The sequence below is a fragment of the Chiloscyllium punctatum genome, chromosome 30, assembly GCF_047496795.1.
Source record: "Chiloscyllium punctatum isolate Juve2018m chromosome 30, sChiPun1.3, whole genome shotgun sequence".
Classification (NCBI taxonomy): Eukaryota; Metazoa; Chordata; class Chondrichthyes; order Orectolobiformes; family Hemiscylliidae; genus Chiloscyllium; species Chiloscyllium punctatum.
Window position 1 is genome coordinate 17744730 of NC_092768.1, and position 63815 is coordinate 17808544.

At 55.5% G+C, this 63815-nt stretch overlaps 1 protein-coding gene and 1 pseudogene across 2 annotated transcripts in view; one reads left to right on the plus strand and one right to left on the minus strand.

Annotated features, from left to right (window-relative positions):
* Window positions 1–11528, minus strand: part of daxx (death-domain associated protein) — a 42611-nt gene extending 31083 nt beyond the window's left edge. The window contains exons 1-2 of one of the 2 annotated variants that reach the window (XM_072549940.1): window positions 11049–11528; window positions 805–1687 (exon numbers count right to left, since the gene is read on the minus strand). In XM_072549940.1, the coding sequence (XP_072406041.1) occupies window positions 805–1687; window positions 11049–11378 (1213 nt within the window). In that variant the 5' untranslated portion in view covers window positions 11379–11528. The remainder of the gene's footprint in view (window positions 1–804; window positions 1688–11048) is intronic. The other variant, XM_072549941.1, reaches the window with a different exon arrangement.
* Window positions 11529–26770: 15242 nt separating this feature from the next.
* Window positions 26771–58795, plus strand: LOC140455219 (large ribosomal subunit protein uL18-like; annotated as a pseudogene).
* The last annotated feature ends 5020 nt before the right edge of the window (window positions 58796–63815 follow it).

Here is a 63815-nt window from a genome sequence, read left to right on the forward strand (position 1 = left end):
CCCATCTAAGTCAGACATGGGGAGAATCTGTTTCCTTTTATAGTTGGGTGCTTCTTGAAGACTGCCTTCAAAAGGCAGAGGTAGATGGACCCTTGTTAAGCAAAGGGGGGTGGTAGGTCATCAGTGTAGACAGGACTATCGGGGGGTGGGTTTGAAATTAGGGAAGCCATGAATTGATTAAATGGCGGAGAGGGCTTGAAGACTGACTCCTGCTCCCAATCCGTATCGACGTAGAACAGAACTTTCATCAATAACAGAGTGAAAGGGGCTGGGGAGAGAGACAGGAAGGTGAAGTTAAAACCACAACCTGATCAGACAAAATCTCACTCAGTGACAGAGGAAGCTGGAGGAGATGAATTACCTATTCCTGCTCCTCTTCGTCCTAATACTTCCCTGCAGTTCAGGAACACCCCCCCCCTCTGCCCTGTGCCACCTCCCAGAGGGCAATGATTCATTGTGGGGAGACATAATGCGTTATGTCCCAGCTACAGAGACAAACACACAAAGCTGGAGAAACTCAACAGCTCTAGCAGCATCTGGGGAGAGAGACAGAGAGAGGCAGAGTTAGTGCTTCAAGTCCGACAGGACGCCTCTCCAGAGCTCTTGGAATTTCACTCCATTATTCCTCACTGACAAACGGGCTGTGGAGCCAGGACTGAGGTTGGGCAGCAGTAGGTCAGAGCAGGGAGCAATTGTTGCTTTACTTGGCACCAATTCTCTCCGCGCCCCCCCCCCCGCAGACTGGCAATGCTCTGCAGGACCACGAGAGATTGCAGGATCAGACACCTCCCTCCACACACCCACCTGGTTTATAATCGTCGGTGAGGTGGCTGCCAAAGTTGTACACCAGGTCAAGGTGGCGTCGCTCCTGTAGACGATTGCCCACCTCTCGGAACACGTCCTGTGCCATGCTTTGGATCTGCCTCTGCCTGAGGCAGAGTGAGTGCTTGATGCTGACTTTCTGAATGATGTTACGGATATCCTGGTAATCGGGGAAGTGATCCTCCTTGTTGATGAACCTCTCGATCTTGCGGTTGATCTCGGGGTACCGGGTGCCAGTGAAAGCAATGCGCTGCTCGATGACCCGGCCCGTCAGGCTCGAGCAGTTCTTCAGCTCGCACAGCTTCTCAAAGATCTTCACCATCTTCTTCTTCAGCCGGTGCTCCTGGATGTATGAGGAGTCCTCGTCCTCGAGCTCCTTCAGGTCCAGTTCCTTCTCCTGCAGGCGCTTGATCTCATCAGCGTAGACCTTCAGGAGGTTCTCCAAGTAGCGGATCTGACGCCGGGATCCACTACCTGTCCGTTTCTTCGTGACTGGGTCAGACTGAGACACAGACATTGAGGCTGGATCTGCTGACTGGTCGTTACTCTGAGCTGGACACATGCCTGGCTCTTTACCATCCTGGGCTGACAGACTGCCTGGTTCAGCCTCGGCCTTCTTGGAGTTCTCCCTGCTGGCCAAGGCCTGTTTGGTTTTTTGAGAGTTGGCTTTCAGAGCCGTACAGAGCTCATTGATGTAAACAAACACTTTGCTTTTCTTGCCCTGAACCCGGGTGAGACAACGGCCCAGCACGTTACGGAACTCTGTGGAGGCCAGATAGTCTGGAAAGGCCTTGCTGTACTTTCTCTGGAGGAAATTGATCACTTCTGGGTTCTCTTCTGTTAAAGTCCCACAGAACTCCACAAACTGCAGGGAGTGGGAGGTGGGGGAACAGAGAGGAGAAACATTAAGTCAACAATCGTTGATTCACTTGCACAGACAAGGCACTTCAGGTCAAACACACACAGACCAAGGAGTTTTAACCGGTTTACATAGTTCCTGGGCGCTCTGGGAGGCGATTACTTCCCCACTGCATCTTTGTCGAACCTGCCCTGAGCTCTTGTGTGAAACCACTGTACCCTCAGCCCACAGTCCCAGATGGTGGAACACCAGCAGGTCTTGGACAGAGCAAAGAGCCAGACTGTGCAGAACCAGTCTTTACAGCACACAGCACTGCATTACAGATCTGACGAGAAGATCCCTTCACACCAGCCAAGCCCCAGGTGGTGCTTGTTTCAAAGTTCTGGTGATGAGGCATTCTGCCAAATGACACTGGCATCCTGCCCAGAGAGCCATCCGACAAGATCAACCATTTCCTTTCCCAACAGGAATTCAAGGACATCACATACAGACCAAACAGTACCCAGTGGGAATGCACCAACAAATCTGTACTGACATCGTTCCTTTTCACTTTAGACTCTTGAGAAGAGTATTTCCTTGCTACATTCCCATGGGAATCTTGGATTAAAACTCTATTTAAGGCTGCAGCTCACTACCACCTTCTCAATGGCGACCAGGGATGAGCAATAATGTACTCCCAGGTACATTCCCAATAGCAGCAACATGACGAATTGGAACCCACTTGCCAATCACTGACAGCCCATCTTTCATGCAGGATAACTGGTTATTGCCGAGACCTGTCTGGATAGCACAAAATAGAAAAGGAGATATCATGTTGCAGTTTTGTAACACCCAAGCTCTGTGCTGCGAGGTGGATAATGAAATACAAGCAGAACACAGCCCTCCACCATTGGGGGGGGGGGGGGGGGGGGGGTCCACAAACAATTGGGACAAGTCAGCTGAAACCTCTCACGTTTATCACACCCAAAGACATATATCACTACCAATCTCCTCACTGCTGGTCATACAGCCCACTTACATGCTGCCATGAGCAAATATGGCTCTGTCGGAGGGGCAGTACTCAGACAATGGTGTACCGTCAGATCAGCAGGATAGGAGATGTTAAGTCCAAGCCCAGTCTCTCTGCAACAGAAAATATCCCTCACCAACAGTGATGATCACTTGGTTAGTAACTGTCACACTCAGCAGGAAGTTACCTGCGTGTGCACACAAACTGGCCACTGCGTTTAATTCACTGGTTATGAAGCACTTTGGGATGAACTGAAATCTCTCCCTGGAAAGCAAGACAAATCCCTACCAAGTTACACTGTACAATTCCAGAATACTGACACTTAGGAACTGTAATGAGTGATTTATGAAAAGGACTGGGCTCTGAACATTAAGGATAAACAGTCTCTGTCCTGAGCACTTGGGTCAATGCCTGAAGTCCCCGATAATAACTTGTACTGAAACATCCCAAGGTGCTGCACTGAAACATTTATAAGAACAGCAAGACAAATGGCTGAAACCTTGCAGAATGCCGCAGAGCTAAGAAGGGGCAGAAGACATTGAATTATCAATGTTACTATAATTATTAAGGGTCTTTGAAACTCTGAGTCCTAGTCTATATTTAAGGCTGAGACAGTTAGACAAGATTAGATTACATACCCTACAGTGTGGAAACAGGCCCTTCAACCCAACAAGTCCACACCGACCCGCCAAAGAGCAACCCACCCAGACCCATTCCACTACATTTACCCCTTGACTAATGCACCCAACACTATGGGCAATTTAGCATGGCCAAAATTTGCCTGGCCTGCACATCTTTGGGATTGTGGGAGGAAACCCATGCAGACACAGGGAGAATGTGTAAACTCCACACAGACAGTTGCCTGAGGCGGGAATTGAACCCAGGTCCCTGGCACTGAGGCAGCATTGCTAACCACTGAGGCACCGCGCCACCCACACAGAATCCCTGCAACATTGAAATAGCCCCTTCAGCCCTACAAATCCACACTGACTCTCTGAAGAGTATCCCACCCAAACCCATTCCGCATTACTCTCTACATTTAGCCCTAACATACACATCCCAGAACGCGATGGGCAATTTAGAATGGCTAATTCACCTGACCTGCACGTCTTTGAACTATGGGAGGAAACCTGGGTTAGATACTTCATTAGTTCGGGAAATCAAGACTTATGGGGAGGGTGGGAATGTTGATGCGGAGCATGTCTGATCAGATGTGATCCTGATGAACCGCACAGCAGGATCAGCCGAAACCAGTTCCTTTTCCTTATGGTCTAACATTGGCAATCAGCACTGGCTTCACTGTGAAAATGAAGTTCCTTGGAACATCAAACAGGGTAGCTTCTAACTAGTGAAGAGGCATCCAGGTCTGTGCGCATGCTGGTTACAAACAGCAAGTACAGAAACTAGACTTCTGCTTTCCCAGAGCAGTGATCCAGGTATTTAGAAAGTAAGCAAATCACTCATGAAATCTTTAAGATATTCAAGGTTTTAACATTTCAGGTCCAAGGACCCCCCCACCCCACTGTGAACTGAAGGAATGTCACTGAACATGGAACATTAACCCATGTTTTCTCTGCAGAGATGCTGCGACTCCATGGTTTCTAATTGCCAGGATCTGCAGTTCTTTCGGTTTCAACAGTGAAATTTGAAATGATGGCAGCGTGAGAGGGTTAGAGCATAGATCAACCACAGTCTCAGCGAGGAATGGAAAAGCCTTCAGTTGATAAACAGATAGATTAAAAAAAGGAGGCTGGGAGAACACAGCCAGTCAGGCAGCGTCACAAGGTGGAGAAATCAATGTTTTGGGTATAACCCTTGTTCAGAGCTCCTGATGCTGCCAGGCCTGAGGACCAGTTCCACCACAGGACACACCAGATGGCCTCCTTCTTTAGAGACCGCAAATTCCCTTCCCACATGGTTAAAGATGCCCTCCAACGCATCTCGCCCACATCCCACACCTCTGCCCTCAGACCCCACCCCTCCAACCGTAACAAGGACAGAACGTCCTGGTGCTCACCTTCCACCCTTCGCATAAACCAAATCATCCACCGACGTTTCCACCACCTCCAAACAGACCCCACCACCAGGGATATATTTCCCTCCCAACCCCTTTCCGCCTTCCGCAAAGACCATTCCCTCTGTGACTACCTGATCAGGTCCACGCCCCCCTACAACCCACCCTCTCATGCCACTGCAGGAACTGTAAATCCTGCACCCACACCTCCTCCCTCACCTCTATCCAAGGCCCTAAAGAAGCCTTCCACATCCATCAAAGTTTTACCTGCACATCCACTAATATCATTTATTGTATCCGTTGCTCCCGATGCGGTCTCCTCTACATTGGGGAGACGGGGCGCCTCCTAGCAGAGCACTTTAGGGAACATCTCCGAGACACCCGCACCAATCAACCACACCACCCCGTGGCCCAACATTTCAACTCCCCCTCCCACTCTGCCAAGGACATGGAGGTCCTGGGCCTCCTTCACTGCCACTCCCTCACCACCAGACGCCTGGAGGAAGAACGCCTCATCTTCCACCTCGGAACACTTCAACCCCAGGGCATCAATGTGGACTTCAACAGTTTCCTCATTTCCCCTTCCCCCACCTCACCCTAGTCCCAAACTTCCAGCTCAGCACAGTCCCCATGACTTGTCCGGACTTGTCCTACCTGCCTATCTCCTTTTCCACCTATTCACTCCACCCCCCCCTCACCTATCGCACTCTATGCTACGTTCTCCCCACCCCCACCCTCCACTAGCTTATCTCTCCACCCTTCAGGCTCACTGCCTTTATTCCTGAAGGGCTTTTGCCCACCCAATCTCCAACCTATCACCATCAGCCTCCACCTTCACCTGCCAATCACATTCCCAGCAACCTTGCCCCACCTATTTATCTCTCAGCCCCCTTGTCCCCTACCCAACATTCCTGAAGAGGAGCTTATGCTCAAAATGTCAACTCTCCTGCTCCTCGGATGCTGCCTTTTCCAGCCCTACAATTTTTAACACTAGCCATATAACGATGGTGGTTAGAAGGGTACATTCCAGAGACAGCTCACTCACCTGGCCTGGCAAAGCCGGTCCACCAAAACGTTGATTTCAAAGCTCCTCGGATGCTGCCTGACCTGCTGTGCTCTTCCAGCACCACAAATCCAGGGTCTGTTTGTCTGTCTACTCTGGATTGCAGCATCTGGGGTCTGTCTCTTAAGGGTTTGGAAGGCTGCCTCCTGTGTTCCTACGCCTCCATCCTCACCTTCTCCAGCTGTACTACCCTCTCCAAAGGGACCTGGTGCCTGGCAATTCCAGCCTGTTCAGATCTCTGGTTTTAAATGCAGAGCTTTCTGTCCCTCTGGGGATTGCACTGTGTCTTAACCTCATTCCTTCTTCAAGAGCCGCCTGAAAACCTTATCAGGTTTTTAAACCATCTGTTCGAATGCCTCCTGACTATTATGTGATTTTTTGCTCAGGTTTATCAACACCTGGGAATGTTTTCATACATCAAACGGCACTGTTAGTGTTGTGGACATCAACCCCCTCACAGCCTAGTCCTGTTCTCCTTGGAGTCATGGTCAACCAGGGTCGAAGGTGACCTTAAAAACAGGCCAGAAAATCCAACAAAAGCAAAGCAGAAAAGAAACCATTCAGTGAACAACCTGTATGTCACCGAATGGATATTATTCACTGCCTTGAATCGAGTACCACAGTGGAAGCAGCATGCAAGACAATTGCCTGATGATAGAGTCATAGAGATGTACAGCACAGAAACAGACCCTTCAGTCCAACCCGTCCATACTATCCCAGATTTCCCAACCCAATCTACTTCCACCTGCCAGCACCCGGCCCATATCCCTCCAAACCCTTCCTATTCATATACCCATCCAGATGCCTCTTAAATGTTGTAATTGTACCGGCCTCCACCACATCCTCTGGCAGTTCATTCCATACACGTATCACCCTCTGTGTGAAAAAGTTGCCCCTTAGGTCTCTTTTATAACTTTCCCCTCTCACCCTAAACCTATGCCCTCTAGTTCTGGACTCCCCGACCCCCGGGAAAAGACTTTGTCTATTTATCCTATCCTTGCCCCTCACAATGTTGTAAACCTCTATAAGGTCACCTCTCAGCCTCCGACGCTCCAAGGAAAACAGCCCCAGCCTGTTCAGCCTCTCCCTGTAGCTCAGATCCTCCAACCCGGCAACATCCTTGTAAATCTTTTCAGAACCCTTTCAAGTTTCACAACATCTTTCCGATAGGAAGGAGACCAGAACTGCATGCAATATTCCAACAGTGACCTAACCAATGTCCTGTACAGCCGCAACATGACCTCCCAACTCCTGTTCTCAATACTCTGACCAATAAAGGAAAGCATACCAAACGCCTTCTTCACTATCCTATCTACCTGCGACTCCACTTTCAAGGAGCTATGAACCTGCACTCCAAGGTCTCTATGTTCAGCAACACTCCCTTGGACCTTACCATTAAGGTGTATAAGTCCTGTAAAGATTTGCTTTCCCAAAATGCAGCACCTCACATTTATCTGAATTAATGACCAGAGTTTCTTGAGCAGCATTTTAGACAGCTCAAACACACCTCCTTGATAAACTGCCCTTCGGAAGAGATGGAGAACGGTCACATTTTGCTTCTGCGTGGGGTATGCAAGGTGATGGAGGGGCAGAGGATGAGCTGTGCGCAGTGAAATCTTGCAAAGCCCGAGAGTTCCCGGGGATTCAGCTAATAACGTTTTAAAGAGTCAGAGATATACAGCAGAGAAATATTGTTTGAAAAGAGAGAGAAACATCAAAAACAATGTGTATCATGTGATGCCATAAAACAGATTCAACAACCAGACCTCTCCTCAGTAAGACCATAAGACACAGGAGCTCAGCTTAGGCCATTCAGCCCACCCAGTCTGCTCCACCATTCAATCATAGTGGATAGGTTTCTCAACCCCATTCTCCAGCCTTTTCCCTGTAACCCTTGGTACTGAAGAACCTATCCAACTTGGTCTTAAATACACTCAATGTCCTGACCTCCCACAGCCTTCTATGGCAGTGAATTGCATCGAATCCCCACTCTCTGGCTGAAGAAGTTTCCTATTATCTGCATTCTAAAAGATCTTCCCTTCAGTCTCAGGCTGTGCCCTTGGGTCCTAATCTCCTTGGAATGGAAACACCTCCCTGACATCTACTCTGTCCAGGTCCATTCAGTTATTCTGTATGTTTCAATTAGATACCCCACACCTCATCCTTCTCAACTCCATCAAGTATAAACCAAGAGTCCTCAAACATTCCTCAGATGTTAAGCTTTTCATTCCTGGGATTATTCTCGCGAACCACCTCTGAGCACGATCCAGGGCCAGGACACCCTTCCTGAGATATGGGGCCCAAAACTACACACAACACTCCAAACGTGGTCTGACCAGAGGCTTATAGAGCCTCTGAAATACACCTCTGCTTCTCCACGCAAGTCCTCGCAAAATAAACGCCATTGTACTTGCCTTCCTAAATACTGACGCAGCCTTCAATGCTAGCCTTAAGAGAATCCTGGATGAGGACTCGCAAATCTTTGTACTTCAGATTTCTGAAGTTTTTCCCCATTTAGAAAACAGTCCATGCCTCTATTCTTCCTACCAAAGTACATGACCTCACACTTTCCCATGCTGTATTCTATCTGCCACTTCTTTGCCCACTCACCTATCCTTCTGCAGCCTCCCCCCTGCCTGCTCAACACTACCTGTCCCTCAACCCATCTATGTACTGTCTGCAAGCTTAGCCAGAATGCTCAGTTCCTTCATCCAGATCATTAAATGTATTAAGCAACCCTCAGCCTTGCAGAACACCGCTGGTCTCCAACAAGTATCTGAGCCGAGAGATAATACTGCCCAGAACACAGAGTTTGGAAGTGACAGGCTACTTGTTGACTCAAAACTTCAGACCCTGGCCTCAAACCCCGACCCCGAGGTGAGATTGCTACCACAACTCAATGCACTGATACAATAGAGAGGGGATTCAAAGAATTCCACACAACCAAAGCCTGAGAAAAACAGTTTTTTTTGTGAAGTTAAATAAAAGAACAGTGGTGACAGCCTAATGGCCCTGATTGCAACAACAAGGGAACACGTTTGCACTTTGGGTACCTGATCAATGCTGAGCGTCCAGATAAGATGCAGGGCAAGACACCCGCCAATCTGTCCAATCAACAAGGCTTAGCCCCAGGATCATTTGTCGCATATCCATGTCTCAGTCAGGCTGGGTACCTTTCTGAGGAGCCCATAGTGGACAATCTTGTGGTGTGGATCTGTACCCACTAGAGAAAAGAGATTCAGCGAATCAGTCTGGGGCTGGATTGAAACCCAGCAGATCACAGAGCTGAAAGGACATTATTAATCCAGTTTCTCAGGGTTTTGTTTCCATTGTGCAAAGCCAGTCACAGGCCTCAACAACAACACGTTTTTCATGACACACAGCCACTAAATATGGACCATTTGACCAACAGTTCACTCAGCTTCAAATTTCCCAAAGTGAGCCAGCCTCCTGCACAATCTGTGGGGGAGCTGTTCTCATAGAGAGGTGTGTAAAACCTGACAAAAATATTATTTCAGGATCATCAGCTAAGTAGTGATCGGGCTACAGAAAGAATAAACACTGCTGGACAAACACCCATATTGTACACCTCCTGCTGCAAAAGTACATGCCGGAAATTGCAAACCCACGGCCAGTTTCCATGTTGTATTCGGGCTTCACAAAACAAAGTACACTTGTTCAATCACTGCCAGCCGATCCCAGTGAAACAACGACTGTACCATAGCTCAATCGTGAGCATGTAGAAAAGGTAACCATCCTGGAATGGGCAATTTAAACACACAGAACTCCTCCATCCCCTAGAGCACACTCAAGGCTAAGGCAACCACCGAGAGCACTTGCATCAGTAACAAAACGCTGCAGACCTAGTACAACAGCTCCTGAAAGACAGAGGTGTCAATGTTTCACAGGAACACCCTTCACCAGAAACAAGAAGCTCTGCTCAAGGTTCTATCCCTGCTGGAAACATCAGTGAATGGGGCACCAGCAACTAGGGATCATATTCACTGTACCTCAGCTTTTTGCAGATTTTGATAACAATAAAAACTATATACACATTTTAAAAATAGCCCCTCACAAAACTCTTAACTCAATAAAAGCAACATTTAACCCCACCAATAACGTCAGGAAACAACATTGAGGGACTCAATGTTCAAATTGAATGCATCACAGACCAGTGTCAGAGGCTGCAAATTTCCACCCTGCACATCGATTAAATGTCAAGTCCCAACTGAAGGAATATCAGACCACTTGCTCCAATTATGCCATTGAAAGTTGGCAGCAGGTTGAATCCTTGTTGAGGTTACACACACCCTCTGAGTGAGGTTTAAAACAGTTTCGCTATGAGAGCTGCTCAAGGAACAGGCATGTTGGACAGCATATCCAACATTTAGCCCCCTCAACATCAAATGTGGAAAACCTATACTTGGTCACCCATCTCGCTGTTTTCTGTGGAACCCTGTACGATTCGACTGGTCACCAAACCACATTAGTTTGCAACAAACAGAGGTTGTGAAAGGAACAGTTAACATGCACCAGCTATCCAATGAGGAACTCATTTTGCTGCCACAAACTAACTGGAAGGCCCTCCAGGTTTTCCCCTTCCTGCTTTTCATCTCTAACCCAATGTCCACTTGGAGCACAAGTCCCGACACAAAATCCAAAACGCCAGACATTTGCACTGGGAATAAACATAAATGGGACTTACGCGCTGAGGTCCTCCCCCTTGGCTAAAACACCCCCACAAGCCACTAATATATTAATAAGTTAACAAGGGTTAAGTAAAAGCTACTGACAAAAACATGGAGCAAAGGAGTAAAATGGCAAAGAAAAGAGATTAACAAAGGGAAAGGAAGGGAATGGTGGGGAAGTGGGTGGGGGGGGATCTGACTGCAGGGGGATCGGGGTGGAGGAGTGTTATCTGACCACGGGTGGGGGGGGGGGGGGGGGGGGAGAGATCCGATTCAGTGGGGGGGGGGGGGGGGGGGGAAGAGAGGGGGAGATCTGAAGGGGGATCCGATTCGGGGGGGGGGATCTGAAGGGGGGGATGGAGGGGGATCAGATTCGGGGGTTTGGGGGGTGGGGGGGAGAGAACGGAGGGGGAACCGATTGGGGGAGGGAGAATGGAAGGGGGGGGGGATGGAAAGGGATCCGATTGGGGGGGGGGGGGAGAGAATGGGGGGGGCGGGGGGATGGAGGGGGGGGAATGGAGTGGGGGGGGGGGGGGGAGGGATGGAGGGGGCTGTGCTCCCCACCCCCCCTCCCTTCTCTCTCTGACACTGACCTCAGTGAACAGCCTCTGGTTCTCGAAGCGGACCAGCCCGCGCTCCCTGTCCCGCTCCAGCTCGGAGCTCAGCCCCAGGCCCAGGCCCAGCCCCAGCCCCAGGTCGAGAGCGGCCTCGGTGCCCGGGGCCCGCGGAGGAGGAGACGCCTCCACCGGCTGCAGCCGGACCCGGCGGGAGCGCCTGTCGCGGCCGCCTCCACCTCCACCTCCCGCCTCGGGGTCGTCGGCGGGGCCCGGGGCCTGGGCCTGGGGCTGGGGCCGGGCCTGGGCCTCGACTCCTTCCTCATCCGACAGCAGGTTAACCACCGCCGTGTCGGGCGGCAGCGCCATGAGAAAGTAATGGGGACACGGACACGGACAGAGACCGGGGACGGGGGGGGGGGGTCCCCTTCCCTCTCAGCGGCTCCGGCTCCAGCAGCAGCAGCGACGCCGCCGCCTCCCGCCCGAGGCCGCCATCACGAAACAAAAAAAAACCTCCCTCAGCCGCAGGACAACCGTCCGCCCGCAACAACGCCGCCTCCTATTGGTCCACACCTCACACACGCACCCACCCCGCAGTACCGCCCCACACCATTGGCCGGGGCGACGGGCACGCCTTCCCACCGGAGACACCCTCGTCCTATTGGTCCATGGCCGATCCCGCCCCCCCAAGCCGCAACTACCCGCGTACCATTGGTCAGCGCCGCCCTCACGTCCGCGCTCCCTATTTGCCCCCTGACCCGCCGGCCCCACGCGTCCCTGCACCCCATTGGTACCCATCTGAATCCCGCCCCCTTTCCCAAAGGTGCCTCACCCCACTGGTTGCCTGGCCTGCCCCGCCCCTCGCTTTCCCATATCCCATTGGTACAGAGCTGGATCCCGCCTCCTTTCCTGACGCTCCCGCACCCCATTGGTCCGCAGCCCAGCCCCGACCCTCACACTCCCGTAGACAGCTAAATCCCGCCCCCGAACGCTCCCGCACCCCATTGGGCCGCAGCCCAGCCCCGCCCCTCGCTTTCCCATTTCCCATTGGTACACAGCTAAATCCCGCCCTCCCCAAACGCTACCGCACCCCATTGGTCTGCAGCCCGGCCCCGCCCCTCAGGTCCCCGTACCCCATTGGTTCCCTGCAGTGGAGGGTTGTTCAAACACGCGCCGTCAGTCCACGTGACACTTTATAAACTCCTCCTTGGGGATGAGAACCAGTCTGACTCTAACCTCACACCTGGAACACAAGGGTCTGGAGCTGAGGTGCTCCCTTGTTTATTAAACTAAACCTGAAATTATCTCAGGAATGTCACCTGAAAGAAGTTCGGGGAATTGAATTGAATTGAATTTATTGTCCCGTGTACCGAGGCACAGTGGAAAAGCTTTGTCTTGCGAACAACACCAGCAGATCACAGAGTAAAGTAGCATAGATAGTAAATAATAGGTAAACAGTGGCAAGAACAAAAACACAGCTACAGGTAAATGTTAAGAGTTTGAGTCCATTCAGTTTTCTAACAACAGTTGGGTAGAAACTGTTGTGAAATCGGCAGGTGTGTGTGTTCAGGCTTCTGTATCTTCTCCCCGATGGTAGAGGTTGTAGAAAAACATTGCCAGGATGGGATGGATCTTTAAGAATGCTGGCAACCTTTCCTTGACCGGGGGCCTGGTAGATGGATTCTGTAGATGGGAGGTTGGCCTTCATGATTGTCCGGGCTGAGTTCACCACTCTCTGTAACCGTCTCTGATCTTGAATGGTGTAGTTGCCGCACCAGGTAGTGATACATCCAGACAGAATGCTTCGCTATCATGCCAAATCTCCTCAGCTGTCTGAGGAAGAAGAGGTGTTGTTGGGCCCTTGTAACCAGTGCATCCACCTGAAGTGTCCAAGAAAACTTGTTGTGGATGACCAATCCCAGGAGCTTGACACTCTCCACTCGTTCCACCTCTGTGCTGTTAATGTGTAGGGGGGGGGGGCAGGGGTAACATCCTGCCGAAAGTCAATAATGAGTTCCTTGGTTTTGCTGGCATTAAGAGTTCGGTTGTTCTCACTGCACCATTTTTCCAGGTCTTTCACCTTCCGTCTGTAGTCTGTTTCATCGCCATCTGAGATTTGACCGACTATGATGGTGTCATCAGTGAACTTGTAAATGGCATTTGTCTGCTTTTTGGCAACACCATCATGGGGATACAGTGAGTACAGTAGAGGGCTGAGTATGCACCCCTGAGGGGATCCAGTGTTGAGTGTTAGTGAGGATGAAATACTGTCCCCACTCTTTACTGATTGTGGCCTGTGGGTGAGGAAACTGAGGATCTAGTTGCAGGGAGTAAGACTTAGTCCGAGATCACTAAGTTTAGTAATCAGTCTCAAGCGGATAATAGTGTTGAAGGCTGAACTGTAGTCAATGAGTAGTATTTACATATCAATCAATTGAAACCTACATCCCTATTCTAAGTGATTAAAGACTTAACAGCAATCTGGGTTTGTTCAATACATCACATCAGTTGGATGACACTTTGATCTTTTACTATAAATTCTGTGTCCTATAATCCTGCTCCACTAGCTCCCAAAAGTTTGTACTTCCAAATAAATCCGTTGGACTGTAACCTATGTTGTGTGGTTTTTAACTTAGCGATGAAGGGCTTTTGCCTGAAATGTCGATTCTCCCTGACCTGCTGCACTTTTCCAGCACCACACTCTGGACTCTGATCTCCAGCATCTGCAGTCCTCACTTTCTCCGAGTTGATTTTTATCTTTGTCCACCACAGTCTATTAAATCCACATCATGGTCAGAATCAGGCAGATCATTGATTGGTCAGGGTCAGTGAGGCCAATAGTTGGTCAGGGTCAGGAAAGTCTGTGGTTAGTCAGCTGAGGCGGTCAGTGATTGGACATAGAAGCATAGAAGATAAGAGCAGGAGGAGGCCATATGGCCCCTGATCTGCCATTCACCCAGATCATGGCTGATCGTCCAACTCAATAGCCTAATCCTGCTTTCTCCCCATAACCTTTGATCCCATTTACCCCAAGTGCTAATTCTAGCCACCTGGATGTAGGTTTGCTCGCTGAACTAGAGGGTTCATTTCTCAGCTTTCAACATTTTCAACGAACTTTCCAGCTCAAGGAGCAAATCTACATCCAGAACCTCAACCTGAGCTACAAATGTTGACTTGTACAAATCAAAACTTGTTAGCCACCTCTTGGATACATTCAATGCTTTGGCATCAACTATTTCCTGTGGTAATGAATCCCACAGGCTCACCACTCTTTGGGTGAAGAAATGTCTCTTCATTTCCATCCTAAGTGGTTCACCCTGAATTCTCAGACTGTGACCCCTGGTCCTGGATGCACCCACCATTGGGAGCATCCTCCCACATCTACCCTATCTGGTCCTGTTAGAATTTTATACGTCTCTATATGGACACCACCACACACCCCCACCAGCCATTCGTCTGAACTCCAGTGAAAACAATCCCAACCGGGTCAACCTCTCCCGTTAGGCCAGTCCCGCCAGCCCCTGAATCAGCATGGTAATCCTTGGTTGTACTCCCTCAAGAGCAAGAACATCCTTCCTCATAGAGAGTGTACAGTGCAGTGGGGTCACCTGTAGTGTGACATGAACCCAAGGTCTGGTTGAGGCCATCCCCATGGATATCGAACTCGACTCCCAGCCTCTGCTCAGCCACTTTGCATTGTTGCCCTCCTGACTAGGTGGGAACACACCAGGGAACACTTCAGTGGTCCGGGACAATCAGCCTTGGTTTTCGGGTGACCATCCTCCAAGGCAGACTGCGGGACAGGCATCAAAGCAAAGTGGCTGATAGCTGCGTTCGGTAGCCATGACGATGGTCTCAACCTGGACCTTGGGTTCATATCACAGCACAGGTGAACCCACTGCACTGTACACTCTGTCTCACACACACTCACACAAACTCTCTCTCATACACACGCTCTCACTCTCACACACACATACATACACCCCCACACTCAAACCATGCACGCACCCTCACACAGGCTTACACCCCATTACACACACACACACACTTTACCAAACATGCACACACAGAAACACACACACTCTCATGTGCACTCACACTCACATGCACACACTCACGCTCTCTCTCCTGCACGCGCACACACAAATAAGTCTATGGGGTGAATTTGTATTTGCATAACTATATTTACTGATAGATTCTATTTTGCTCAATAAATACACAACCAGTCAGCAGTTAATGCAAACAGTCAATCCATATGATATCTTGTAAATTCCAGTTTGGAAATAGAACCAGTCAGAGTCAAGACTGGGATACATACAGATTCACACCTTTATTGCATTGTCCGAGCTGAGACGTCACCTTTTTTTATAAAACCTTAACTTCTCTTGAGAATGTGACTTGAAAGAAGTTCTGGGATTTACATATTAATGAACTGAAATCTGTAATCTATTCTAAAAGATGAAATTGAGGTTTGTTAAATATATCATTCTACTTGCACGACACTGTAACCTTTTGCTATAAATTCTGAGTCTTATGATCCTGCTTCATAACCACCTGATGAAGGAGTGGTGCTCCGAAAGCTAGTACTTCCAAATAAACCTCTCTGATTATAACCTACTGTTGTGTGATTTTTAACTTTGTCCACCCCAGTCCAATACCAGCTCGAAGAAATCTTTTACTCAGAGGATGGTGAACCTTGGTAATTCTCCAACTCATAGGGCTGTGGAAGATTAGTCATTGAACAAAGGGAGAGATTGATAGATCTCTGGTTATCAATGGCCTACAGGATTATGAGGATGGTGGTGAATAAAAGGCAAGAAAGTGTTCTATAAGAAATGTTCATACGGAATGATGGGCAAGCTTGAGAGACTGAGTAGTCTATTATTATGTTGATATGCCCCTATGGCTAGGACAAAAACAATTGATAATGCTTGTTGATCAGCCCGAGGGCATTGATGCAATTTGCCAAGGCTCCTTCAATATCACTTGCTAAAACTATAACGTGACAGCAGTGAGAAGATCAAAGCAGACCACAAAAACACAGCCATGTGAAAGCTCTCTTCCAAGTCACAGACCATTCTGACTTGGGACTATCGGTATTTTAATTATTCTGCTGAGACGGTGTTGGAACACATTTCTGGGAAAGGTGAGTGAACGAATGATGATGTTTTGTCACGTCTACTCGACAATGAACAACACGGTGAAATAGAGTGAAAAGCATCAATTGTTGCCTCAGCACAGTGCTATTTTGAATGGTTTAAGAATAAAAAGATTAAACCAAGATATCTTGGTTTTGCCACCTCCAACGAGAAACTTGAACCCTGAGCTGCCCGGCCGATGACACCTGCACCATCACCCCATAGTCATAGAGTCATAGAGATGTACAGCAGGGAAACAGACCCTTTGGTCCAACCTGTCCATGCCGACCAGATATCCCAACCCAATCTAGTCCCACCTGCCAGCACCCGGCCCATATCCCCCCAAACCCTTCCTATTCATATACCCATCCTGGTGCCTCTTAAATGTTGTAATTGTACCAGCCTCCACCACATCCTCTGGCAGCTCATTCCATACACGTATCACCCTCTGTGTGAAAAAGGTGCCCCTTAGGTTTCTTTTATATCTTTCCCCTCTCACCCTAAACCTATACCCTCTAGTTCTGGACTCCCTGACCCCAGGGAAAAGACTTTGTCTATTTATCCTATCCATGCCCCTCATAATTTTGTAAACCTCTATAAGGTCACCCCTCAGCCTCCGACGCTCCAGGGAAAACAGCCCCAGCCTGTTCAGCCTCTCTCTGTAGCTCAGATCCTCCAACCCTGGCAACATCCTTGTAAATCTTTTCTGAGCCCTTTCAAGTTTCACAACATCTTTCCGATAGGAAGGAGTCCAGAATTGCAAACAATATTCCAACAGTGGCCTAACCAATGTCCTGTACAGCCACAACATGACCTCCCAACTCCTGTACTCAATACTCTAACCAATAAAGGAAAGCATATCAAACGCCTTCTTCACTATCCTATCTACCTGCGACTCCACTTTCAAGGAGATATGAACCTGCACTCCAAGGTCTCTTTGTTCAGCAACACTCCCTCGGACCTTACCATTAAGTGTATAAATCCTGCTGAGATTTGCTTTCCCAAAATGCAGCATCTCGCATTTATCTGAATTAAACTCTATCTGCCACTTCTCAGCCCATTGATCCATCTGGTCCAGATCCTGTTGTAATCTGAGGTAACCCTCTTTGCTGTCCACTACACCTCCAATTTTGGTGTCATCTGCAAACTTACTAACTGTACCTCTTACGCTCGCATCCAAATCATTTATGTAAATGACAAAAAGTAGAGGACCCAGCACCGATCCTTGTGGCACTCCACTGGTCACAGGCCTCCAGTCTGAAAAACAACCCTCCACCACCACCCTCTGTCTTCTACCTTTGAGCCAGTTCTGTATCCAAATGGCTAGTTCTCCCTGTATTCCATGAGATCTAACCTTGCTAATCAGTCTCCCATGGGGAACCTTGTCGAACGCCTTACTGAAGTCCATGTAGAGCACATCTACTGCTCTGCCCTCATCAATCCTCTTTGTTACTTCTTCAAAAAACTCCATCAAGTTTGTGAGACATGATTTCCCACGCACAAAGCCATGTTGATTATCCCTAATCAGTCCTTGCCTTTCCAAATACATGTACATCCTGTCCCTCAGGATTTTTCAAAGTTCCAAAACAATGCAACAGCATATAAAACAATAATTGCTGCTCCTGGAATTCGAGGAAATCACCTCCAACACCAAAAATACCTCAAAAAAAGGAGCAGCTCTTACAAAAAAAAGGAGGTGCCTGTGGCAGACCCACCATCATCAGAGACACCACTCTTCAGGCACCATCTCTGGGTCACTGAGCCCTCTTCACCAACAGGCCACTGATGCTGGCTCCCATACTAGACCCACACCTTCCCTGCAACCAGGAGTGTCCCCCTGACCCCCTCAGCTCCACTGCTGTCACCACCTCACCAATTACCAGGAGTCCCTGGCTCTGGGCCTCCCACAACCAGGAGCTGCTGCCACTGTCTTTCCGATAACCAGAACATGAATGCAGGACTCCTGTCCCCAAAGGCACTGACACTACCCCTACTTGACAATTCTGCTGGAAATCCCAGCACTCCCTCCCTAAAAGCCTTACCACATGGACTTCAGTGGTTCAAGAAAGCCACCTTACCTTCTTCAGAGAAACTAGGGAATGGCAAACAAATGGTGTCCTTCAGAGACTTCCGTCTCCCATGTTTTTCAGCGGCAGCAGCAACTTGAAGGGTGGGAGCTTGCACCAGGGGCCTGCCGGGAGCGGGGAGTCACTGATTTGGGCTTTTAAATTTGACATCAGAGGGCAGAGATTTCTGGGAAAGGAGGAGCTTCTTAGTTTTATTTCTGTCCTGCTATATAAGTCAGTGTCTTCTCAACCCGAGACCCTGATTTTGTAGGGCCTCTCAACCAACCACCTCCTCGAACCTTAAACACCAGGGACACATCAGGTAAGCTTCTCTTCTTTTTTACTTTGTGATAAGGGGACTAGCAGGGATGACAGTGCAGGGAGAGTAATGTCCCTCCTGCATGATGTTTGAGTCCCATTAGTGTCCCATCCAAGTACATCGGCAGGAAATGCACCCAACTCTCGCTCCTCCAAGACCGTCTTAAGGAACTGGAGCGGGAGCTGGATGAACTTTGGATCATTCGGGAGGCAGAGGCTGTGATAGATAAGAGTTACAGGGAAGTAGTTACTCCTAAGCACGAAGAAAGCTGGGTGACTGTTCGAAGGGGGAGAAAACAGTCAGTGGAGGGATCCCCTGTGGTCGTTCCCCTGAAAAACATGTATACCGTTTTGGATACTGTTGGGGGTGACGACTTACCAGGGTATGCAGTGGGGCCCAGGTCTTTGGCACAGAACCTGTCCCTGTTGTACAGAAGGGAAGCAGGGAAAGGAGGAGAATGTTAGTCATTGGGGACTCGATAGTGAGAGGGTCAGATAGAAGGTTGTTGGTAACGAACGAGACTCACGGTTGGTGTGTTGCCTCCGAGGTGCCAGGGTCTGTGATGTTTCAGATTGTGTCTTGAAGGGAGAGGGTGGCCAGCCCCAAGTCATGGTCCATGTAGGTACCAGTGACATTGGTAGAAAGAGGGATAGGGGATGGAAGACAGGATTTCAGGGAGCTAGGGTGGAAGCTGAGAGCAAGAACAAACAGAGTTGTTATCTCTGGTTTGTTACCCGTGCCACGTGATAGCGAGGCAAGGAATAGGGAGAGATATCAGCTGAACACGTGGCTGCAGGGATGGTGCAGGAGGGAGGGTTTCAGATTTATGGATAATTGGGGCTCATTCTGGGGAAGGTGGGACCTGTACAAACAGGACGGTCTTCACTTGAACCAGAGGGGTACTGATATCCTGGGTGGGAAATTTGCTGGTGATATTCGGGTAGGTTTAAACTCGCTCAGCAGGGGGGTGGGAACCGGAGGTGTAGCTGCAGTGCACAGGAGGATGAGAGTAGGAAGGACAGGGACAGGATTTCAGGGTCACAGGAATGTGCTGGCAGACAGCAAACTGGTTTGAAGTGTGTCTACTTCAACGCCAGAGTATCCACAATAAGATAGGTGAGCTTGCAGCATGGATAGGTACCTGGGACTTCAATGTTGTGGCCATTTCAGAGACATGGATAGAGCAGGGTGAGGAATGGATATTGCAGGTTCCAGGGTTTAGATCTTTCATTAAGAACAGGCAAAGCGGTAAAAGAGGGGGAGGTGTGGCCTTGTTAGTCAAGGTTAGTATAACGGTGGCTGAAAGAATCTTTGATGAGGACTTGTCTACTGAGGTAGTGTGGGCTGAGGTGAGAAACAGGAGAGGAGAGGTCACACTGCTTGGAGTTTTTTATAGGCCTCCGCAGAGTTCCAGGGAGGTGAAAGAGAGGATTAACAAAATGATTCTGGGTAGGAGTGAAAGGAACAGGGTGGTCATTATGGGGGACTTTAACTTCCTCAACATTGACTGGAAATGCTATAACTCCAGTATGTCGGATAGATCAGTTTTTGTCCAATGCGTACAAGAGGGTTTCCTGACACAGTATGTCAAAGGGCCGACAAGAGGGAACGCCACACTGGATCTGGTGCTTGGTCATGAACCAGGCCAGGTATTTGATTTAGTTGTAGGTGAGCACTTTGGAGAGAGTGACCATAATTCAGTTACGTTTAGTTTAGCGATGGAAAGGGATAGGTACATACCACAGGGCAAGAGTTATTGATGGGGCAAGGGCAATTATAATGTGATTAGGCAAGACTTAGGATGCATAGAATGGGGTAGCAAAATGCAGGGGATGCAGACAATCAAAATGTGGTGCTGGTTTAAGGAACAGATATTGTGTGTCTTTGATAGGTATGTCCCTGTCAGGCAGGGAGGAAGGGATAAGGTAAGGGAACCAGGTTTACTACAGAAATTGCATCTCTTGTTAAGCAGAAGGAGGCTTATGTATTGCTGAGGCAAGATGGTTCAGGTGAGGCGATGGAGAGTTACAGATCAGCTACGTAGGATTTAAAGAGAGAGTTAAGAAAAGCAAAGAGAGGACATGAGCAGTCTTTAGCAAATAGAATAAAGGAGAACCCTAAAGCTTTCTATAAGTACGTGAGGAGTAAAAGGATGACTAGGGTAGGAATAGGGCCAGCCAAAGACAGAAGTGGGAAGTTGAGTGTGGACCCTGTGGAGATCGGAGAGGTGCTAAACGAACATTTCTCATCGGTTTTCACTCAGGAAAAGAAGAATATTGTAGAGGAGAAAAATGAGGCATGGGATATTAGACTAGAAAGAATGGAGGTTACGCACAGGTGTTATCAATTCTAGAAGGAGTGAAAGTAGACAAGTCCCCTGGGCCAGATGGGATTTATCCGAGGATTCTCTGGGAAGCCAGGGAGGAGATAGCAGAGCCTTTGGCTTTGATATTTGAGTCGTCATTGTCTACAGGTTTAGTACCAGAGGACTGCAAATGCTGTGCCCTTGTTCAAGAAGGGCAGTAGAGATGACCCAGGTCATAGACCAGTGAGCCTTACTTCTGTCGTAGGAAAGGTTTTGGAAAGGATTATAAGAGGTAAGATTTATAATCCTCTAGCAAGCAACAATTTGATTTCAGATAGTCAACATGGTTTTGTCAAGGGCAGGTCATGTCTCACAAACCTCATCTGAGATTTTTGAGAAGGTGACCAAGCATGTAGATGAGGGTAATGCAGTTGACGTGGTGTACTTGGACTTCAGTAAATGTTTAAGAAAACAGATACTGCCAAAATGTCTCCAATATAAACTGCTGATAAAAACACCTCGCGCCAGGAGTTTAACAGAACAATACAGCCGCAGAATGTTCCGAGAACTAATCAATGACGCCCACCACAGACTCCGAAAATACAACCGGGAAACTGCCCGCCAAAAACCATTATTCAAACAAGCAACAAGTCAAAGAATGGACAGACGCGGTAAAATGAGCCATAAACACCAAACAATGACAAACACAGATAAAGAAAAATCGGGACCTGAAGAAAAACTGGACAAACTCACAAAGACAAAACCGATAACACAGGGGCATGGATAAAGAACTTATCAGACCGGACCCTATCAGACACAGAAAAAGCAATACTAGTAAAAGGATTAAATTTCAATTCCCGAGACGCTGACAAGAAGGATTTCCCAGAGGCATTAGAAACCACATTGAAGGACAACGATCTCACAGAAGAAACACAACAAACGATCAGACAGACAGTTGCACATACTCTGAGCCGAAAGAGGGAAGGAAACAAACTGAACACACAAGAAAAGAAAGCCCTAGAAAACCTCAAAAAAGACAAAAACATTGTTATATTACCTGCTGACAAAGGGTCGGCTCACAGTCATCCTGAACAGAAGGGACGACATAGAGAAAGCCAATGCACTACTCGCAGACACCAACACCTACCAACAGGTGGTGCTAGACCTGACCCCACAACGAGGAAACAAAATTATATATCTCCGAAGAAAATTACACAATTCCGGACAATTAAACAAGATAGAATTCCAGAAAATGAAACCCGACGGGACCAACACCCCACGATTCTACGGATTACCAAAACTCCATAAACCAGGAGCCCCCCTCAGACCCATAGTCTCACTACCCGGAACACCAACTTACAGACTGGTCAAAGACCTACACGCAAGACTGAAATACCTAGTAGAAGAGTCACAGCACTCCATCCACTCCACCCAGGAATTCGTAAAATCATCAAAAACATCAAAATAGACGAAGACGAAACAATGATCTCATTCGACATAACAGCTCTGTTCACCTCCATCAACATCGACCTGGTAAAGGAAACACATACCACATTTTTAGAAGAGACCATCACACACACACACACACACCCCAACCACACACACACACACACACACACACACACACACACACACACACACACACACACACACACACACACACCCCAACCACACACACACACACACACACACACACACACACACACCCCAACACACACACACACACACACACACACACACACACACACACACACACACACACACACACACACACACACACACACACACACACACACACACACCCCAACCACACACCAACCACCATTACCAATGAAAACATCACGGAGCTAGTGGACCTGTGCCTCACCACCCACTTCACCTTCAACAAAATAATCTACAAACAAACCAACGGCACACCCATGGGATCTCCGCGATCAGGATTCACAGCAGAAGCGGTAATGCAAAGACTAGAACAAACAGCCCGACCAACCATCAAACCAACAATCTGGGGGTCATCACAAAACGAAACAAGATAGAAGAGACATTTAACATCATCAACAACACCCTCACCGGCATAAAGTTCATCAAGGAGGAAGAAACCAACAACAAACTCACATTCCTGGACGGCACAGTCGAAAGAACGGACAGCGGAGAACTACAAACCTGTGTATACAGAAAACCGACAAACACTGACCAAATACTTAACTACCCCAGCAACCATCCCAACACACACAAACAAAGCTGTGTCAGAACATTATTCCAACGAGCCACCACACACTGCAGCACAGACTAACTTCGGGAAACAGAGGAGAACCACCTATACAACGTATTCAAGAAGAACAGATACTCAAAAAATACAGTCCGCAGATTCCTCAAGAACAAACCATGACAAGCAGACCAAACACAGCCAGAAACCCGAACCACCTTACCATACATCAAAGAAGTTTCAGAAATGACAGCCAGAATACTAAGACCCCTTGGAATCCTAGTAACACACAAACCCACCAACGCTCTCAATCAAAAACTAACAAACTTAAAAGACCCAGGACATCCCATGGACAAAACCAATGTCATCTACAAAATTCCATGCAAGGACTGCCACAAACACTACGTAGGACAAACAGGAAGAAAGTTAGCCACCAGGATACACGAACACCAGCTAGCCACAAAAAGACACGACCCCCTCTCCCTCATAGCCCTACACACGGATGAAAAAAACCACCATTTCCACTGGGACAACACATCTATCCTGGGACAGGCTAAGCAAAGACATGCCAGAGAATTCCGAGATGGCACTCCAACCACAACACCATAAACAAACACATAGAGCTAGATACCATCTATCAACCCCTCAGAAAACAAACAGGAAATGACATCACTACAAACCCCAGGAACCCCATCCAGGAGAAAGATATAAATAGAAAGCAGGAGACAACAGCTTCACTTCACTTGGAGGTCGCCACTGATGATGTTACCTAGCCAGGTAATGAAACATCTGGATATCAAACCTACAGCTCAGCGAGCAAACCTACACCCTAAACCCTTCAGTAAAGCCTGTGATAAGGTTCCACATGGTAGGCTGTTGGAGGAAATGCAGAGGCATGGGATTGAGGGTGATTTAGCAGTTTGGATTAGAAACTGGCTTTCTGAAAGAAGGCAATGAGTGGTGGTTGATGGAAAATATTCAGTCTGGAGTCTGGTTACTAGTGTTCCACAAGGATCTGTTTTGGGACCACTGCTGTTTGTCATTTTTATAAATGACTTAGACTCAGGCATAGGTGGATGGATTAGTAAATTTGCAGACAACACTAAAGTCGGTGGAATAGTGGACAGTTTGGAAGAATGTTACAGGTTGCAGGGGGCCTTGGATAAACTGCAGAATTGGGCTGAGAGGTGGCAAATGGAGTTCAATGCAGCTAAATGTGAGGTGATGCACTTTGGGAAGAATAACAGGAAGGCAGAGTACTGGGTCAATGGAAAGATTCTTGGTCGTGTGGATGTGCAGAGGGATCTTGGAGTCCATGTACATAGATCCCTGAAAGTTGCCACCCAGGTGGATAGTGCTGTTAAGAAGGCATACGGTGTGTTAGGTTTCATTGGTCGAGGGATTGAGTTCCTGAGCCGCAATATCATGCAACAACTATACAAAACACTAGTGCGGCCACACTTGGAATATTGTGTACAGTTCTGGTTGCCATATTTCGGGAAGGATGTGGAAGTATTGGAAATGGCGCAGAGGAGATTTACCAGGATGTTGCCTGGTCTGGAGGGAAGGTCTTATGAGGAAAGGCTGAGAGACTTGGGTCTGTTCTCATTGGAAAGAAGAAGGCTAGGGGGGATTTGATAGAGACATACAAGATGATCAGGGGATTAGATAGGGTCGACAGTGAAAGTCTTTTTCCTAGGATGATGACGTCAGCTTGTACAAGGGGGCATAACTACAAATTGAGGGATGACAGATTTAAGACAGATGTCAGAGGCAGGTTCTTTATGCAGAGAGTGGTAAGGGGGTGGAATGCCCTACCTGCTAATGTAGTCAACTCAACCACATAAGGGAGATTTAAACAATCCTTGGATAAACACATTGATGATTTTTGGGATAGTTTAGGGGGACGAGCTGAGAATAGTTCACAGGTTGGCGCAACATCGAGGGCCGAAGGGCCTGTTCTGCTCTGTATTGTTCTATGTTCTATGAAACAAATTTGCAAAACACCGTAAGGCCTTCTTTAGCATGCAACTTGTGCTTTGGATTTCCAAGAAATTACAGTAAAACCATTGACAATTCGGTCACTCAGCATCTTCGGTTTCCATCTTGTTCATTTCCAAATGCTGGCAAATTAGGTTAGGATATCTGGTCAGCATGGACAGGTTGGGCCGAAGGGTCTGTTTCCATGCTGCACATCTCTATGACTTTACAAGTTAAGGTTTTGTTAAAAGAAGGTGACATCTCAGATCAGACAATGCCTTAAAGGTGTGATTCTGGATTAGTGGTGCTGGAAAAAGCACAGCAGTTCAGGCAGCATCCGAGGAGCAGGAAAATTGACATTTCGGGCAAAAGCCCTTCATCAGGAATAGAGGCAGTGAGCCTGAAGGGTGGAGAGATAAGCTAGAGGAGGGTGGGGGTGGGGAGAAAGTAGTATAGAGTACAATGGGTGAGGGGGGGGGATGGAGGTGATAGGTCAGGGAGGAGAGGGTGGAGTGGATAGGTGGAAAAGGAGATAGGCAGGTAGGACAAGTCCGGACAAGTTATGGGGACAGTGCTGAGCTGGAAGTTTGGAACTAGGGTGAGGTGGGGGAAGGGGAAATGAGGAAACTGTTGAAGTCCACATTGATGCCCTGGGGTTGAAATGTTCTGAGGCGGAAGATGAGGCGTTCTTCCTCCAGGCGTCTGGTGGTGAGGGAGCGGCGGTGAAGGAGGCCCAGGACCTCCATGTCCTCGGCAGAGTGGGAGGGGGAGTTGAAATGTTGGGCCACGGGGCGGTGTGGTTGATTGGTGTGGGTGTCCCAGAGATGTTCCCTAAAGCGCTCTGCTAGGAGGCGCCCAGTCTCCCCAATGTAGAGGAGTCCGCATCGGGAGCAACGGATACAATAAATGATATTAGTGGATGTGCAGGTAAAACTTTGATGGATGTGGAAGGCTTCTTTAGGGCCTTGGATAGAGGTGAGGGAGGAGGTGTGGGCACAGGTTTTACAGTTCCTGCGGTGGCAGGGGAAAGTGCCAGGATGGGAGGGTGGGTTGTTTGGGGGCGTGGACCTGACGAGGTAGTCACGGAGGGAACGGTCTTTGCGGAAGGCGGAAACGGGTGGGGAGGGAAATATATTCCTGGTGGTGGGGTCTGTTTGGAGGTGGTGGAAACGTCAGCGGATGATTTGGTTTATGTGAAGGTTGGTACGGTGGAAGGTGAGCACCAGGGGCATTCTGTCCTTGTTACGGTTGGAGGGGTGGGGTCTGAGGGCGGAGGTGCGGGATGTAGACGAGATGCGTTGGAGGGCATCTTTAACCACGTGGGAAGGGAAATTGCGGTCTCTAAAGAAGGAGGCCATCTGGTGTGTTCTGTGGTGGAACTGGTCCTCCTGGGAGCAGATACGGCGGAGGCGGAGAAATTGGGAATACGGGATGGCATTTCTGCAGGAGATAGGGTGGGAAGAGGTGTAATCCAGGTAGCTGTGGGAGTCGGTGGGTTTGTAAAAAATGTCAGTGTCAAGTCGGTCGTCATTAAAGAAGATGGAGAGGTCCTTGTCCCAATCTTGACTCAGACTGGTTCTATTTCCAAAGTGGACATGGAAGTCTATGGATTGAATTTGTATTTGCATAATTATATATACAGATACATTCTACTTTGCTCAAAAAATACACAACTGGAAGGCAGTAAATCCATGTAATACAATGTCAACTCCTCCCTCATACTCTGGGGGACGGGAGGTCTGTTGGGCGCAAGCGCGGGTGCCGGACCCGGGCGGACGCATGTGCATTGGCTCCTCTTCCCTTTGCCGCTGGCCCGTTTGGGCGCATGCGCGGGGCCGGTGGCTCCTCTTCCTCCGGCGAGGGCCCGCAGCTGAAATCCGCTACCGAGGGGAGGCCGGCATCGATACCGCAAAATCAACCGAAATGGTGAGCCGGGGCCACCAAGGATGGCTCCGTGGCCGAGGGCAGGGGCCCCTCTACACGGATGGATGGCCGGCGGAGGCGGGGAGGGCAGGATGGCGGCGATATCCGACGGATGCGACGGTGGCGGAGGGAGCGGCAGGGAGTCCGGCGGAGTGTCGGCGAGGGGAAGGAGGTGGTGTTCCCCCCCAGTCACACACTCCCCCACACAGTGTTCCCCCCAGTCACACACTCCCCCACACAGTGTTCCCCCCAGTCACACACCCCCCACACAGTGTTCCCCCCAGTCACACACCCCCCCACAGTGTTCCCCCCAGTCACACACCCCCCACACAGTGTTCCCCCCAGTCACACACTCCCCCACACAGTGTTCCCCCCAGTCACACACTCCCCCACACAGTGTTCCCCCCAGTCACACACTCCCCCACACAGTGTTCCCCCCAGTCACACACTCCCCCACACAGTGTTCCCCCCAGTCACACACCCCCCCCACAGTGTTCCCCCCAGTCACACACTCCCCCACAGTGTTCCCCCCAGTCACACACCCCCCACACAGTGTTCCCCCCAGTCACACACTCCCCCACACAGTGTTCCCCCCAGTCACACACTCCCCCACACAGTGTTCCCCCCAGTCACACACTCCCCCACAGTGTTCCCCCCAGTCACACACCCCCCCCCACAGTGTTCCCCCCAGTCACACACTCCCCCACAGTGTTCCCCCCAGTCACACACCCCCCACACAGTGTTCCCCCCAGTCACACACTCCCCCACACGGTGTTCCCCCCAGTAACTCACCCCCCCACACGGTGTTCCCCCCAGTCACACACCCCCCACACAGTGTTCCCCCCAGTCACACACCCCCCACACAGTGTTCCCCCCAGTAACTCACCCCCCCCACAGTGTTCCCCCCAGTAACTCACACCCCCCACAGTGTTCCCCCCAGTCACACACTCCCCCACATGGTGTTCCCCCCAGTAACTCACCCCCCCACACAGTGTTCCCCCCAGTAACTCACCCCCCACACAGTGTTCCCCCCAGTCACACACCCCCCCCCACAGTGTTCCCCCCAGTAACTCACCCCCCCCCACAGTGTTCCCCCCAGTCACACACCCCCCACACAGTGTTCCCCCCAGTCACACACCCCCCACACAGTGTTCCCCCCAGTCACACACTCCCCCACAGTGTTCCCCCCAGTCACACACCCCCCACACAGTGTTCCCCCCAGTCACACACTCCCCCACACAGTGTTCCCCCCAGTCACACACCCCCCACACAGTGTTCCCCCCAGTCACACACTCCCCACACAGTGTTCCCCCCAGTAACTCACCCCCCCACAGTGTTCCCCCCAGTCACACACTCCCCCACAGTGTTCCCCCCAGTCACACACCCCCCACACAGTGTTCCCCCCAGTCACACACTCCCCCACACAGTGTTCCCCCCAGTCACACACCCCCCACACAGTGTTCCCCCCAGTAACACACACCCCCCCCACAGTGTTCCCCCCAGTCACACACACCCCCCCCACAGTGTTCCCCCCAGTCACACACACCCCCCCCCACAGTGTTCCCCCCAGTCACACACACCCCCCCCACAGTGTTCCCCCCAGTCACACACCCCCCCCCCACAGTGTTCCCCCCAGTCACACACCCCCCCCACAGTGTTCCCCCCAGTCACACACCCCCCACAGTGTTCCCCCCAGTCACACACCCCCCACAGTGTTCCCCCCAGTCACACACCCCCCCCACAGTGTTACCCCCAGTCACACACACCCCCCCACACTGTTCCCCCCAGTAACACACTCCCCACACAGTGTTCCCCCCAGTAACTCACCCCCCACACAGGGTTCCCCCCAGTCACACACCCCCCACACAGGGTTCCCCCCAGTCACACACCCCCCACACAGTGTTCCCCCCAGTAACTCACCCCCCACACAGTGTTCCCCCCAGTAACTCATCCCCACACAGTGTTCCCCCCAGTCACACCCCCCACACAGGGTTCCCCCCAGTCACACACCCCCCACACAGTGTTCCCCCCAGTCACACCCCCCACACAGTGTTCCCCCCAGTCACACCCCCCCCCCACAGTGTTCCCCCCAGTAACTCACCCCCCACACAGTGTTCCCCCCAGTAACTCACCCCCCACACAGTGTTCCCCCCAGTCACTCACCCCCCCACATGGTGTTCCCCCCAGTCACACACCCCCCACACAGTGTTCCCCCCAGTCACACACCCCCCACACAGTGTTCCCCCCAGTAACTCACCCCCCCCACACAGTGTTCCCCCCAGTCACACACCCCCCACACAGTGTTCCCCCCAGTAACTCACCCCCCACATGGTGTTCCCCCCAGTAACTCACCCCCCACATGGTGGTCCCCCCAGTAACTCACCCCCCACATGGTGTTCCCCCCAGTAACTCACCCCCCACATGGTGTTCCCCCCAGTAACTCACCCCCCACATGGTGGTCCCCCCAGTCACACACTCCCCCACACGGTGTTCCCCCCAGTCACACACTCCCCCACATGGTGGTCCCCCCAGTAACTCACCCCCCACATGGTGTTCCCCCCAGTAACTCACCCCCCACATGGTGGTCCCCCCAGTCACACACCCCCCACATGGTGTTCCCCCCAGTCACACACTCCCCCACATGGTGTTCCCCCCAGTAACTCACCCCCCACATAGTGTTCCCCCCAGTAACTCACCCCCCCCCACAGTGTTCCCCCCAGTCACACACCCCCCACACAGTGTTCCCCCCAGTCACACACCCCCCACACAGTGTTCCCCCCAGTCACACACACCCCCCCCACAGTGTTCCCCCAGTCACACACTCCCCCACAGTGTTCCCCCCAGTCACACACCCCCCACACAGTGTTCCCCCCAGTCACACACTCCCCCACAGTGTTCCCCCCAGTCACACACCCCCCACACAGTGTTCCCCCCAGTCACACACCCCCCACACAGTGTTCCCCCCAGTCACACACTCCCCCACACAGTGTTCCCCCCAGTCACACACCCCCCACACAGTGTTCCCCCCAGTCACACACTCCCCACACAGTGTTCCCCCCAGTAACTCACCCCCCCACAGTGTTCCCCCCAGTCACACACTCCCCCACAGTGTTCCCCCCAGTCACACACCCCCCACACAGTGTTCCCCCCAGTCACACACTCCCCCACACAGTGTTCCCCCCAGTCACACACCCCCCCACACAGTGTTCCCCCCAGTAACACACACCCCCCCCACAGTGTTCCCCCCAGTCACACACACCCCCCCCACAGTGTTCCCCCCAGTCACACACACCCCCCCCCACAGTGTTCCCCCCAGTCACACACACCCCCCCCCACAGTGTTCCCCCCAGTCACACACCCCCCCCACAGTGTTACCCCCAGTCACACACTCCCCACACAGTGTTCCCCCCAGTAACTCACCCCCCACACAGGGTTCCCCCCAGTCACACACCCCCCACACAGGGTTCCCCCCAGTCACACACCCCCCACACAGTGTTCCCCCCAGTAACTCACCCCCCACACAGTGTTCCCCCCAGTAACTCATCCCCACACAGTGTTCCCCCCAGTCACACCCCCCACACAGGGTTCCCCCCAGTCACACACCCCCCACACAGTGTTCCCCCCAGTCACACCCCCCACACAGTGTTCCCCCCAGTCACACCCCCCCCCCACAGTGTTCCCCCCAGTAACTCACCCCCCACACAGTGTTCCCCCCAGTAACTCACCCCCCACACAGTGTTCCCCCCAGTCACTCACCCCCCACATGGTGTTCCCCCCAGTCACACACCCCCCACACAGTGTTCCCCCCAGTCACACACCCCCCACACAGTGTTCCCCCCAGTAACTCACCCCCCCCACACAGTGTTCCCCCCAGTCACACACCCCCCACACAGTGTTCCCCCCAGTAACTCACCCCCCACATGGTGTTCCCCCCAGTAACTCACCCCCCACATGGTGGTCCCCCCAGTAACTCACCCCCCACATGGTGTTCCCCCCAGTAACTCACCCCCCACATGGTGTTCCCCCCAGTAACTCACCCCCCACATGGTGGTCCCCCCAGTCACACACTCCCCCACACGGTGTTCCCCCCAGTCACACACTCCCCCACATGGTGGTCCCCCCAGTAACTCACCCCCCACATGGTGTTCCCCCCAGTAACTCACCCCCCACATGGTGGTCCCCCCAGTCACACACCCCCCACATGGTGTTCCCCCCAGTCACACACTCCCCCACATGGTGTTCCCCCCAGTAACTCACCCCCCACATAGTGTTCCCCCCAGTAACTCACCCCCCACACAGTGTTCCCCCCAGTCACACACTCCCCCACACAGTGTTCCCCCCAGTCACACACCCCCCCACAGTGTTCCCCCCAGTCACACACTCCCCCCACAGTGTTCCCCCCAGTCACACCCCCCCCACAGTGTTCCCCCCAATAACTCACCCCCCCCACAGTGTTCCCCCCAGTCACACACTCCCCCACAGTGTTCCCCCCAGTAACTCACCCCCCACACAGTGTTCCCCCCAGTCACACACTCCCCCACACAGTGTTCCCCCCAGTCACACACCCCCCCACAGTGTTCCCCCCAGTCACACACTCCCCCCACAGTGTTCCCCCCAGTCACACCCCCCCCACAGTGTTCCCCCCAATAACTCACCCCCCCCACAGTGTTCCCCCCAGTCACACACTCCCCCACAGTGTTCCCCCCAGTAACTCACCCCCCACACAGTGTTCCCCCCAGTCACACACTCCCCCACAGTGTTCCCCCCAGTAACTCACCCCCCACACAGTGTTCCCCCCAGTAACTCACCCCCCACACAGTGTTCCCCCCAGTAACTCACCCCCCACATAGTGTTCCCCCCAGTCACACCCCCCACATAGTGTTCCCCCCAGTCACACACTCCCCCACATGGTGTTCCCCCCAGTAACTCACCCCCCCACAGTGTTCCCCCCAGTCACACACTCCCCCACATGGTGTTCCCCCCAGTCACACACTCCCCCACACAGTGTTCCCCCCAGTCACACACTCCCCCACACAGTGTTCCCCCCAGTAACTCACCCCCCCACAGTGTTCCCCCCAGTCACACACTCCCCCACATGGTGTTCCCTCCAGTCACTCACCCCCCCACAGTGTTCCCCCCAGTCACACACTCCCCCACATGGTGTTCCCCCCAGTCACACACTCCCCACACAGTGTTCCCCCCAGTAACTCACCCCCCACATAGTGTTCCCCCCAGTAACTCACCCCCCCCACATAGTGTTCCCCCCAGTCACACACTCCCCACACAGTGTTCCCCCAGTCACTCACCCCCCCCACATAGTGTTCCCCCCAGTAACTCACCCCCCACACAGTGTTCCCCCCAGTCACACATCCCCCACACAGTGTTCCCCCCAGTCACACACCCCACACAGTGTTCCCCCCAGTAACTCACCCCCCACACAGTGTTCCCCCCAGTCACACACCCCCCACATAGTGTTCCCCCCAGTAACTCACCCCCCCCACATAGTGTTCCCCCCAGTCACACACCCCCCACACAGTGTTCCCCCCAGTAACACACTCCCCCACACAGTGTTCCCCCCAGTAACTCACCCCCCCCACACAGTGTTCCCCCCAGTCACACACCCCCCACACAGTGTTCCCCCCAGTAACACACTCCCCCACACAGTGTTCCCCCCAGTCACACACCCCCCACATAGTGTTCCCCCCAGTAACTCACCCCCCCCACATAGTGTTCCCCCCAGTCACACACCCACCACACAGTGTTCCCCCCAGTCACACTCCCCCACACAGTGTTCCCCCCAGTCACACACCCCCCACACAGTGTTCCCCCCAGTCACACACCCCCCACACAGTGTTCCCCCCAGTAACACACTCCCCCACACAGTGTTCCCCCCAGTCACACACCCCCACACAGTGTTCCCCCCAGTCACACACCCCCCACACAGTGTTCCCCCCCAGTCACACACCCCCCACACAGTGTTCCCCCCAGTCACACACCCCCCACACAGTGTTCCCCCCAGTAACTCACCCCCCCCACAGTGTTCCCCCCAGTAACTCACACCCCCCCACAGTGTTCCCCCCAGTCACACACTCCCCCACATGGTGTTCCCCCCAGTAACTCACCCCCCCCCACCAGTGTTCCCCCCAGTAACTCACCCCCCACACAGTGTTCCCCCCAGTAACTCACCCCCCACACAGTGTTCCCCCCAGTAACTCACACCCCCACACAGTGTTCCCCCCAGTCACACACCCCCCCCAAAGTGTTCCCCCCAGTAACTCACCCCCCCACACAGTGTTCCCCCCAGTCACACACTCCCCACACAGTGTTCCCCCCAGTAACTCACCCCCCACATAGTGTTCCCCCCAGTAACTCACCCCCCCCACATAGTGTTCCCCCCAGTCACACACTCCCCACACAGTGTTCCCCACCAGTCACTCACCCCCCCCACATAGTGTTCCCCCCAGTAACTCACCCCCCACACAGTGTTCCCCCCAGTCACACATCCCCCACACAGTGTTCCCCCAGTCACACACCCCACACAGTGTTCCCCCCAGTAACTCACCCCCCACACAGTGTTCCCCCCAGTAACACACTCCCCCACACAGTGTTCCCCCCAGTAACTCACCCCCCCCACACAGTGTTCCCCCCAGTCACACACCCCCCACACAGTGTTCCCCCCAGTAACACACTCCCCCACACAGTGTTCCCCCCAGTCACACACCCCCCACATAGTGTTCCCCCCCAGTAACTCACCCCCCCCACATAGTGTTCCCCCCAGTCACACACCCACCACACAGTGTTCCCCCCAGTCACACTCCCCCACACAGTGTTCCCCCCAGTCACACACCCCCCACACAGTGTTCCCCCCAGTCACACACCCCCCACACAGTGTTCCCCCCAGTAACCACACTCCCCCACACAGTGTTCCCCCCCAGTCACACACCCCCCACACAGTGTTCCCCCCAGTCACACACCCCCCACACAGTGTTCCCCCCAGTCACACACCCCCCACACAGTGTTCCCCCCAGTAACTCACCCCCCCACACAGTGTTCCCCCCAGTCACACACTCCCCACACAGTGTTCCCCCCAGTCACACACCCCCCACACGGTGTCCCCCCAGCAACTCACCCCCCCCCACAGTGTTCCCCCCAGTCACACACTCCCCCACACAGTGTTCCCCCCAGTAAATCACCCCCCACACAGTGTTCCCCCCAGTCACACACCCCCCACACGGTGTTCCCCCCAGTAACTCACCCCCCCCACAGTGTTCCCCCCAGTCACACACCCCCCACATAGTGATCCCCCCAGTAACTCACCCCCCCCACAGTGTTCCCCCCAGTCACACACCCCCCACACAGTGTTCCCCCCAGTCACACACCCCCCAGTCACACCCCCCCAGTCACACACCCCCCAGTCACACACCCCCCAGTCACACACCCCCCCACACAGTGTTCCCCCCAGTCACACATCCCCCACATAGTGTTACCCCCAGTAACTCACCCCCCACACAGTGTTCCCCCCAGTCACACACCCCCCAGTCACACACCCCCCACACAGTGTTCCCCCCAGTCACACACCCCCCACATAGTGTTCCCCCCAGTCACACACTCCCCCCCACAGTGTTCCCCCCAGTAACTCACCCCCCCCACAGTGTTCCCCCCAGTCACACACCCCCCCACACGGTGTTCCCCCCAGTAACTCACCCCCCCACACAGTGTTCCCCCCAGTCACACACCCCCCACACAGTGTTCCCCCCAGTAACTCACCCCCCCACACAGTGTTCCCCCCAGTCACACACTCCCCCACACAGTGTTCCCCCCAGTAACTCACCCCCCACAGTGTTCCCCCCAGTCACACACCCCCCACACAGTGTTCCCCCCAGTAACTCACCCCCCCACACAGTGTTCCCCCCAGTAACTCACCCCCCCCACAGTGTTCCCCCCAGTCACACACCCCCCACACAGTGTTCCCCCCAGTCACACACCCCCCCACACAGTGTTCCCCCCAGTAACTCACCCCCCACACGGTGTTCCCCCCAGTCACACTCCCCCCCAACAGTGTTCCCCCCAGTCACACACCCCCCCCACAGTGTTCCCCCCCAGTAACTCACCCCCCCCACAGTGTTCCACCCAGTAACTCACCCCCCCCACAGTGTTCCCCCCAGTCACACACCCCCCACATACTGTTCCCCCCAGTCACACACCCCCCACATAGTGTTCCCCCAGTCACACACACCCCCCCACAGTGTTCCCCCCAGTCACACACCCCCCACACAGTGTTCCCCCCAGTCACACACCCCCCCACAGAGTGTTCCCCCCAGTCACACACCCCCCACATAGTGTTCCCCCCAGTCACACACCCCCCACACAGTGTTCCCCCCAGTCACACATCCCCCACACAGTGTTCCCCCAGTCACACACCCCACACAGTGTTCCCCCCAGTAACTCACCCCCCACACAGTGTTCCCCCCAGTCACACACCCCCCACATAGTGTTCCCCCCAGTAATCCCCCCAGTAACTCACCCCCCCCACATAGTGTTCCCCCCAGTCACACACCCCCCACACAGTGTTCCCCCCAGTAACACACTCCCCCACACAGTGTTCCCCCCAGTAACTCACCCCCCCCACACAGTGTTCCCCCCAGTCACACACCCCCCACACAGTGTTCCCCCCAGTAACACACTCCCCCACACAGTGTTCCCCCCAGTCACACACCCCCCACATAGTGTTCCCCCCAGTAACTCACCCCCCACATAGTGTTCCCCCCAGTAACTCACCCCCCACACAGTGTTCCCCCCAGTCACACACCCCCCACATAGTGTTCCCCCCAGTCACACACCCCCCCACACAGTGTTCCCCCCAGTCACACACTCCCCCACACAGTGTTCCCCCCAGTCACACACTCCCCCACACAGTGTTCCCCCCAGTCACACATCCCCCACATAGTGTTACCCCCAGTAACTCACCCCCCACACAGTGTTCCCCCCAGTCACACACCCCCCAGTCACACACCCCCCACACAGTGTTCCCCCCAGTCACACACCCCCCACATAGTGTTCCCCCAGTCACACACTCCCCCCCACAGTGTTCCCCCCAGTAACTCACCCCCCCCACAGTGTTCCCCCCAGTCACACACCCCCCCACACGGTGTTCCCCCCAGTAACTCACCCCCCCACACAGTGTTCCCCCCAGTCACACACCCCCCACACAGTGTTCCCCCCAGTAACTCACCCCCCCACACAGTGTTCCCCCCAGTCACACACTCCCCCACACAGTGTTCCCCCCAGTAACTCACCCCCCACAGTGTTCCCCCCAGTCACACACCCCCCACACAGTGTTCCCCCCAGTAACTCACCCCCCCACACAGTGTTCCCCCCAGTAACTCACCCCCCCCACAGTGTTCCCCCAGTCACACACCCCCCACACAGTGTTCCCCCCAGTCACACACCCCCCCACACAGTGTTCCCCCCAGTAACTCACCCCCCACACGGTGTTCCCCCCAGTCACACTCCCCCCAACAGTGTTCCCCCCAGTCACACACCCCCCCCACAGTGTTCCCCCCAGTAACTCACCCCCCCCCACAGTGTTCCACCCAGTAACTCACCCCCCCCACAGTGTTCCCCCCAGTCACACACCCCCCACATACTGTTCCCCCCAGTCACACACCCCCCACATAGTGTTCCCCCCAGTCACACACACCCCCCCACAGTGTTCCCCCCAGTCACACACCCCCCACACAGTGTTCCCCCCAGTCACACACCCCCCCACAGAGTGTTCCCCCCAGTCACACACCCCCCACATAGTGTTCCCCCCAGTCACACACCCCCCACACAGTGTTCCCCCCAGTCACACATCCCCCACACAGTGTTCCCCCCAGTCACACACCCCACACAGTGTTCCCCCCAGTAACTCACCCCCCACACAGTGTTCCCCCCAGTCACACACCCCCCACATAGTGTTCCCCCCAGTAACTCACCCCCCCCACATAGTGTTCCCCCCAGTCACACACCCCCCACACAGTGTTCCCCCCAGTAACACACTCCCCCACACAGTGTTCCCCCCAGTAACTCACCCCCCCCACACAGTGTTCCCCCCAGTCACACACCCCCCACACAGTGTTCCCCCCAGTAACACACTCCCCCACACAGTGTTCCCCCCAGTCACACACCCCCCACATAGTGTTCCCCCCAGTAACTCACCCCCCCCACATAGTGTTCCCCCCAGTCACACACCCACCACACAGTGTTCCCCCCAGTCACACTCCCCCACACAGTGTTCCCCCCAGTCACACACCCCCCACACAGTGTTCCCCCCAGTCACACACCCCCCACACAGTGTTCCCCCCAGTAACACACTCCCCCACACAGTGTTCCCCCCAGTCACACACCCCCCACACAGTGTTCCCCCCAGTCACACACCCCCCACCACACACCCCCCACACAGTGTTCCCCCCAGTAACTCACCCCCCCCACAGTGTTCCCCCCAGTAACTCACACCCCCCACAGTGTTCCCCCCAGTCACACACTCCCCCACATGGTGTTCCCCCCAGTAACTCACCCCCCCCCACAGTGTTCCCCCCAGTAACTCACCCCCCACACAGTGTTCCCCCCAGTAACTCACACCCCCCACACAGTGTTCCCCCCAGTCACACACCCCCCCCAAAGTGTTCCCCCCAGTAACTCACCCCCCCACACAGTGTTCCCCCCAGTCACACACTCCCCACACAGTGTTCCCCCCAGTAACTCACCCCCCACATAGTGTTCCCCCCAGTAACTCACCCCCCCCACATAGTGTTCCCCCCAGTCACACACTCCCCACACAGTGTTCCCCCAGTCACTCACCCCCCCCACATAGTGTTCCCCCCAGTAACTCACCCCCCACACAGTGTTCCCCCCAGTCACACATCCCCCACACAGTGTTCCCCCCAGTAACACACTCCCCCACACAGTGTTCCCCCCAGTAACTCACCCCCCCCACACAGTGTTCCCCCCAGTCACACACCCCCCACACAGTGTTCCCCCCAGTAACACACTCCCCCACACAGTGTTCCCCCCAGTCACACACCCCCCACATAGTGTTCCCCCCAGTAACTCACCCCCCCCACATAGTGTTCCCCCCAGTCACACACCCACCACACAGTGTTCCCCCCAGTCACACTCCCCCACACAGTGTTCCCCCCAGTCACACACCCCCCACACAGTGTTCCCCCCAGTCACACACCCCCCACACAGTGTTCCCCCCAGTAACACACTCCCCCACACAGTGTTCCCCCCAGTCACACACCCCCCACACAGTGTTCCCCCCAGTCACACACCCCCCACACAGTGTTCCCCCCAGTCACACACCCCCCACACAGTGTTCCCCCCAGTCACACACCCCCCCCACAGTGTTCCCCCCAGTAACTCACACCCCCCACAGTGTTCCCCCCAGTCACACACTCCCCCACATGGTGTTCCCCCCAGTAACTCACCCCCCCCCACAGTGTTCCCCCCAGTAACTCACCCCCCACACAGTGTTCCCCCCAGTAACTCACCCCCCACACAGTGTTCCCCCCAGTAACTCACACCCCCCCACACAGTGTTCCCCCCAGTCACACACCCCCCCCAAAGTGTTCCCCCCAGTAACTCACCCCCCCACACAGTGTTCCCCCCAGTCACACACCCCCCACACAGTGTTCCCCCCAGTAACTCACACCCCCCACACAGTGTTCCCCCCAGTCACAGTTCCCCCCAGTCACACACTCCCCCACACAGTGTTCCCCCCAGTAACTCACCCCCCCCCACAGTGTTCCCCCCAGTCACACACCCCCCACACGGTGTCCCCCCAGCAACTCACCCCCCCCACAGTGTTCCCCCCAGTCACACACCCCCCACATAGTGTTCCCCCCAGTAACTCACCCCCCCCACAGTGTTCCCCCCAGTCACACACCCCCCACATAGTGTTCCCCCCAGTAACTCACCCCCCCCCACAGTGTTCCCCCCAGTCACACACCCCCCCACACAGTGTTCCCCCCAGTCACACACCCCCCCACAGTGTTCCCCCCAGTCACACACCCCCCACACAGTGTTCCCCCCAGTAACTCACCCCCCCACACAGTGTTCCCCCCAGTAACTCACCCCCCACACAGTGTTCCCCCCAGTAACTCATCCCCACACAGTGTTCCCCCCAGTCACACCCCCCACACAGTGTTCCCCCCAGTCACACACCCCCCACACAGTGTTCCCCCCAGTCACACCCCCCCCCCACAGTGTTCCCCCCAGTAACTCACCCCCCACACAGTGTTCCCCCCAGTCACACACCCCCCACATAGTGTTCCCCCCAGTAACTCACCCCCCCCACATAGTGTTCCCCCCAGTCACACACCCCCCACACAGTGTTCCCCCCAGTAACACACTCCCCCACACAGTGTTCCCCCCAGTCACACACCCCCCACACAGTGTTCCCCCCAGTCACACACCCCCCACACAGTGTTCCCCCCAGTCACACACCCCCCACACAGTGTTCCCCCCAGTCACACACCCCCCACACAGTGTTCCCCCCAGTCACACACTCCCCCACACAGTGTTCCCCCCAGTCACACACCCCCCACACAGTGTTCCCCCCAGTCACACACCCCCCACACAGTGTTCCCCCCAGTCACACACCCCCCCCACAGTGTTCCCCCCAGTAACTCACCCCCCCCACAGTGTTCCCCCCAGTAACTCACACCCCCCACAGTGTTCCCCCCAGTCACACACTCCCCCACACGGTGTTCCCCCCAGTAACTCACCCCCCCCCCACAGTGTTCCCCCCAGTAACTCACCCCCCACACAGTGTTCCCCCCAGTAACTCACCCCCCCACACAGTGTTCCCCCCAGTCACACACCCCCCACACAGTGTTCCCCCCAGTAACTCACCCCCCCCACAGTGTTCCCCCCAGTCACACACCCCCCACACAGTGTTCCCCCCAGTCACACACCCCCCACACAGTGTTCCCCCCAGTCACACACCCCCCACACAGTGTTCCCCCCAGTCACACACCCCCCACACAGTGTTCCCCCCAGTAACTCACCCCCCCCACAGTGTTCCCCCCAGTAACTCACACCCCCCACAGTGTTCCCCCCAGTCATACACTCCCCCCACATGGTGTTCCCCCCAGTAACTCACCCCCCCCCACAGTGTTCCCCCCAGTAACTCACCCCCCACACAGTGTTCCCCCCAGTAACTCACACCCCCCACACAGTGTTCCCCCCAGTCACACACCCCCCCCAAAGTGTTCCCCCCAGTAACTCACCCCCCCACACAGTGTTCCCCCCAGTCACACACCCCCCACACAGTGTTCCCCCCAGTAACTCACCCCCCCCACAGTGTTCCCCCCAGTCACACACCCCCCACACGGTGTCCCCCCAGCAACTCACCCCCCCCACAGTGTTCCCCCCAGTCACACACTCCCCCACACAGTGTTCCCCCCAGTAAATCACCCCCCACACAGTGTTCCCCCCAGTCACACACCCCCCACACGGTGTTCCCCCCAGTAACTCACCCCCCCCACAGTGTTCCCCCCAGTCACACACCCCCCACATAGTGATCCCCCCAGTAACTCACCCCCCCCACAGTGTTCCCCCCAGTCACACACCCCCCACACAGTGTTCCCCCCAGTAACTCACCCCCCCACACAGTGTTCCCCCCAGTCACACACCCCCCACACAGTGTTCCCCCCAGTAACTCACCCCCCCACACAGTGTTCCCCCCAGTCACACACCCCCCCCACAGTGTTCCCCCAGTCACACACCCCCCACACAGTGTTCCCCCCAGTCACACACTCCCCCACACAGTGTTCCCCCCAGTCACACACCCCCCACACAGTGTTCCCCCCAGTCACACACTCCCCCACACAGTGTTCCCCCAGTCACACACCCCCCACATAGTGTTCCCCCCAGTCACACACTCCCCCACACAGTGTTCCCCCCAGTCACACATCCCCCACATAGTGTTACCCCCAGTAACTCACCCCCCACACAGTGTTCCCCCCAGTCACACACCCCCCAGTCACACACCCCCCAGTCACACACCCCCCAGTCACACACCCCCCAGTCACACACCCCCCACACAGTGTTCCCCCCAGTCACACACCCCCCACATAGTGTTCCCCCCAGTCACACACTCCCCCCCACAGTGTTCCCCCCAGTAACTCACCCCCCCCACAGTGTTCCCCCAGTCACACACCCCCCACATAGTGTTCCCCCCAGTAACCTCACCCCCCACATAGTGTTCCCCCCAGTAACTCACCCCCCACACAGTGTTCCCCCCAGTCACACACCCCCCCACATAGTGTTCCCCCCAGTCACACACCCCCCCACACAGTGTTCCCCCAGTCACACACTCCCCCACACAGTGTTCCCCCCAGTCACACACTCCCCCACACAGTGTTCCCCCCAGTCACATCATCCCCCACATAGTGTTACCCCCAGTAACTCACCCCCCACACAGTGTTCCCCCCAGTCACACACCCCCCAGTCACACACCCCCCACACAGTGTTCCCCCCAGTCACACACCCCCCACATAGTGTTCCCCCCAGTCACACACTCCCCCCACAGTGTTCCCCCAGTAACTCACCCCCCCCACAGTGTTCCCCCCAGTCACACACCCCCCCCACACGGTGTTCCCCCCAGTAACTCACCCCCCCACACAGTGTTCCCCCCCAGTCACACACCCCCCACACAGTGTTCCCCCCAGTAACTCACCCCCCCACACAGTGTTCCCCCCAGTCACACACTCCCCCACACAGTGTTCCCCCCAGTAACTCACCCCCCACAGTGTTCCCCCCAGTCACACACCCCCCACACAGTGTTCCCCCCAGTAACTCACCCCCCCACACAGTGTTCCCCCCAGTAACTCACCCCCCCCACAGTGTTCCCCCCAGTCACACACCCCCCACACAGTGTTCCCCCCAGTCACACACTCCCCACACAGTGTCCCCCCAGTCACACACTCCCCCACACAGTGTTCCCCCAGTCACACATCCCCCACATAGTGTTACCCCCAGTAACTCACCCCCCACACAGTGTTCCCCCCAGTCACACACCCCCAGTCACACACCCCCCACACAGTGTTCCCCCCAGTCACACACCCCCCACATAGTGTTCCCCCCAGTCACACACTCCCCCCCACAGTGTTCCCCCCAGTAACTCACCCCCCCCACAGTGTTCCCCCCAGTCACACACCCCCCCACACGGTGTTCCCCCCAGTAACTCACCCCCCCACACAGTGTTCCCCCCAGTCACACACCCCCCACACAGTGTTCCCCCCAGTAACTCACCCCCCCACACAGTGTTCCCCCCAGTCACACACTCCCACACACAGTGTTCCCCCCAGTAACTCACCCCCCACAGTGTTCCCCCCAGTCACACACCCCCCACACAGTGTTCCCCCCAGTAACTCACCCCCCCACACAGTGTTCCCCCCAGTAACTCACCCCCCCCACAGTGTTCCCCCCAGTCACACACCCCCCACACAGTGTTCCCCCCAGTCACACACCCCCCCACACAGTGTTCCCCCCAGTAACTCACCCCCCCACACGGTGTTCCCCCCAGTCACACTCCCCCCCAACAGTGTTCCCCCCAGTCACACACCCCCCCACAGTGTTCCCCCCAGTAACTCACCCCCCCCCACAGTGTTCCACCCAGTAACTCACCCCCCCCACAGTGTTCCCCCCAGTCACACACCCCCCACATACTGTTCCCCCCAGTCACACACCCCCCACATAGTGTTCCCCCCAGTCACACACACCCCCCCACAGTGTTCCCCCCAGTCACACACCCCCCCACAGAGTGTTCCCCCCAGTCACACACCCCCCACATAGTGTTCCCCCCAGTCACACACCCCCCACACAGTGTTCCCCCCAGTCACTCACACCCCCACATAGTGTTCCCCCCAGTAACTCACCCCCCACACAGTGTTCCCCCAGTCACACACTCCCCCACATAGTGTTCCCCCAGTAACCCATCCCCCCACACAGTGTTCCCCCAGTCACACCCCCCCCCACACAGTGTTCCCCCCCAGTAACTCACCCCCCACACAGTGTTCCCCCCAGTAACTCACCCCCACACAGTGTTCCCCCCAGTAACTCACCCCCCACACAGTGTTCCCCCCAGTAACTCACCCCCCACACAGTGTTTCCCCCCAGTCACACACCCCCCACACAGTGTTCCCCCAGTCACACACCCCCCACACAGTGTTCCCCCCAGTAACTCACCCCCACAGTGTTCCCCCCAGTCACACACCCCCCCACACAGTGTTCCCCCCAGTAACTCACCCCCCACACAGTGTTCCCCCCAGTAACTCACCCCCCACAGTGTTCCCCCCAGTCACACACCCCCCACAGTGTTCCCCCCAGTAACTCACCCCCCACATAGTGTTCCCCCCAGTCACACACCCCCCACACAGTGTTCCCCCCAGTCACACCCCCCACACAGTGTTCCCCCCAGTAACTCACCCCCCACATAGTGTTCCCCCCAGTCCCACCCCCCCCCACATAGTGTTCCCCCAGTCACACACACCCCCCCATAGTGTTCCCCCCAGTCACACACCCCCCACATAGTGTTCCCCCCAGTCACACACTCCCCCCACACAGTGTTCCCCCCAGTCACACACTCCCCCCACACAGTGTTCCCCCCAGTCACACACCCCCCACACAGTGTTCCCCCCAGTCACACACCCCCCACACAGTGTTCCCCCCAGTCACACACCCCCCCACACAGTGTTCCCCCCAGTAACTCACCCCCCACACAGTGTTGCCCCCCAGTAACTCACCCCCCACACAGTGTTCCCCCCAGTCACACCCTCCCACAGTGTTCCCCCCAGTCACACACCCCACATAGTGTTCCCCCCAGTAACTCACCCCCCACATAGTGTTCCCCCCAGTCACACACCCCCCACACAGTGTCCCCCCCAGTCAACCCCCCCCACACAGTGTTCCCCCCAGTCACACCCCCTCCCCCACATGGTGTTCCCCCCAGTCACACCCCCCCACATGGTGTTCCCCCCAGTCACACCCCCCCCCCCCATGGTGTTCCCCCAGTCACACCCCCCCCCATAGTGTTCCCCCCAGTCACACTCCCCACATAGTGTTCCCCCCAGTCACACACCCCCACATAGTGTTCCCCCCAGTCACACCCCCCCCCCCCACATAGTGTTTCCCCCCAGTCACACCCCCCCCAACATAGTGTTCCCCCAGTCACACACCCCCCCACATAGTGTTCCCCCCAGTCACATCCCCTCCACATCGTGTTCCACCCCAGTCACACACCCCCCCCCCCCCCCCCCCACATAGTGTCCCCCCCAGTCACACACCCTCCCCCACATGGCGTTCCCCCCAATCACACCCGCCCCAGTCACACACCCCCCACATACTGTTCCCCCCGTCACACCCCCCCCCCACATAGTGTTCCCCCCAGTCACTCACCCCCCCCACCTAGTGTTCCCCCCAGTCACTCACCCCCCCCACCTAGTGTTCCCCCCAGTCACTCACCCCACCACCTAGTGTTCCCCCCAGTCACACCCCCCCCACATGGTGTTCCCCCCAGTCACTCACCCCCCCACCTAGTGTTCCCGCCAGTCACTCACCCCCCCACCTAGTGTTCCCGCCAGTCACTCACCCCCCCCACCTAGTGTTCCCCCCAGTCACACACCCCCCCACCTAGTGTTCCCCCCAGTCACACACCCCCCCACATAGTGTTCCCCCTAGTCTCACGCCCCCCCCCCCGCCTCCCCCAGTCACCCACCCCTCCCCCCCTGCCCCCCCATTGTGTTCCCCCCAGTTTCTCTCACCTCCTCCCCCACTTGGTGCACCCCCCTTGTCACATCCCCTGCCCCACTCTGCGTTCCCCCCCCACCAGTTACACCCCCTCTTCCCCAACCCCCCTCCCCCACTCGTGCTCCCCTCCCCCCCAGTTACAACCCCCTCTTCCCCCTCCCCTCTTCCCCCCCCTCCCCTCTTCCCCCCCTCCCCTCTTCTCCCCCCTCCCCTCTTCTCCCCCCCCTCCCCTCTTCTCCCCCCCCTCCCCTCTTCTCCCCCCCCTCCCCTCTTCTCCCCCCCCTCCCCCTCTTCTCCCCCCCCCTCCCCTCTTCTCCCCCCCTCCCCTCTTCTCTCCCCCCTTCTCCCCCCCTCCCCTCTTCTCCCCCCCCCCGCCTCTTCTCCCCCCCCCCTCTTCTTCTCCCCCCCCTCTCCTCTTCTCCCCCCCCTCCCCTCTTCTCCCCCCCTCCCTCTTCTCCCCCCCCCCCTCCCCTCTTCTCCCCCCCCCCCTCCCCCTCTTCTCCCCCCCCTCCCCCGTCACAACCTCTCCCCATGTCACACCCCCTCCCTACTTGGTGCTTCCCCCCCACCTCCGTCACAGCCCCTCCCCCACTCGGTGCCCTGCCCCAGTCTCTCTCTCACACCTCCCACTCGGTTTTCCTTCCAGACACACTCCCCCCACCCAACCCGGTCACAACCCCCGTCCTGTGTTCTGTCCCCAGTCATGGCACCCCTACCCCCATGTTCCCCACCAGTCACAAGACTCCCTACCCCTCTTGTTAACCCCTGTCATATTCTGCCCCCCTCCCCCAAGAGCCCAGTCAGTGTTACCTACCAGTCTTGTCCCCAGTGACCCATTGTGTAGCCACGATAGGAGTCAATGTGCATGTTGGGGACCCTCTGCCCTGGAGGGTTGCGGGTGATTAAACGTTGAATCCAGTGTTTGACAGTTCTTTTGGTCCTTGGGAAGGTGAGGGATCGGGAGAGAGTTAGAGGAAACTGGGGTGATGAGAGGGCACTATCTTGTTGAGAGAGAGTTCAGAATTCTCTTCCTGCTTTTTATGCACGTCTTTTTATCCTGATTTGGAGGTGCTGGTGTTGGACTGGGCTGTACAAAGTTCCAAATCGCACAACGTCATGTTACAGTCCAACAGGTTAAAACCTGGGTTTTATTCCCCCAAATCATCTTAGGACTTGTACTAACCACACAAGTGATAGTGTGTTGTGTCTGTACCAATGTGCATTTGGTAGCTACATGCACTGTCACCCCCACTCAATCCAGAGGATGAAAGGTTTAGAGAGCAGACAGTTCTCCATTTCTGGGCACAGTATTTCAGGAGGAATATTATGTTATCATGGAGAGATCGTGGGTGGGATTGAGGATTAACTGGGGACAATTCTGGTCAAGGGACTTGAGTTCTTGTTGTGAGGTTTGGGGTAGATTTTATCCAGTGTCTCTGGGGTGGGGATAACTTGTACAGTCTGAGATTGTGATAATAACAGAGTAGCAATGTGAGACTGCTGGCCCAGATAAGACAGGCTGAAATAACCACCATCAGTGCTTTTTTTTTTGTTCGGCGATTAACGCGCTCACCCTTCCAATTGGTGTTCTGTTCTGTTCGGTTACAGGGATTTGTAAAAGTCGTGAAGAACAAGTCTTACTTTAAGCGATACCAAGTGAAGTACAGGAGGCGAAGAGGTGAGTGCGTTCTCCCAGTTCAACAGTTTGATCGTCAGTCACACCTTCACTCTCCCGGTGAACAGATCCCCTCGATAACGGACTCACTCTCCCGGTGAACAGATCCCCCCTCGATAATGGACTCACTCTCCCGGTGAACAGATCCCCCCTCGATAACGGACTCTCTCTCCCGGTGAACAGATCCCCCCTCGATAACGGACTCTCTCTCCCGGTGAACAGATCCCCGATAACGGACTCTTTCTCCCGGTGAACAGATCCCCCCTCGATAACGGACTCTCTCTCCCGGTGAACAGATCCCCCCCGATAACGGACTCACTCTCCCGGTGAACAGATCCCCCCTTGATAACGGACTCTCTCTCCCGGTGAACAGATCCCCCCTCGATAACGGACTCTCTCTCCCGGTGAACAGATCACCTCGATAACGGACTCTCTCTCTCCCGGTGAACAGATCCCCCTTGATAACGGACTCTCTCTCCCGGTGAACAGATCCCCCTCGATAACGGACTCTCTCTCTCCCGGGTGAACAGATCCCCCTCGATAACGGACTCTCTCTCTCCCGGTGAACAGATCCCCCTCGATAACGGACTCACTCTCCCGGTGAACAGATCCTCGATAACGGACTCACTCTCCCGGTGAACAGATCCTCGATAACGGACTCACTCTCCCGGTGAACAGATCCCCCTCGATAACGGACTCACTCTCCCGGTGAACAGATCCCCCTCGATAACGGACTCTCTCTCCCGGTGAACAGATCCCCCCTCGATAACGGACTCTCTCTCCTGGTGAACAGATCCCCCTCGATAACGGACTCTCTCTCCCGGTGAACAGATCCCCCTCGATAACGGACTCTCTCTCTCCCGGTGAACAGATCCCCCTCGATAACGGACTCACTCTCCCGGTGAACAGATCCCCCTCGATAACGGACTCTCTCTCCCGGTGAACAGATCCCCCTCGATAACGGACTCTCTCTCCCGGTGAACAGATCCCCCTCGATAACGGACTCACTCTCCCGGTGAACAGATCCCCCTCGATAACGGACTCTCACTCTCGCGGTGAACAGATCCCCCTCGATAACGGACTCTCTCTCTCCCGGTGAACAGATCCCCCTCGATAACGGACTCTCTCTCTCCCGGTGAACAGATCCCCCTCGATAACGGACTCTCTCTCTCCCGGTGAACAGATCCCCCTCGATAACGGACTCTCTCTCTCCCGGTGAACAGATCCCCCTCGATAACGGACTCTCTCTCTCCCGGTGAACAGATCCCCCTCGATAACGGACTCTCTCTCTCCCGGTGAACAGATCCCCCTCGATAACGGACTCTCTCTCTCCCGGTGAACAGATCCCCCTCGATAACGGACTCTCTCTCTCCCGGTGAACAGATCCCCCTCGATAACGGACTCTCTCTCCCGGTGAACAGATCCCCCCGATAACGGACTCTCTCTCTCCCGGTGAACAGATCCCCCTCGATAACGGACTCTCTCTCTCCCGGTGAACAGATCCCCCTCGATAACGGACTCTCTCTCCCGGTGAACAGATCCCCCCGATAACGGACTCTCTCTCTCCCGGTGAACAGATCCCCCTCAATAACGGACTCTCTCTCTCCCGGTGAACAGATCCCCCTCGATAACGGACTCTCTCTCTCCCGGTGAACAGATCCCCCTCGATAACGGACTCACTCTCCCGGTGAACAGATCCCCCCTTGATAACGGACTCACTCTCCCGGTGAACAGATCCCCCTCGATAACGGACTCTCTCTCTCCCGGTGAACAGATCCCCCTCGATAACGGACTCTCTCTCTCCCGGTGAACAGATCCCCCCCGATAACGGACTCTCTCTCTCCCGGTGAACAGATCACCCTCGATAACGGACTCACTCTCCCGGTGAACAGATCCCCCCTTGATAACGGACTCACTCTCCCGGTGAACAGATCCCCTCGATAACGGACTCACTCTCCCGGTGAACAGATCCCCCTCGATAACGGACTCTCTCTCTCCCGGTGAACAGATCCCCCTCGATAACGGACTCTCTCTCTCCCGGTGAACAGATCCCCCTCGATAACGGACTCTCTCTCTCCCGGTGAACAGATCCCCCTCGATAACGGCCGGTTTCCAGGCATTATATCTAACCTGCCAGAGGTGACAATCCGAAAGGAGACATCACCAACCCCTGCTCTGTCTGGGAGGAGGCATTCGTGAGAGAGACACCCACCCACTCCCTCTGGAGGGGGTGTTACTGGGGGGAGACCATCCTCTCCTCTCTGGGAGGGGGTGTTACTGGGGGGAGACCATCCTCTCCTCTCTGGGAGGGGGTGTTACTGGGGGGGGAGACCACCCTGTCCTCACTGGGAGGGGGTGTTACTGGGGGGGAGACCACCCTGTCCTCTCTGGGAGGGGGTGTTACTGGGGGGGAGACCATCCTGTCCTCTCTGGGAGGGGGTGTTACTGGGGGGAGACCACCCTGTCCTCTCTGGGAGGGGGTGTTACTGGGGGGAGACCATCCTGTCCTCTCTGGGAGGGGGTGTTACTGGGGGGAGACCATCCTGTCCTCTCTGGGAGGGGGTGTTACTGGGGGAGGACCCTCCTGTCCTCTCTGGGAGGGGGTGTTACTGGGGGGAGACCATCCTGTCCTCTCTGGGAGGGGGGTGTTACTGGGGGGAGACCATCCTGTCCTCTCTGGGAGGGGGTGTTACTGGGGGGAGACCATCCTGTCCTCTCTGGGAGGGGGGTGTTACTGGGGGGAGACCATCCTGTCCTCTCTGGGAGGGGGGTGTTACTGGGGGGAGACCCTCCTGTCCTCTCTGGGAGGGGGTGTTACTGGGGGGAGACCATCCTGTCCTCTCTGGGAGGGGGTGTTACTGGGGGGAGACCCTCTGTCCTCTCTGGGAGGGGTGTTACTGGGGGAGACCATCCTGTCCTCTCTGGGAGGGGGTGTTACTGGGGGGAGACCATCCTCTCCTCTCTGGGAGGGGGTGTTACTGGGGGGAGACCATCCTCTCCCCTCTGGGAGGGGGTGTTACTGGGGGGGGAGACCACCCTGTCCTCTCTGGGAGGGGGTGTTACTGGGGGGAGACCACCCTGTCCTCTCTGGGAGGGGGTGTCACTGGGGGGGAGACCACCCTGTCCTCTCTGGGAGGGTGTGTTACTGGGGGGAGACCACCCTGTCCTCTCTGGGAGGGGGTGTTACTGGGGGGGAGATCCCTGTCCTCTCTGGGAGGGGGTGTCACTGGGGGGAGACCACCCTGTCCTCTCTGGGAGGGGGTGTTACTGGGGGGGAGACCATCCTGTCCTCTCTGGGAGGGGGTGTTACTGGGGGGGAGACCATCCTCTCCCCTCTGGGAGGGGGTGTTACTGGGGGGGTGAGACCATCCTCTCCCCTCTGGGAGGGGGTGTCACTGGGGGGGAGACCATCCTCTCCCCTCTGGGAGGGGGTGTTACTGGGGGGGGGAGACCATCCTCTCCCCTCTGGGAGGGGGTGTTACTGGGGGGGAGATCCCTGTCCTCTCTGGGAGGGGGTGTTACTGGGGGGGGAGATCCCTGTCCTCTCTGGGAGGGGGGTGTTACTGGGGGGGAGATCCCTGTCCTCTCTGGGAGGGGGTGTCACTGGGGGGGAGACCATCCTCTCCCCTCTGGGAGGGGGTGTTACTGGGGGGGAGACCATCCTCTCCCCTCTGGGAGGGGGGTGTCACTGGGGGGAGACCATCCTCTCCCCTCTGGGAGGGGGTGTCACTGGGGGGGGAGACCATCCTCTCCCCTCTGGGAGGGGGTGTTACTGGGGGGGGAGACCATCCTCTCCTCTCTGGGAGGGGGTGTCACTGGGGGGGAGACCATCCTCTCCCCTCTGGGAGGCGGTGTTACTGGGGGGGAGACCATCCTCTCCCCTCTGGGAGGGGGGTGTTACTGGGGGGGAGACCATCCTCTCCCCTCTGGGAGGGGGTGTTACTGGGGGGAGACCACCCTGTCCTCTCTGGGAGGGGGTGTTACTGGGGGGGAGACCATCCTCTCCCCTCTGGGAGGGGGTGTTACTGGGGGGGAGACCATCCTCTCCCCTCTGGGAGGGGGTGTTACTGGGGGGAGACCATCCTCTCCTCTCTGGGAGGGGGTGTTACTGGGGGGGGAGACCATCCTCTCCCCTCTGGGAGGGGGTGTCACTGGGGGGGGGGAGACCACCCTGTCCCCCTCTGGGGAGGGGGTGTTACTGGGGGGGGAGACCATCCTCTCCCCTCTGGGAGGGGGTGTTACTGGGGGGGGGAGACCATCCTCTCCTCTCTGGGAGGGGGTGTTACTGGGGGGGGAGACCATCCTCTCCCCTCTGGGAGGGGGTGTTACTGGGGGGAGACCCTCCTGTCCTCACTGGGAGGGGGTGTTACTGGGGGGGAAACCACCCTGTCCTCACTGGGAGGGGGTGTTACTGGGGGGGAAACCACCCTGTTCTCTCTGGAGGGGTGTTACTGGGGGGAAACCACCCTGTCCTCTCTGGGAGGGGGTGTTACTGGGGGGGGAGACCACCCTGTCCTCACTGGGAGGGGGTGTCGCTGGGGGGAGACCACCCTGTCCTCACTGGGAGGGGGTGTCGCTGGGGGGAGACCACCCTGTCCTCTCTGGGAGGGGGTGTCACTGGGGGGGGGGGGGAGACCACCCTGTCCTCTCTGGGAGGGGGTGTCACTGGGGGGGGGGGGGAGACCACCCTGTCCTCTCTGGGAGGGGGTGTCACTGGGGGGGGGGGGGGGGAGACCACCCTGTCCTCTCTGGGAGGGGGTGTTACTGGGGGGGGGGGGAGACCACCCTGTCCTCTCTGGGAGGGGGTGTTACTGGGGGGAGACCACCCTGTTCTCTCTGGGAGGGGGTGTTACTGGGGGGAGACCACCCTGTCCTCTCTGGGAGGGGGTGTTACTGGGGGGAGACCATCCTGTCCTCTCTGGGAGGGGGTGTTACTGGGGGGAGACCATCCTGTCCTCTCTGGGAGGGGGTGTTACTGGGGGGAGACCATCCTGTCCTCTCTGGGAGGGGGTGTTACTGGGGGGAGACCACCCTGTCCTCTCTGGGAGGGGGTGTTACTGGGGGGAGACCATCCTGTCCTCTCTGGGAGGGGGTGTTACTGGGGGGAGACCATCCTGTCCTCTCTGGGAGGGGGTGTTACTGGGGGGAGACCCTCCTGTCCTCACTGGGAGGGGGTGTCACTGGGGGGGGGGGGGAGACCACCCTGTTCTCTCTGGGAGGGGGTGTCACTGGGGGGAGACCACCCTGTCCTCTCTGGGAGGGGGGTGTTACTGGGGGGAGACCACCCTGTCCTCTCTGGGAGGGGGTGTTACTGGGGGGAGACCACCCTGTCCTCTCCGGGAGGGGGGGGGTGTTGCTGGTGCGAGGGGGTGGATTGTGGGTTGGGTTGAGAGCTGGCTGTGGATATGGGGGGTGCTGCTGGCTGTGATCTGTCTGATTGATGTAATCACTGCCGCTGTCCTCCGTATTGTTCCCCAGAGGGTAAGACGGGACTACTTTGCAAGAAAACGCCTTGTAGTTCAGGATAAGAACAAGTATAACACCCCCAAATACCGGCTGATCGTGCGCATCTCCAACAGGGACATCGTGTGCCAGGTAAGGTCGAGGGGAAGGGGAACAGGAGTGAATGAGCAAAGCCCTGTAGGGTGGGGGGGGGGGCTGGGGGAGCGCTGCCTCTGCAGGGTTTTGGGGTTGGGAGAGTTTGGGTGGTGCCCTGTTGGGGTGTTGAGTTGTGGGTGGCCAGTCACAGTCCTGTGATTGGGTGTCGGGGGGGGCCAGTCACTGTCCTGTGATTTGGGTGGTGTGGTCACTGCCCTGCGATCGGGGTGTTGTTGGTGGGGGGGCCCAGTCGATGTCCTGCGATTGGGTGTGCTGTGTGATTATGTGCCTTTCCCCTCCTGTCCTGAAGGTAGCGTTCGCCAGAATCGAGGGGGATAAGGTTGTGTGTGCTGCATACTCACATGAGCTCCCCAGGTACGGCGTGAAAGTCGGGCTAACCAACTACGCAGCAGCTTATTGTACAGGCCTCCTCCTCACTCGCCGGGTAAGAATCTGTCTGTTCACACGCCTCGTCAAACACTCCACACTCTCCGGGTAAGAATCTGTCTGTTCACACGCCTCGTCAAACACTCCACACTCTCCGGGTAAGAATCTGTCTGTTCACACGCCTCGTCAAACACACCACACTCTCCGGGTAAGAATCTGTCTGTTCACACGCCTCGTCAAACACTCCACACTCTCCGGGTAAGAATCTGTCTGTTCACACGCCTCGTCAAACACACCACACTCTCCGGGTAAGAATCTGTCTGTTCACACGCCTCGTCAAACACTCCACACTCTCCGGGTAAGAATCTGTCTGTTCACACGCCTCGTCAAACACTCCACACTCTCCGGGTAAGAATCTGTCTGTTCACACGCCTCGTCAAACACTCCACACTCTCCGGGTAAGAATCTGTCTGTTCACACGCCTCGTCAAACACTCCACACTCTCCGGGTAAGAATCTGTCTGTTCACACGCCTCGTCAAACACTCCACACTCTCCGGGTAAGAATCTGTCTGTTCACACGCCTCGTCAAACACTCCACACGGGCAGCAAGAGAAGCAGCATTAACATCTTGTATTGAATTGGAGTGAGTTGGCGATATCACGGGTGTGAGACAAGTCCAGGGGCAGGAACGTGAAACCACACAAAGCTGGACAGGGGCAGAAATAGATTACCTAACCTTTACACTTTGTTATCGAGCACGAAAAAGGCATTAAATTGAGGAGTGGGATGAGGCCATTCAGCCCCTCTGGCCTTGCCCAGTATTGGGTTATACTCTCGGCCAATCTGCCCCACGTCTGTAAATTCCAAAGATTCCCTACGACTGTGACCCCCCCCCCAGGTCACTGTTGGTTCTGTCAGGACCCTTCAGAGTTGTGTGTTCAATTACAGCCTTTCCCCCAGGCTTGGACCATCTCCCCCTGTTGGGAGACGGTCTGAGGGGTGGTGCACTGGGCCGGGTGGCTCTGGGACAGACCCCTCCCTGAGTGGGTAATGCTGAGACTTCAAGCTCAATATGTAAGACCCATCACCCTGTCTGTTTGATGAGCACTCTGCCCTCAACCATCCACTCGATTCACTGGGTGTGAATTCCATGATGGGGTATGACCCCGGGTCCCCAGAGAGAATTGCCTTGGAGTTCTGGATTACGAGTTGGAGTCTGAGAGATGTACAGCACGGAAACAGACCCTTCGGCCCAACCCGTCCATACTATCCTAGATATCCCAACCCAATCTAGTCCCACCTGCCAGCACCCGGCCCATATCCCTCCAAACCCTTCCTATTCATATACCCATCCAAATGCCTGTTAAATGTTGTAATTGGACCAGCCTCCACCACATCCTCTGGCAGCTCATTCCACACACGTACCACCCTCTGGGCGAAAATGTTGCCCCTTAGGTCCCTTTTATATCTTTCCCCTCTCACCCTAAACCGATGCCCTCCAGTTCCAGACTCCCCCACTCCAGGGAAAAGACCATGTCTATTTATCCTATCTGTGCCCCTGATGGTTTATAAACCTCTATAAGGTCACCCCTCAGCCTCCGACACTCCAGAGAAAACAGCCCCAGCCTGTTCAGCCTCTCCCTGTAGCTCAGATCCTCCAACCCTGGCAACATCCTTGTTTATCCTTTTCTGAACCCTTTGGACAGTCCAGTGACAATCCCGTCACTTCCTCAGATGGGAGAAGTGGTTATGGTATGAAGTTACCGAGGGCAGTTTTAAGGAGCCTAGTTACAAACACATTAGCCTTTTGGGCTTGTGTTTCATTGTGTGTTTAAATTGTAGCAGAGCATGAGGTCAGAGTGATTGTAGATTCATTTAAAGACACTTTGAAAGAGCAACATTACCCTTGGTTTTGTTTGTTTTAAATGCGGGAGGTCAACATTGGTGACAAAACCAGCCTTTGTTTCCTGTCCCTGATCGCCCCCGTGAAGGAGATGTTGCTGAGCTGCCCCCTTGAGGAACTCACCGTCCTGACTGGAAAATATATCTCCATTCCTTGAGTGTTGCTGGGTCAGGATCCTGAGCTCCCTCCCGAACAGCAATAGTGGGTCTACCCTAGAGCACATGCAGCACACCAGCACATTCTCAAGGGTGGGTGAGCCAGGGCCAGTCAATAAATACTGGGAGAGAATGTTTGAAGGTATAAACACCACTGCCTGGCCCCACACTGCAAAGGGAGTCGCCGTGATGAGGCACGTTCCTGAAGGGCTGGGTGTTTTCACTGTAATTCTGGTTTTGTTCTGTCCTTTGCTATGACTGAGATGATTTGTGGGTGTGACCAGACAGTGACCTCTCGTGTGCCTCTTTCTCATTTAAACAGCTTCTGTTTAAGAATCACTTGTGGTATTTTTAACGTGAACATGGTTTAGTCTGTGTTTTCTGACCAATACAAGCCCCCTATCTTCCTCGGGGAGCCTATAGATTGAGGAACAAACAAATGAACGAACTAGCAGCTTGATGCCGTGTCTTGTTCTCTCTCTGGGCAGCTGCTGCAGAAATTTGGCTTGGATAAACTCTACCAAGGAGAGGTGCAGGTGTCTGGAGCAGAGTTCAATATCGAGAGTATCTCAGGGAAGCCGGCTGTGTTTACCTGTTACCTGGACGCTGGCCTGACCCGCACCACAACAGGAAACAAGGTGTTTGGAGCCATGAAGGGAGCAGCTGATGGTGGTCTGTCTATCCCTCACAGGTAAAGGGGCAGGATGGGCACCGCCGGAGGACGTTCAGCCAGTCAGGCCCGTGCTGGCACATGTATTGGCTCTCCTTCCCTGTGAATATATGACCCACCCCCAATCTGAGTACTTATTCAATTCTCCAGACGCGAATGTTGCTGTTGAAGTTTTCTCTCTCTCTCTCTCTCTCTCTCTCTCTCTCTCTCTCTCTCTCTCCCCCTCCCCTCTCTCAGCCTTCTGTGTGTTTGAGCATCCCCAGCCACTGCAGTCTCCCTCGCGTGTGCCTGTTCTCTCTGTCTCACGTGCTGGCTGTCATTGTGCTGCTGTCTGAGCCATCCTGCCCCTTCTCTGGACAGCCTATCTCCCCCCCCCCCCCCCCCCTTTAATGTGCCGCGTGCCTCAGTGTGGACGCGGGGAGTCCAGTGGGTGTTCCCAAACACTTTTCCACAGCTGTCTTCCTTTTACACTCTATCCCTCTGTGAATCCAGTTCACCTTCATTTACCAACTTCCTTCACTTCCCCACTTGAGGATCCTTCATGGTCTGTGTACGCACACCATCGGACTGTGTTTCCACATCCTATTCAAATTGTGCTGTTTATGGTGCATTCATAGAAATGTACAGCATGGAAACAGACCCTTCGGTCCAACCTGTCCATGCCGACCAGATATCCCAACCCAATCTAGTCCCTCCTGCCAGCACCCAGCCCATATCCCTCCAAACCCTTCCTATTCATATACCCATCCAGATGCCTCTTAAATGTTGTAATTGTATCAGCCTCCACCACATCCTCTGGCAGCTCATTCCATACACGTACCACCCTCTGGGTGAAAAAGTTGCCCCTTAGGTCTCTTTTATATCTTTTCCCTCTCACCCTAAACCTATGCCATCCAGTTCCAGACTCCCCGACCCCGGGGGGGGGGGGGGGGGGGGGGGAGTCTATTTATCCTATCCGTGCCCCTGATGATTTTGTAAACCTCTATAAGGTCACCCCTCAGCCTCCGACACTCCAGGAAAACAGCCCCAGCCTGTTCAGCCTCTCCCTACAACTCAAGCTCTCCAATCTTGCCAATATCCTTGTAAATCTTTTCTGAACCCTTCCATGTTCCACTTTCAATGAACCATGAACTCGACCCAAGGTCTCTTTGTTCTGCAACACTTGCCAGGACCTTAGCATGAAGTGTATAAAATGCAGCCCCTTGCATTTATCCAAATTAAACTCCATTTGCCACTCCTCAGTCCCGTTAGCCAATCTGATCATGGTCCTGTTGTAATCTGAGGTACGCCACCTATTTTGGTATTATTGGCAAACTCAGTGACCTCCTGACCTGTCCCACCCTGTCAATCTCCCTTTGCACCTATCCACTCCGACCTATCCACCTTTAACCCCACCTCCATCCACCTATTGTGCACTCAGCCTCCATCCCCCCGCCTCATTCCTGATGAAGGGCTCTGGCCGGAAACATCGATGTTCCTGCTCCTCGGATGCTGCCTTTCCAGCACCACTCTCTTGACTCTGATCTGCAGCCCTCACTGTCTCTGAGTGCCCATTCCTCTATGCTCACATGCAAATCATTTATATAAATGACAAAAAGTAGTGGACCTATCACCGATCCTTGTGGCACACCACGGGTCACAGGCCTCCAGTCTGAAAAGCCACCCTGCACTACCACCTTTGGTCTCCTACCTTCAGGCCAATTTTATATCCAGATGGCTTGCCCTCCCTGTATTCTGTGCCACATTTTGTTAAAGTATATCCGTTCTCTCCCCACCCCCCCCCGTTCTGTATTCAGTGATCTCCCCTTGTCATCAGTCTGCCTCTGTCCTCCAGAACCCAGTCACTGTTTCACCAGGTTACCAGCCTGTTTTCAGAGACACCTGGTCACGCTGCTGCCAAGTCACATCGTGTGATGGACGTTGAAACCCCCCCCACCCAGATTACATTCTGCAGCGTTACATGTGCTGATCAACATGGAGGAGACAGCTTCATGAAGCGGGGGAGGGGGGGGGGGGGGGGGGGGGGGGGGAGGGGGGGGGGGTGGTGGGTACAGGCTGAGAGAGTCAGGAGAAGGTTTGACCTGATACCATGAGACTGCCATGTGAGGCTGGGAGGATGCCTCGGTCAGGGCAGAGGGGAATGGATCTGCTCCTTCTGTTGGGTGGGTTTGGAAGGTGCTGGGCGAGTTGTTGCAGCCTCTCGATCACTGATGGAGTGTGAGCAGCAACTTCCAGGCCAAATGGTCGAAAGCCATGTCTTTCCAAAGCTGCTGGCATTGGAGACCCGCTCCGAGAACAACCCTTCAACACTCATCTATCCAGCTTTGGCTGGGCACTGTTCTCCTTACACCTCGGAGGGCAGGTTCATAGCTCCTTGAAGTGGAGTCCCCAGGTAGATAGGATAGTGAAGAAGGCGTTTGGTATGCTTTCCTTTATCGGTCAAGAGTATTGAGTACAGGAGTTGGGAGATCATGTTGCGGCTGTACAGGACATTGGTTAGGTCACTGTTGGAATATTACATGCAATTCTGGTCTCCCTCCTCTAGGAAGGATGTTGTGAAACTTGAAAGGGTTCAGAAATAATTTACAAGGATGTGCCAGGGTTGGAGGATCTGAGCTACAGGAGAGGCTGAACAGGCTGGGCTGTTTTCCCTGGAGTGTCAGAGGCTGAGGGGTGACCTTATAGAGGTTTACAACATTATGAGGGGCATGGATAGGATAAATAGACAAAGTCTTTTCCTTGGGGTCGGGGAGTCCAGAACTAGAGGGGCATAGGTTTAGGGTGAGAGGGGAAAGATATAAAAAGGGACCTAAGGGGCAACTTTTTCACCCAGAGGGTGGTACGTGTATGGAATGAGCTGCCAGAGGAAGTGGTGGAGGCTGGTACAATTACAACATTTAAGAGGCATCTGGATGGGTATATGAATAGGAAGGGTTTGGAGGGATATGGGCCGGGTGCTGGCAGGTGGGACTAGATTGGGTTGGATATCTGGTCGCCATGGACCGAAGGATCCACTTCTATGCTGCACATCTCGGTGACTCTGAAATCTTTCAATAACATTCCTTTTGTCTGCAGCACCAAGAGGTTCCCCGGTTACGACTCTGAGAGCAAAGATTTCACCGCTGATGTACATCGCCGCATATCTTTGGCCTGAATGTCGCTGACTACATGAGGCAGCTGATGGAGGAGGATGAGGACACGTACAAGAAGCAGTTCTCCCAGTACATCAAGCATGGCATTACCCCTGACATGGTGAGCATTGGTGCAGTTGGGTGGGTGGAGCTGGCATAGAGTGGGGCTCTCAGCATTCACCCTGGATCCTCATCGGCGACTCACTTGACATAACGCTTCTCCCCACGCCTCGGGGGTTTATTTAGAAATCTCCCACCCCAGCGACATGCCCGATGAAGCTGGCACATGCCCGCGGGGTGGGGAGGGGTTCACGTTTCTGTCCCTGTGGGAGGGAGTGGGAGTTGGCAAACATCTGTGCGCGCAAGAGAGAGAATCGCTGACTGTTTGTTGGGCCCCCTCCAGATGGAGAACATGTACAAAACGGCACACCGAGAGATCCGAGCCAACCCCACGCATGAGAAGAAACCCAGGAAGGAGATGGGGAAACCGAAACGGTGAGTGGAATGGGGTTTGGGTACTCAGTGAGTGAGACCTCAGGCTGGGAATTCCTCACAACCTCCTGATCTGTTTCTCTTTGTGTGTTTTGGAAGGTGAGAGAGTGTTGATGACTTGCGATGCTTTTCTCCAGGCGTGTGGTTATTTCCACAGGGCCTTGGGATTTGGTTTGACTTGTTGGTGGGACGTGGGAGTTTCTGGCTGGGCCCAGGATCAATCAGCCGTCCTGGTAGTCCCAGGGAAGTGCTGGTCAGTGCTGCCTTGAGGTATCGTGATGTTCAGTGAGTTTTGGCAACATTGAAGTAGTGAACTCCGAGACAGAAGTGGTCATGGGTTTGTCAAGAGAGGCCTCGATGAGTTGCTGCTTTGTACCTTGTAGATGGTACACACTGCTGTTTACTGAGGGTCGGGGGGATGGAGGGAGGGGATGGTACACACTGCTGTTACTGAGCGTCGGGGCGGTGGAGGGAGGGGATGGTACACACTGCTGTTACTGAGGGTCAGGGGGGTGGTGGGAGGGGATGGTACACACTGCTGTTACTGAGTGTCGGGGAGGGGTGGAGGGAGGGGCTGTTTGGGGAGTTTCTGCAGGGTACCTTGTAGATGGTACACACTGCTGTTACTGAGCGTTGGGGGGGGTGGAGGGAGGGGATGTTTGTGGATGTGGGTGCCAATCAAGTGGGGGCTGCTTTGTCCCTGGATGGTGTTGAGATTCTTGAGTGTTGTTGGAGCTGCCCCCATCGGGGAAAGTGGGGAGTATTCCCTCACCTTCCTGACTTGTGCCTTGTAGATGGTGGGACAGGCTTTTGGGGGGAGTCAGGAGGGGGGGTTCCTCGCTGCACTATTCCCAGCCTCTGACCTGCTCCTGTAGTGACAGCTCCAGTTCAGCGTCTGATGACAATGGCCACTGAGTTGAGAAGGAAGCTTTCATTTTACATCCAGTCATGACTCCTGTATAGTCGAGTGAGAAAAAATGTTCACAGTTTTAAACACTTGGTGACTTATTGTTCAGTGTGTGAGAACAGTTGACAGAGTATGCACCATGGGGACGGAGACAGGGAAAGGGACAGGGACACACGCGCGCACAGGACACACACACACACACACACACACACACACAGAACCAGAGAGTAATATTACACATTCACACACACACCGCGCGTGCACACACAGAGAACCAGAGGGTAATATTGCACACAGGCGCACAGACACACACACACACACACACACACACACACAGAACCAGAGAGTAATATTACACATTCACACACACACGCGCGTGCACACACAGAGAACCAGAGGGTAATATTGCACACAGGCGCACAGACACACACACACACACACACACACACACAGAACCAGAGAGTAATATTACACATTCACACACACACGCGCACGCACACACAGAGAACCAGAGGGTAATATTGCACACAGGCGCACAGACACACACACACACACACACACACACACAGAACCAGAGAGTAATATTACACATTCACACACACACGCGCGTGCACACACGCACACACAGAGAACCAGAGGGTAATATTGCACACAGGCGCACAGACACACACACACAGTAACATTACACACAGACACAGACACTGAACCAGAGGGTAATATTACACATGGGGACACACACATGCACGGACACACGGACAGGGACACGCACGGACAGATGGACGGACACACACTGAACCGGGGGTAATATTACACACCGACACACACTGAACCGGGGGTAATATCACACACAGACACACACTGAACGGGGGGTAAATATTACACACAGACACACACTGAAACCGGGGGTAATATCACACACAGACACACACTGAACCGGGGGTAATGTTACACACAGACACACACTGAACCGGGGGTAATATCACACACCGACACACACTGAACGGGGGGGGTAATATCCACACACACTGAACCGGGGGTAATATCACACACCGGACACACCCTGAACGGGGGTAATATCACACACAGACACACACTGAACCGGGGGTAATATCACACACAGACACACACTGAACCGGGGGTAATATCACACACAGACACACACTGAACCGGGGGTAATATCACACACAGGCACACACTGAACCGTGGGTAATATCACACACAGGCACACACTGAACCGGGGCTAATATCACACACAGACACACACACCCCGGGGGTAATATCTCACACAGACACACACTGAACCGGGGGTAATATCACACACCGACACACACTGAACCGGGGGAGGGTGTGTGTGTTGGGGCAGGGGGGTGGGTGGGTGTGTGTGTGGTGTGGGCAGGGGGTGGGTGTGTGTGTGTGTGGGCAGGGGGTGGGTGTGTGTGTGTGTGGGCAGGGGGTGGGTGTGTGTGTGTGTGTGGGCAGGGGGTGGGTGTGTGTGTGTGTGGGCAGGGGGTGGGTGTGTGTGTGTGTGGGCAGGGGGTGGGTGTGTGTGTGGGGGGGAGGGGGGGGGCAGGGGGCTGGGTGTGTGTGTGTGTGGGCAGGGGGGGTGGGTGTGTGTGTGGGCAGGGGGTGGGTGTGTGTGTGTGTGGGGGCAGGGGGTGGGTGGTGTGTGTGGCAGGGGGTGGGTGTGTGTGTGTGTGGGCAGGGGGTGGGTGTGTGTGTGTGTGGGCAGGGGGTGGGTGTGTGTGTGTTGTGGGCAGGGGGGTGGGTGTGTGTGTGTGTGGGCAGGGGGTGGGTGTGTGTGTGTGTGGGCAGGGGGTGGGTGTGTGTGTGTGTGTGGGCAGGGGTGTGTGTGTGTGTGTGGGCAGGGGGTGGGTGTGTGTGTGTGTGGGCAGGGGTGGGTTGTGTGTGTGGGCAGGGGTGGGTGTGTGTGTGTGGGCAGGGGGTGGGTGTGTGTGTGTGTGGCAGGGGGTGGGTGTGTGTGTGTGTGTGGGGCAGGGGGTGGGTGTGTGTGTGTGTGGGCAGGGGTGGGTGTGTGTGTGTGGGCAGGGGTGGGTGTGTGTGTGTGTGTGGGCAGGGGGTGGGTGTGTGTGTGTGGGCAGGGGGTGGGTGTGTGTGTGTGGGCAGGGGGTGGGTGGGTGTGTGTGTGGGCAGGGGGGTGGGTGGGTGTGTGTGTGGGCAGGGGGTGGGTGGGTGTGTGTGGGGGCAGGGGGTGGGTGTGTGTGTGTGTGTGGGCAGGGGGTGGGTGGGTGTGTGTGTGTGGTGTGGGCAGGGGGTGGGTGGGTGTGTGTGTGTGTGGGGCACGGGGTGGGGTGTGTGTGTGTGGGCAGGGGGTGGGTGTGTGTGTGTGTGGGCAGGGGGTGGGTGTGTGTGTGTGGGCAGGGGGGTGGGTGTGTGGGGCAGGGGGTGGGTGTGTGTGTGTGTGTGTGTGGGCAGGGGTGTGGGTGTGGTGGGCAGGGGGTGGGTGTGTGTGTGTGTGTGTGTGTGTGGGCAGGGGGTGGGTGGGTGTGTGTGTGGGCAGGGGGTGGGTGTGTGTGTGTGGCAGGGGGGTGGGTGTGTGTGTGTGTGTGTGGGCAGGGGGTGGGTGTGGTGGGCAGGGGGGTGGGTGTGTGGGCAGGGGGTGGGTGTGTGTGGGCAGGGGTGGGTGTGTGTGTGTGTGTGTGTGTGTGGGCAGGGGGTGGGTGTGTGTGTGTGGGCAGGGGGTGGGGTGGGTGTGTGTGTGTGGGCAGGGGGTGGGTGTGTGTGTGTGGGCAGGGGGGTTGGGGCGGGGGGGTGTGTGCGGGTGGGGCAGGGTGGTGGGTGTGTGTGTGGGCAGGGTGTGGGTGTGGTGTGTGGGCAGGGGGTGGGTGTGGGTGTGTGTGGGCAGGGGGTGGGTGTGTGTGTGTGGGCAGGGGGTGGGTGTGTGTGTGTGTGTGGGCAGGGGGTGGGTGTGTGTGTGTGTGGGCAGGGGGTGGGTGTGTGTGTGTGTGTGTGTGGGCAGGGGGTGGGTGTGTGTGTGTGTGTGGGCAGGGGGTGGGTGTGTGTGTGTGTGTGGGCAGGGGGTGGGTGTGTGTGTGTGTGGTGGGCAGGGGGTGGGTGTGTGTGTGTGTGTGTGTGGGCAGGGGGTGGGTGTGTGTGTGTGTGTGTGTGGGCAGGGGTGGGTGTGTGTGTGTGTGTGTGTGGGCAGGGGGTGGGTGTGTGTGTGTGTGTGGGCAGGGGGTGGGTGTGTGTGTGTGTGTGTGGGCAGGGGGGTGGGTGTGTGTGTGTGTGTGTGGGCAGGGGGTGGGTGTGTGTGTGTGTGTGTGGGCAGGGGGTGGGTGTGTGTGTGTGTGTTGGGCAGGGGGTGTGGGTGTGTGTGTGTGGGCAGGGGGTGGGTGTGTGTGTTGTGGGCAGGGGGTGGGTGTGTGTGTGTGGGCAGGGGTGGGTGTGTGTGTGTGGGCAGGGGGTGGCGTGGGTGTGTGTGTGTGGGCAGGGGTGGGTGGGTGTGTGTGTGGGCAGGGGGTGGGTGGGTATGTGTGTTGGGGCAGGGGGTGGGGTGTGGGTGTGTGTGGGCAGGGGGTCAGGGGGTGGGTGTGTGTGTGTGTGTGTGTGTGTGGGCAGGGGGTGGGTGTGTGTGTGGGCAGGGGGTGGGTGTGTGTGTGGGCAGGGGGTGGGTGTGTGTGTGTGTGGGGCAGGGGGTGGGTGTGTGTGTGTGGGCAGGGGGTGGGGTGTGTGTGTGTGTGGCAGGGGGTGGGTGGTGTGTGTGTGTGTGGGCAGGGGGGTGGGTGTGTGTGTGTGTGGGCAGGGGGTGGGTGTGTGTGTGGGCAGGGGGTGTGTGTGTGTGTGTGGGCAGGGGGGTGGGTGTGTGTGTGTGTGTGTGGGCAGGGGGTGGGTGTGTGTGTGTGTGTGTGTGGGCAGGGGGTGGGTGTGTGTGTGTGTGTGTGTGTGTGGGCAGGGGGGGGGTGGGTGTGTGTGTGTGTGTGTGTGTGGGCAGGGGGTGGGGTGTGGTGTGTGTGTGTGTGGGCAGGGGTGGGTGTGTGTGTGTGTGTGTGTGTGTGGGCAGGGGGTGGGTGTGTGTGTGTGTGTGTGTGGGCAGGGGGTGGGTGTGTGTGTGTGTGTGGGCAGGGGGGTGGGGTGTGTGTGTGGTGTGGGCAGAGGGTGGTGTGTGTGTGTGTGTGGCAGAGGGTGGGTGTGATGTG